Source organism: Lynx canadensis, chromosome B4 (assembly GCF_007474595.2).
Source record: "Lynx canadensis isolate LIC74 chromosome B4, mLynCan4.pri.v2, whole genome shotgun sequence".
Taxonomy (NCBI): domain Eukaryota; kingdom Metazoa; phylum Chordata; class Mammalia; order Carnivora; family Felidae; genus Lynx; species Lynx canadensis.
In genome coordinates this window covers 61,556,489-61,628,577 of record NC_044309.1, presented here as the reverse complement: position 1 = coordinate 61,628,577, position 72,089 = coordinate 61,556,489, and the positions used below count along the sequence as shown (strand labels likewise).

The window sequence follows — 72,089 nt, the reverse complement described above, 5'->3', positions numbered from 1 at the left end:
GAATGGGGTCACAGAACATATTCATCTTATAACCAAAAGTTTGAATACTTTGATTAATATCTCCCCCATTCCTCCACTTTCCAGTCTCTTGTAACCACCATTCCACTCTGTTTTGCTTTAGTTTGACTTATTTTTTAGATTCCACATACAAGTAAGATCATAGGATATTTGTCTTTCTGTGTCTGGTTTATTTCACTTAGCATAATGTCCTTTAGGTTTATCCATGTTGTTGCAAATACCAGGATATTCTCCTTTTAAAAGGGGAATAATATTCCATTTGAATATATATGTTGATATGGATATGTATCCATCACATTTTCTTTATCCATTCATCTGCTGATAGACACAGGTTGTTTCCATACCTTGACTATTGTGAATAATGCTGCAATGAACATGGAGGTACACATATCTCTTTGAGATAGCAATTTTATTTCCTTTCAATAAATACTCAGAAGTGGGATTGCTGGATCATACCGTATTCCTATTTTTAATTTTTTTAGTAACCTCCATACTATCTTCCATAATGACTATACAAATTTGCACTCCCATCAACAGTGCACAAGTAGTCCCTTTTCTCCACATCCTCACCAACACTTGTTAACTTTTGGCTTTTGATAATAGCCCTCTTAACAGGTGGGAAGTGATAGCTCATCATGGTTTGGATTTACATTTCCCTGTAGATTGGTGATGTTGAATACATTTTCATATACCTGTTGGCCAGTTGTATGATTTTTCTTTAATGAAAGATTTTGTTTGTTTGGAGATTCTAACAGTCATTTAAAATTTCACCACTTTACATGTCTAATGGCTATGATATGTACATAAGAGCCTTTTTGATTATTAAATAAACCTTATTAAGTATAACTTACATAATAAAATCCTATGATTTTAATGAAAAATTCTGAGTTTTAACATAAGCATACATCTATGTATTGATAGTTGCAACTAATCATGACATCTGTTACCCCAAAAGTTTTTTCACATTTTGTAGGAAATCCTTGTCCTTCATTCTAGGTCCTTCACAATCACTGATCTGTTTTCTGTTATTCTAGGTTGCCTTTGCAATATTTCACATAAATGAAACTATACAGGATGTAGTCTTTATGTCTGGCTTCTTTCACTCAGCATAATGGTTTTTTGAGATTCATCCATGTTGTTACGTATATGGTTGTACATTCCTTTTTATTGTGGAGTGGTGTTTCATTTTATGATTATACCACATTTTCTTATCCATTTACTAGTTGATTGACATTTGAGTTGCTTCCAGTTTTTTATCTTTCACATTTCCATATACATCTTGTAGGCACGTGCATTTTTTCTCTCTGGGTAAATACTCAGGTATGAATTTCTGTGTTTTATTGGAATTGCATGTATATGGTTTCAGAAGCTTTCAAACTGTTTCCCAAAGTGTCTTTGTCATTTTGCATTTCTATCAACATTGTATAAGTGGGGTTAGTTGCTCCACATCCTGTCCATGCTTGATGTTGTCAGTCTGTTTACTTTTGACATTTAGTGAATATATAGTAATATCTCACTGTGGTTTTACTTTGAATTTGCCTAACAATGATGCTGATTATTTTCTCCTGTGCTTATTTGCTATTCCTATGTCTTTGGTGAAGTATCTGTTCAAATATTTTGCCTCTCAAAAAATTAGGTTGCTTGCCTTTTTATTATTGAGTTGTAACATTTTCTTTTGGATACTAGCCCCATTTTCAGATAGATGCATTGTAATATTTTCTTCCAATCGGGCTGTCTCTTCATTTCTGTAACATTATTTTTTTTTGAAAGACACAATTTTAATTTTAAATGAAGTATAACTTTTCAAGCTTTTTCTTTTATATCTTATTTTGTGTGTGTATCTGGTTTATTTAAGATATCTATGCCAAGATTGGTGATCTTTACTATTCCAAATTCACAGATTTTTCCCTTGTGTTTTCTTTTAGAAGTTTTATAATCCTAGCTCTTACATCTAGTTGGATAATCAAATTCATGTTAATTTTTATATGTGATGCCAGTTTAGAGTTGAGATTCATTTGATTGTATATGTATATGGAATTGTTAATGATTTGCTGTAAAGATTATCATTTTACTCATTAAATTTCTTGGTACTTCTGTTGAAAATCACTTTATTATATATATGTGATTTTATTTCTGGTTTTATTTTGTTGCATGATTTATATCTACATGTCAGCACCTCACTGTATTATTTATTGTAGTGTTATAGTAAGTATTGAAGTTAATGTTAGTCTTCCAATTTTGTTGGACAATTTCTACATAAAAGCCTTTGGGAATTCTTATTGGAATTCTGTTAAATATATACACAAATTTAGGGAGAACTGATTTATGCTATTGAATCTTCTAATCCATGAATACAGCATATCTATTTATTCAGGACTTTGATTTCTCTTAGCAATGCATTATACTCTTCAGTGTACAAGTCTTACATGTATTTTGTTTAATTTATCTCTATTTTATATTGTTTCATGCTCTTGCAAGTGGTATTGCCTTTCAAATTTCAATTTCCAAATGCTGAGTGTTAGTATATAGAAATACAAGTGATACCAACCTTGTATCCATTGACTTTAGTAAACTTACTTATTAATTCTAGTAGCTTTTTCACAGATTTTGTAGCTTTTTGTACACTGGTGATCATGTCATCTGTGAATAAAGAAGAGATGAAAAGTCTGAAAAGGAAGATGTAAATAGAAAATATTGCAGAACAACCACAATTTTAATACGCCCGATAAACACCGAAATACTTTGAGGAATCTTGAAAAGAGCTCAGAAAATTAATTGGAAAAGAACAAGGATATAAACATTTTTATAGAAGAGATCATGGATATGGAAGATAAGGAGATCAAATTTCTGTATAATAAGTATTCAAGAAGGAGCAAACTGAAATCAGACGAAATAGAAAAAGACATATAGCTGACTATGTTCCACTTTAGATATATATACTTAATTTCTTAAGTTGTCTAAATGATCTTTTGCTGCTGTGTCAGTATAGCTTTGGAGTTAGATTCACTTGGTTCAAATTATTTCTCAATTTGTGTCTAACTCTGTGACTTTGGAAATGTTATTTATCTCATCTGAGTCACTCAGTTACCTCATTTATCAAGTGGAGATAATAATAGTCCCTATTATAGAGGCTGGGCTTGATGTTTACATAAAGATCTTAGTACTGTGCCTGGCACAAAACAAACATTCAATAATAAATACTACATTTCTTTTCTTGATCTCTGTGTTTTAATAAATAACTTTCACTCAAATGGCTTAAATAATAAGAGAACATTGACTGGATCTTGAAGAGAGCAGGGAATGAGTTTATCCAGGCTTAAAGCTACATGTTCAGGACTTTCTCTCTCTCTCTCTCTCTCTCTCTCTCTCTCTCTTACTCTCTCTCTCTCTTTCTCCCTCTCTCCTCAAATTAGTTCCTTTAGTGTTGGCTCCATTCCTAGACAAGAGCTCGCCTTGTGGTAGTAAAATGGCTACCAGCACTTCTAGAACTTCATTTTTCATTCACATGGAAATAAAACAGTGAAAGGTTTATCTAACCCAAATTCTGAACAGAAATAATGGCTTCATTATGAATTAACTAATTTAGGTCACAGGTTCATTCCTGAGCCAACTACTGTGGCTGAAACACTAACTTAGATATGAGGGTGGGGTCATTTTCTTTCAAAGCATTTTGGTTGTATGAGGGCAGCGTTGGTCCTGTTACTAAGAGAAGGGGAAGTGGATGCTAGGCAACAAAACCAGCAAATATCTATGACAAACATTATCTCATTCATGTTGTCTCCTCTAAACAGAGATCACAACATATTTATATCATGTGGAGAACTACTCTTTATCTATGTTGTTGGGAAATTCCTCTATTTTCTTTGGATAAATTATGCTCTTTATCTGCCTTTTGCCTATGTGTGCATTCTATTTCTGGCAAAGCTTTTATGCATCGGCCAATATGGGTTTCTATTTAATTATTACTCATCTTCAAATGGAAGTCAGCCACCAGCTAAATATAAATAAAAAAATAATAAATAAATAAATAAAATAATAAATACTGTGGTTAGCAGTGATTGAGGATAATAGTGAAGTCTTTTTTTTTTTTTCAACGTTTTTTATTTATTTTTGGGACAGAGAGAGACAGAGCATGAACGGGGGAGGGGCAGAGAGAGAGGGAGACACAGAATCGGAAACAGGCTCCAGGCTCTGAGCCATCAGCCCAGAGCCCGACGCGGGGCTCGAACTCACGGACCGCGAGATCATGACCTGGCTGAAGTCGGACGCTTAACCGACTGCGCCACCCAGGCGCCCCAATAGTGAAGTCTTTTAAGTCACAAGCTCTGTTGCAGTCTGGCTATAAGTGCCTTCCCTCCCTTTTTCACCCCACATCACCTTTAGAGGTCGTCCTTGGCTAGAATAGCATATTGTGAATCTTTTCCCTTCCTCCCCTCCCCTCCCCTTTGCTCTCACACATACAAACACCCCTTTCCCTGCTCTCCCCCCCACCCCCCCATTTACCTTTCTTCCACCCTTCATGGCAGATACAGGCTGGGTCAGCATTTGTTGTTGTTGTTGTTGTTCTTTTTCTTCTTCTTCTTTTTTCTAAGTTTATTTATTTATTTATTTTGAGAGAGAGTGTGAACAGGGGAAGGGCAGAGAGAGAGGGAAAGAGAGAGAATCCCAAGCAGGCCCCTCACTGTCAGTGTGGAGCCCAATGAGGGCTCAAAGCCACAAACCATGGGACCTGAGCCAAAACCAAAAGTTGGACACTTAACCAACTGAGTCACCCAGATACCCCAGCATTTGTCCTTCCACTGCACCTTTGCTGCCTTCTGAGATGTCATCCTGGGTCTCTGTAAAGACATCCCTCTTTTCCTTTGGACTCTTTATACCCACAGAGCTCAATATACTAGTCAAAGGAATTTTTAAGGTGGTGACATGAACTTTTGGGGACATTAGTTACCTTGGTCTAGATACTAGGAGGCAAAGGGTGGCTCTCCCGGCTTTCTTTTCTCATCTTGGTCTAGATTTTGGGTAGTTGGCAGATATGTTTCCTAGTTTGTGGCCTGTGGTTGTGTCCTTTTCTATGTTTCATTGAAGATCGATTATTTTTGCTCTTTTTGTTTGTTTGGTTTTGGTAGAGTTTAAGGGAGTGGAGAAGAGTAAAAGTTTTGCTACTCCCTTTTCTTTAACCAAAAACTTTTTCAGAATGATTTTAGTCTAACTGATATTTTCATTTGGATGTCCCTCAGATGGACTGACATCAAAACATTAAAAAATGAAAACATATTCCTTCTTTCCTTGAACCACAGTTCTTTTCCATCTTCAGTTTTTCCTACCTCAGGAGGAAGTACCATTATGTCCAGTTGTCTTGATTCTGGAACTCTGGAAATTTTCTAGACATCTCCTCTTTCACCCAAAAAACATAATGGCTGCCAAATCTTGTAGATTTTTTCTCTTGTATACCTTTCAAATATATCGTCCTATCTCACTGCCACTGCCTGCATTCTAGACACTGTTGATTATTGTCTACTCAACCTCAACAGCCTGTGATCTGGTCTCCTGGTCTTTTTCTTCTTCTCTTCTTAAATAGGGATGAATCCAGAAGAGAATCGGATGGCTTAACCAATAGCCCTGTAAGATGATTTTCAACCAGTTCTAATACATCTCTCCAAGCATATACATAAAGTCAAGAAATATGACTTTAGCTACTCTTTTCCAAGATACCCCCATTCTGTAATTACTTCTCTCCTTCAAGACTAAACTTGATGATATTTGAACCATTTTCCTGCTATGTTATGGTGCTGGAGAAAAAAGGTAGGAGATGAGGGAGGTGTATAGTATAAATTGTCCCTTCCAAACTTGTCCTTCAGCAACTCTAAGATAAATCATCAACCAGTCTCTTTTACTGGGTTATCTTTGTAATGTGATAAAGGTTACACTGTGGTTCCTGAAGGGAATGATCTATTTAACAAGGTTTTTAAAAATAAAGAATAGTTCACAATTTGCCAATGAATTTGTCTGTGTTTTAGCAATGAGGGCAGGAGGGTGGAGTTCTAGCCCAACTTTTAACAAATTCATCCAGGGTAGCTAAAAGGATGCATGAACAGGGAAAAATAGTTTCAGTCTATCCTTCAGTAACTCCGTGAAAATTATTAGTAGAGGACACCTAGTGGTGCTTTCTAGAAATTCATTTATGCTAAGAAATAGTCTATTTAAATATTAATAGCACTCAATATATCAAGATCGTATAGCCCAATATAACAGATATGCTATGACAATGAAGTATAAACTAAATCTGACATTAAGTCTAATTGTATTGGTCACTATAGGCTAACTGTTGTAACAAATATCCTCCAAATTCTTAGCGGCTTAATATAATAAATGTTTATTTTGCACTCTCAAAACAGATACTCAGTGACCTTCCATATGATGACACAAAAAGTGACTTGATCACATGCAAAAACATACTTTATGCTTGGAAAGGAAGATTCAATGACATAAAGATACCACTTCTGAAAACAAAATAAAACAAATAAATCAAAACACAACATTGTTTGTAATCGTCATGGTTGTATGCAAATTTCAAGACTCATCAAAGTGTATATTTAAGACCTATGCATTTCACTATATATAAATTTTATCTCAATTTTAATTTTTTTAAATGTTTGTTTTATTTTTGAGAAAGAGGGAGAGAGAGTGTGTGAGCAGGAGAGGGGCAGAGAGAAAGGGAGACACAGAATCTGAAGCAGGCTCCAGGCTCTGAGCTGTCAACACAGAGCCCCACGCTGGGCTGGAACTCAGAACTGGGAGATCATGACCTGGGCTGAAGTTGGACATTTAACTGACTGAGCCACCCAGGCGCTCCAATTATGGCTCAATTTTAAAAAGAATTTACAAAAAGAATACCTGGTAGAAAGGTGAAAAAAAGTGGTGTGTGTGTGTGGGGGGGGTGGTGGTGGAGAAGGGCAGCCTTATATTAAAATTCACAAAATCTCAATAATTAAAAAAGAGTGGTACTACAATTAGAAAAATAAAGAATTTTAGGGCGCCTGGGTGGCTCAGTCAGTTAGAGACTTCGGCTCAGGTCATGATCTCACAGTTCGTGAGTTTGAGCCCCACGACAGGCTCTGTGCTGATAGCTTGGAGCCCAGCGTCTGCTTCAGATTCTGTGTCTCCCTCTCTCTCTGCCCCATACCTGCTTGTTATCTGCCTCTCAAAACTGAAGAAACATTAAAGAAAATAAAAGAAATAAAGAATTTTTATAAAGAGAGTGGTATGGATATATGAGTGGATGAACTAATGAAATGGAATTAAAAAAAAACCAGAAATATACCCACATGCATACAGAAATTTAATAGAAGATAAAGTAGCCACCAGAACTCCAATCAACTATTCAGTGAATGTTTTGAGATAATTGTAAATATCTGAATTATTCGTAGGAAGGAAAGAAGGAAGGAAGGAGGGGAGGAAGCAACAAAGGAGGGAAGGGAAAGTAAATTCATGCTTGAGAAAAATACCCTTGGGCAATGCATTAGTCAGGGTTCAAAGAGAAACAGAATCAATAGGATGTATATATGTGTATGTATAGGTGTTTATTTATGTATGTATGTATTTGTGCATTATTTATTCACTTATTTATTTAAGGAATAGCTCACATGATTATGGTGGCTAACCATAATCTGCAGGGTGAATTGGAAAGGTGGAGACCTGAGATACCTTATGGTGTAATTCTAGTCCTTATTCAAAGGCCTGAGAATCAGGAAGCTCATGGAGTAGTTCCATTCTGAAGACCAGAAGCTTGAGACCCAGAAGAAGTGATGTTTTAAGCTGAAGAACAGAAAAAAGTCTATATTCCAGTTCAAAGACAGTAGGCAGGAGGAATTCTCTTTTACTCAGGGAAGTCTTTTTGTTCAGCCAGGCTTTCAATTGAACAAATTCCACTCACATCAGGAAGAGCAATCGACCAATTAAATTTTTTTTTAATGTTTATTTTTGAGAGAGAGAGAGATAGAGAGAGAGAGAGAGAGAGAGAGAGAGAGTGCAAGTGAGGGAGGGGCAGAGAGAGGGAGAGAGAGACTCTGAAGCAGGCTCCAGGCTCTGAGCTGTCAACACAGAGCCCAACGTGGGGCTTGAACTCACGAACCCCAAGATCATGACCTGAGCTCATGTTGGACACTTAACTGACTGAACCACCCAGGAGCCCCTCAATTTATTAATTTAAATGTTAATCTTAAGGTGACTGGGTGGCTCAGTTAGTTGAGCACCTGACTCTTGATTTCATGTCAAGTCCTGATTTCACAGTAGTGATATCATGGTCATGGGATCCAGCCCCTTGTGGGCTCTGTGCTGAGTGTAGAGCCTGCTTGGAATTCTCTCTCTCCCCCCTCAGTCCTTCCCCTGCTTACATGTGCTTTCTCCCTCCCTCTCTCTCTCTCTCTCTCTCAAAATAAATAAATAAACATTAAAAAAATAGAAATGTTACTCTCATCCAAAAACACTCTCACAGATACATCCAGAATAATGTTTGACCAAATATCTGAGCACCCATGACCCAGTTAAGTTGACATACAAACTCAACCATCACAGGTGTCATAGAAGAGTTACATCCTCTGACTGCTTATTCTCTTTCCTGAAATTTTAATGTTACAAAGGATCATCAGATCTTGTCTGAAATGGACTACAGAAGAGATACTTACTGAAGATTTCTTCATCTGTATTTCGAGTACGTGCACAGCATTTCTACTTCTTGGTAGTCCTCTACTTCTTACTGGTATGGGCATGCCTCATATCTACAACAAAATATTTAATAAACATAGAGACACTTGTGCTTTTTTTTAATATGGTAGAAGGGCATCAGATGATGTTATCTCTGCCTATCCACTAAATTAAAATGGTCATTTGCCATTGATATTTACACCTAAGTGTGGCTATTACTGTGTCTCGAGCCTTTAGAATGCCCCTGACAAAGAGGGGCATGCACTACTCCTCACTGTCTTCTTTTTTAATTTAATAGGTTTGAATTTGATCCGTGCTTTGTGTAATCATTGGTAGTTACAATAGTCTGATATTTAACTTGCGTGTATTTTTTGAGTGCAACTTAAATCACTCAGAGGCATCTAGAAGAGTAAAATGGCCAAAAATATTGTTGAGTATAACATAGCACTAATGTTTGGATTATGCATGGTCCAGAATTATCCAAGTTATCTCACAGTTTGGAAGGATTTTAATGAGGCAGAATTTGGAAAAGTCTTTCTAAGTGTCCCAACCAGCATCACTTTTAATCATAAGGGTACCTTTCTGCAGAGCATTTCTGTCCTGGTGAAATGAAGGACTGAACTGCTAAGAGAGCTCACCTTTGAATGGTCTAACTATTGGCATCCATAGCTTACATGATTTTCTTATTTTACATCTTTTTTCTTTGGAGCAATTCAAAACTGCATTCTTTGGTGTCTCAATGAATGAAGCTTAGAGAAATTCTTTCTGGCTTCCCCCCACCTCCACCTCCCATGAAAGATTGAAGACCTCAGAATTCCCCCCACCTCCACCTCCCATGAAAGACTGAAGAAAATATAATCGGAGTTCTTTTAAGAATCGGAGTTCTTCAGCAAAACTGAAGTCTCTTTTGGGTTTACCAAGGAAGCAGGTGTTGAAAGATAGATAATGTGGTTCCTCTGCTTTTCTGATAGGCCCTCAGATGGAAGAGAACAGAACTGAATCCTGGTCTGCATGATAATGGACCTTGATGTTTCCAGGGAAGATCATTAAGTAGTTATTAGGGAATAAAGGAAAACATTTCCTTCCTTAGTATAAGTTTACCCTGTTCTGTCACTGGAAGTTCATATCTCTGCTAGATAAGAGTATGTATGCTTGATTTAACAGGTTCAGTAGTTAAAGAAGTAAGAGTGTCTGCATTTCCTTTCTCTGTAATGTATACTGTTAAAATTCAAGCCTCCAAAATAGAATAATGCTCAGCACCTGGTAGGTGTTGCAACAATTTTCATGGGTGAAAGAGCACCCGATTTTGTAGACTGGTTCTTAGCCCATACAAATTATAATTATTCTGTGTATGTACATTCAGGCTTAAATGTAGGTGTTTCAGTAAGTGAAACAAAGTTAACTTCCCACTGTGAATTTTGTCCTAATTGCCTTTTTTCCTTTTCTGGAGGTTTAGTTTGTCTGTAGTAAAGTGAATTAGAGTCTTCCCTGTACCCGCATCCACCCCCCAGCACCACCAACCCCCCTCCCCACAGCAACAGACCATGAGGTGCAGGAATTTGTGGGTGGGTGACAGATGCTGTGATTGAATAGAATTTCCCATCTGCTCATGTTGGGGTTGAAAGAAGGATGCTGCTGTTATACTGTTTACAGATGCTCTAAAAATCTCTGTCATAGGAGTGGCCAGAGAGATGGGTTGTGGCAGTAGACTTTTCTTGGTGGGTGACTTTGTTTAGGACTGCCAGAATATGGTGATAATAAAAAGCAGACCAACGTGTAATCAGTTTTATGACTTTTTAAAAATGAACTGCAGATTGTGCACCTCTTTATTGCCAGCACCCTCGCTAAACTACCCCTCTTCTGTTCCTATTTCTAGACTTTGTGATGTGTGCCTAGGATTCAAGCACACTATAACCACTCAGAGAAATTCCAGTCTATCTTGATCTCACTCTACACCCAAGATGGGGTTCTCATACTGATTCTTCAAGGAATACAAAACAGCATCACTGAAATAGAGGCACAGATTGTAATGACAAGTATAAACATTTAAATGGAAGTGGACACAACCAACATTTTCAACCATCTTTCTCTGATTGCTCTGTTCTCAGATTTCTTAGAATCTTTTCAGAAAAAGCTCCTATGGATCTTTGTACTTATTGTCTGGCCACTGGAAAGCCAAGCAGACTTTGGGCACTGCTCGTATCTAACATTGTACTAAATCAAGTAATAAGGACGTGGGTAGGACCTGCCACATGTGATGGTTAATTTTATGTCAAATTGGCTGGACCACGGGGACGAGATATTTGGTCAAACACTATTTTGGTGATTCTGTGAGGGTGTTTTTGGACAAGATTAACATTTAGTTTATTTTTAATTTTAATTTTTTTTTCAGAACAATAAAATTTTAATGGATTTTTAAGCAGAAATGTTTCTATTCAAAGCACTTTAAAAAGCAGAAGAAATGTTATAAATAACGATTTCAGGACAATTTTTAGAAGGTTCTGGTATTGATTTATATTTCAACGATGTCATAGAATGCATTGAGTTGTTCTATTTTTCTCTCCAGGTTTGCAACACCATCACAGACAGGAAACACAGACACCTTCTTGGAGAAGTGTGTTACTGAGTCAATAACGCACATTGTGAAGGACTCATTTAATTCCCCATTTTCAGACAACAGTACCAGCCTCCAGGTAATGTAAACAAATACAAAAGCATTCTGGCACACAATTTACTTCCCTTGTTTGAGTAGGAAAAAAGTTTAATCTGACCAGGAAGTCATTTCTTATACTTCCAAAGGTTATTTTTCTCTCCTATTATTTACTATTATGCCTCTTTCTCAGTTTACCAAGCTTTATTTTAAATAAAGAGGCTGTGCCTACCCATTTAAAGAATTGTGTCATTTTTCAATACATGGCAAACTGTTAATATATAGACATGGAAGTTCCTGTTCTGCTTAGAGGGAGAATAGACATAATTCAGTTTGAAGATGGGGACTTTTTATTTAAAATAAAGTTTGGAAGGGGCACCTGGGTGGCTCAGTTGGTTAAGTGCCTCACTTTGGCTTAGGTCATGATCGCACAGTTCAGGAGTTCAAGCCCCACATCCAGCTCTGTGCTGACAGCTCAGAGCCTGGAGCCTGCTTTGGATTCTGTGTCTCCCTCTCTCTCTGCCCCTCTCCCTCTCATGCTCTGTCTCTCCCTCTCTCTCAAAAATAAATAAACATTAAAAAAAATAAACTTTGATAAACTTAGATGCCAAATTATGTTAAATACCATAATCATATGTGATTTAGCCTTCGGGGTGAAAAATGGTACATTAAGGCATGGTTATTCCCTCTCTTTATGATATATTATTAAATAAGCATCTTTAAATTATTTATAAATTGATATCTCAATCTTGCCATACTAGCTTTTATGTTCATGTGTCCTACCGTGTATGTAAGTTATGTGACCTAGGAGTGTGGGATGTTAATGTAGAGAGATGGAAAGTACACTGGGGACAGGGGCAGGCAGGCCACATGCTGTACGAAGGGAGTGTCATGCAAGGATTTACATGAGAGAAGGGAGTTGAAGAGGAAAGAATAGTACTTGGGAGTGATTGTTTTTGGTCTAATTAGAATTATCCAGGGGTGTATTGTCCTTACTTGCAATATTTTCCACTTTCTATCACATTATGACCACTGTATAATTTTTATTCCTTCTCCAAAGGAGGCCTCGAGAAGACAAAGAGGTGATAATTCAAAATAATGTGTTTGAGATTACTACAGAAATGTTGTTAATGGAACAGACAACATAATTTAAAATGGTTAGCAGTTTTTTATTTAATAAATTGTCCCCATGCCTCATTAACTTCCTCCCTTTATTCTTATGAAATATTTGATGACCATTCTTCATAGAGGAGTCATTTACAGTGAGATGACAATGTGCTGTACCTTGGCATCTTTGTGTGTGTGTGTGTGTGTGTGTGCGCGCGCAGATAGTTCAAATGAAGAACTTTACTAGGGTAAGGGTAGGCACACTTACAAAGACAAACAGGGCATGGCTTGGCATTCAGACTAGCAACAATGAGAAACCATTATTCTTCTGAGACAGGAAAAGGAAATAGTGTGACCAGAGCCTGGTGGGAGCTGTAATTGAGAGGGATGTGGCTGCCACCAGAGATAATGGTGCCAGACAGGGAGAGATCAGGGAAAAAATGCCACTTTTCTCTTCTTCTGCCATCCAGTCATTTGTCAGTCCCTTCCCTTGGCCAACTCCTACTAGAAACCAGTCATCAGGGAAGCTCTAGTGATGTAATTCATAGAGATCAACCTCTTTCTCCTCCTCCCTTTTCAATTTAAATTCCAGTTAGTTAATATATAGTGTAGTCCTGGCTTCAGGAGTAGAACCCAGTAGAACCCATCACTTACATATAACACCCAGTACTATATGTAACACAACAAGTGCCATCCTTAATGCCCATCACCCATTCAGCCCATCCCACAACCTGCCTCCCCTCCAGCAACTCTCATTTTTTTCTCTGTGCTTAAGAGTCTCCTATGGTTACCTACCTCTCTGTTTTTTATGTTATTTCTCCTTCCCTTCCCCTATGTTCATCTGTTGTATTTCTTAAATTCCACATGAGTGAAATCATATGATATTTGTCTTTCTCTGACTTATTTTGCTTAGCATCATACCCTCCAGTTCCATCCATGTTGTTGCAAATGGCAAGGTTTCATTCTCTTTGATTGCTGAGTAGTATTCCATTGCATATGTATACCACATATTGTTTATCCATTCATCAGTTGATGGAAATTTGAGCTGTTTCCATAATTTAACTATTGTTGATAATGCTTCTATAAACATTGGGGTGCATGTGCCCCTTTGAATCAGCATTTTTGTATTCCAGGTCAGCCTTTTTGATATAGAGAAGGCAAGAAAGGGTAGGGAATGAATCTGAGTCAGGAAATGAACAGAAACTGGTGTGTTCCCTACTTTTGCCACATAGCATCCATTTTTGCCCTTTATTTAGATGAAGAAATCATCCCTAACATTGAGGAGACACAAAGTTCCATCAGCTACCATATAGTGATGGAATAATGTCATTCAGTCATGATTTAAATGGGAACTTTAATTGTAATATTTTTCATGATCACCTTTCGTATAAGGTATCAGGGAAAGGGGAGAAAAATAATCAATCAACATGAAATATACATAATTGCTACAGTCCTTGGCTCTGTATCTGGCTACTAGGTCAAAGATTATCATCACAAATTTTTCTTTTGCTATCTGGTTCACATTTCCCTTACCCTCTGCTAGATTTTAGTTGAATGGGTGTAGTGCCACAAACCTTCATTCCTGAAATATCTGAGACCATAATCTAGTCTTCATTGAGTTCTTGCCATTTTCTATTGAGAAAATGGCTTGATGTAGGTAGTTAAATTGGGAAGTGATCATAGGAAGCAATAGTGAGAAACAAAGGGTGTAAAACAAGGACAGGATTAAGGCAGTATGGGTTGGGGGGTGCATTATCAAGTTGATTATGCAATGGATAATTGTGCTCAATCCTACAGGTCCATATGAAGAAATGTTATTTTTTTTAATGTTTATTTATTTATTTTTGAGAGTGAGAAAGAGTACACGTGCGTGTGAGTGCTCTCCTGAGCTGGAGACAGGCAGAGGGAGACAGAGAATCCTAGGCAGCATCCACATTGTCAGTGCAGGGCCCTATGTGGGGCTCTATCTCCTAAACTGCGAGATCATGACCTGAGCCAAAACCAAGAGTCAGATGCTTAATCAACTGAGCCACGCAAGTGCCCCTGAAGAACCTTTAGAAATATATCTGAGAACTGGCTTCCCAGAGTATAAAGGGGTAACAAGGTATTCTTTGGTGCTTGTCCCCAACTGGCCAAAGAGTAGTCACATGTGGGTTAACTTCCATGAGTTGAGTACTGAGTGGATACCCACAGATGATCCATGCATTGTATCAAAGAAACCCCAGGACAAGAAGTGAAAAGTATGTAGCAAAGGCATGAAGTAAGGCACTGTCAGTTTATATGTGCACAAAGCTAGTCCATGACTCGTGGAAGTAGTCACCACAGCAGTGGTTGGAGGTGGGGTTACCTGGAAAAGAAGTGGGACACAAGGTATGTCTAGTGGATCATATGATGTAATGCAAGTACCAAGTACAGAAATAATAAGGCAATGGCTAACTGTATTGGAGGTGGGGTCCAGGAAACCACCAGGGAGGCATTTAAACTGAATATGATTTTGAAAGATGATTACCAGGCTTGGAAGGCATTTTAGAGGGATCAAGATGTGTAATGGCCCACTGAAATGAAACCATGTAGTATATAAAAACATAAACCGAAGTGCTAATTTTCTCAACATACCATACCTACCTACTATTTTCATTTAATGATATTTTAGTTGTGTTTAAAATATTTGAAAAATAATCATATACTCTGACTATGTGACAATGGATAAGTGTCTAAATAAAATTTAGCTTCCATTTCGTCATCTATGCAACAAGCACATTGGACCACATAACCTCTAAGATCTTTTCTGGGTCTCAGTTATGAGCTTCTACACATCATTTTGGACATATTGACAGGATTATTTATCAGCATGTAAAATGAGTAACTTGTAAATCAGTTCAGATACATGTGTAAACAATTTGTTTACACACAGGCAGTGACGTGTTGGTTGTTTAGAAATGGATTCTGGAAAAATAAATGTAGAAAAACTGTGGGAGCTAAATTACTCCTTTTGCTTACCCACTTGTAACTGTAGAATACTCCCTACTTGCAATGTGTAAATACTACTGATTGCTCATTCAACAGCAGAAATATAACATGTATTAAAAAGTTTTGTTTTTAAGTTTCATCCCCTTAAAATATGGTTTGGTTGGTCAGGTAGAGGGTGGATTGGCAAGAATCATTTGAACTGGAGATGTTTGATAGTTTTTTCAAGATTCTATGGGGTGCCTAGGTGGCTCAGTTGGTTGAGCTTCCGACTTTGGCTCAGGTCATGATCTCATGGTCTGTGAGTTCGAGCCCCATGTCAGGCTCTGTGCTGACAGCTCAGAGCCTGGAGCCTGCTGTCTCCCTGTCTCTCTGACCCTCCCCCATTCATGCTCTGTCTCTATCTGTCTCAAAATAAATAAACATTAAAAAAAAAGATTCTATTACTCTCTGCTGACTAGTCCCTTGCCTTGGAAAGAGCAGTAGGAGAAATAAGTTGGCTTGCTTGTAGGAACTGAATATTCTACACATTGAAAAGTTAAATGTTTATGTTTATACGCTTTTAAAAGTATTATTATTATTTAAAAATTTTTTAATGTTTATTTTTGAGAGAGAGAGAGAGAAAGAGAGAGAGCAGGGGAGGGGCAGAGAAAGAGGCAAAGAATTTGAAGCAGGCTCCAGGCTCTGAGCTGTCGGCACAGAGCCTGATGCAGGGCATGAACTCATGAACCATGAGATCATGACCTGAGCTGGAATTAGATGCTTAACCAACTTATCCACTCAGGTGCCCCTAAAGGATTTTCATTAATAGAAATTGTTTTAGATAAGAATAAAGATTGTAAAAAAGGCATTTATATATGCAAATTAACATGTATGTGATATAAAGGTGCAATAGGTTAGATTCCACTTGCCTGAATTCTGTAAAACTTTCTGGTGTTCTTCAGTCTTTCTCAGATCCACTATGTTTATAGTAAAAATGAATTGTAATTTCATTGTGACTTCTTAATCATTTTCAAATTGGTCAATCAGTAGTCAATACAACTCTTTTCCTCACGGTGATTCAAACATTGACAGATATCATAATTCATGTCAAAGTATCTCATAAATTCATCTTGTGAGCTTTGAAAACTCAGTCTCTGAAAATAATCTATAAAATGGACAATAGTTATGGAACACACTTGCACCTAAAGCAAAGGTAGTTTGTTGGGTTTTTTGTGTGTGTTACATAGCCCAGATATCAGTGGATTCATTAAGTGGCATTAACAAAATGTTTTAAAATATTATTGTGCTAGCAACAAACAAGTGGAATTTAAAATTAAAAACACATGGATGGAAAATTTTTTGCATTTTGCACCCATGAAATACAGCCAGACCAACACTAAACCATCCTGCACACCTAGAAAACTGATTTGAGGATTAACACAACAATCCGCACAACCTGAACCACAGAATTCAGCAGGTACGAGGTGCGGAGAGGTAAACTGGGGGAGAGAGAAGGGAGGACAGAGACAGGGGGAGAGTATGGGAAAAGCACTTCCCCAAAAGCAGTTGGAGAGAACATGGAAAAGTGGAACCAGCCACAGGGACTGAACTAAAAAGGGAGATTTAAATTCCATTAAGACTCTACAAACAGGGGGAGTGCAGAGTCTGAAACTCTGCAGTTCGATACCTGGCGGTGCTCTGGTGGGATGGGTGAATCCACGGGAGCAGAGTGAAATCCAGGGGTCTTCAGGCCACGTGGGGAGAGGCGATTCCCCTCTGGGAGGACATCTGGTAAAGGCTATGAGGCTACCTGGTTGGAACAAGGTCTTTAAGGGTGAAGCCTGGTGCCAGATGTGTATGGTGATTTTCCATAATCCCTGAAACACTGCTGCTACACAATCACGTGAACTTTTTCTAGGGCGGGCTGGCACCTAGCTGCAGTCTCTGTGCATCAGCAGCAGCATGGTCCCGTGAACGTTCCTGGGTGCAGCCCGTACCCAGTCATTGCTCAGTGAGACCCTCCGACAGAAGGTCAGAAGGGGTCAAAGCCGCAGTCCCTCAGAAGTGAGGGGTCAGGAAAAACAGCCGCATCTGAGATAAAGCTCAGGAGGAAGGTGCCACCTGGCAACGTGATGGCTTGGTCAGGGACAGTGTAGAAGTAGGGAGTGGACAGAGGCCGGAGATAAAGGAAGAGTGCATGATTGCTGGTTGGGGAGAACAGAGTTCTGATACTAGAGACTGAGTAGCTGGGTGACACCATTTTCACCCCTCCCATGCATGTGCATATGCACCTACAAGCACCACAACAATCCACCCCAGTAGGCTAGCAGCGCCATCTAGTGGAGAATGGAATCATTACAATAAGTCCCCCCAACTGGGCCAACCTTGCTCTTCAGGAACGTGACAAGTCTCTCCACCTGCTTAGTTTATGGACTATAAAGTGCTTCATAGTCTGACTTGTAGAGGAAACTGATGTAATTTCAATCATATTTCAGTCTATTTGCTGGTCCATCTATTCAACTTTCTGTCTTTTTCTTTATTTTCTTTTTCTTGAATACAGAAAGAGAAAAAATGTATTTTTATTTTCAATTTTTATACAAATATTTTTCTTTATTTTTTCTACTATATTTTTTACTTTTTTGTAAATTTTTCAAATTCTATTTTATTTCTATCAATTCATCTTATTCTATTTCATTGTATTCATTTTTTCAAATTTTCAAACATTTTCTTTTTTTTCCCTTTTTCTTTTTTTCTTGTGTTTTCTTTTTCCCCCATTTTCCTCTAATCTATCAAGCTCCTTTCAATAACCAGAGACAGAGAACAAGGATCTCTTTTACAATGTTGGTGGGAATGCAAACTGGTGCAGCCACTCTGGAACACAGTATGGAGGTTCCTCAAAAAATTAAAAATAGACTACCCTACAACCCAGCAATTGCACTACTAAGCATTTATCCAAGGGATACAGGTGTGCTGTTTCGAAGGGACACATGCACCCCCATGTTTCTAGCAGCACTATCAACAATAGCCAAAGTATGCAAAGAGCCCAAATGTCCATCGATGGATGAATGTATAAAGAAAATGTGGTATATATATATATATATATATATATATATATATATATACGATGGAGTATTACTCGGCAATCAAAAACAATGAAATCTTGCCATTTGCAACTATATGGATGGAACTAGAGGGTATTACGCTAAGTGAAATTGGTCAGTCAGAGAAAGACAAATATATGACTTCACTCATAAGAGGACTTTAAGATACTAAACAAATGAACATAAGGAAAGGGAAGCAAAAATAATATAAAAACAGGGAGGGGGACAAAACATAAGAGACTCTTAAATATGGAGAACAAACAGAGGGTTGCTGGAGGGGTTGTGGGAGGAGGGATGGGCTAAATGGTAAGGGGCAGTAAGGAATCTACTCCTGAAATCATTGTTGCACCATATGCTAACTAACTTGGATGTAAATTAAAAAAAAAGATTAAATACAAAAAACCCCCCACATTACCATGTACATTAGCGCCAAAAAAATACTTAGGCAAAAATTTAACAAAAAATATATAAGATCTATATGAGGAATACTATAGAACTCTGATGAAAGACAGTAAAGAATAGCTAATAAACGGAGAGATAGTTCAAATTAATTATTAAGAAGATTCAATATCATAAAGATCTCAGTTCATCAAAATTTGATCTATAGATACAATGCAATCTCTACAAAAATCCCAGCAAGGTATTTTTAGATATTGACAAACTGATTCCAAAGACTATATGGAGAATCAGAAGACCCTATGGTCAACTCAATATTGGAGAAGAACAAAGTCTGGAGGACTCATACTACCTAACTTCAAGACTTACTATGAGGCTACAGTAATGAAGACAGTGTGATATTGCTGAAAGAATAGACAAATAGATCAATGGAACAGAATATAGAGCCCAGAAATAGATCCACGTAAATATAGTCAACTGATCTTTGACAAAGGAGCAAAGGCAATAGAGTGGAGTAAAGATATTCATTTCAACAAATGAGTATTGGAACAACTGGACATCCACATGTAAAAAAAATAAATCTATTCCAGGCAAACAAAGCTCGTCACTACTAGACTTGCCTTACAAAAAATGCTGAAGGGAGATCTTTGAGTTAACATGAAAGAATGCTTGGGGTGCCTGGGTGGCTCAGTTGATTTAGCATCTGACTTCGGCTCAGGTCATGATCTTGTGGTTTGTGAGTTCAAGCCCCGCATCAGGCTCTGTGCTGACAGCTCAGAGCCTAGAGCCTGCTTCAGATTCTGTGTCTCCATCCCTCTCTGTTCCTTCTCTGCTTGCACTCTGTCTCCCTCTGTCTCTCTCTCAAAAATAAAGAAACATTTAAAAAAATGAAATAATGCTAAGTAACAATATGAAAATATATAAACATATAAAACTCACTGATGAAGGCAAATATATAGTGAAAATAATTATACTCTAATATGATAAATCACCTTTATCTCTATTATAAAAGTTATAAGACAATAATATTTTAAAAAGCCATAGGTAAAATAATTTGTTAATGGATATACAATATAAAAAGATGTAAAGTGTGACATTAGTAGCATTACATGTGGGATTGGGGACGGAGTAGAAGTACAGATCTTTTGTATGAGATACAAGTTGCTATCAGCTAAAAACAGACTTTTAGTTACAAGATGCTTTATGTAAACTTAATGATAACTACAAAGAAGACATATTTAGTAGATATACAAAAGATAAAGAGAAAGGAATAAAAAACACCACTCTAAAAAATCAACAAATTACAAAGGAAGACAGCAGGAAGGGAAGAAAGAAACAAAGGAACTACAAAACTACCAGAAAACAACAAAAAAGATGGTAACAATAAATCTTTGCCTACAAATAATTACTTCAAATATAAATGAATTCAATTCTGTACTCAAGAGCACAGAGTACCTGAATGGATAAAGTAACAACCTCAAACTATGTTTTGCCTACAAGCGACTCAGTTTAGCTTTAAGGACTCATATAGGCTGAAAATGAAGGGACAGAGAAAGATTTCATGGAAATGGTAATTAAAAGAGACCAGGGTTGGCTATGCTTATATCAGACAACTAGACTTTCAGTCAAAATCCATCACCAGAAACAAAGAAGGTCACCATATAATGAAAGAGAGGTCAATTTGTCAAGAGGCTCTAACACTTGTAAATATATATGTACCCAACATTGAAGCGCCTACATAACTAAAGAAAATGTTAACAGAAATGAAGGGAGAAATAAACAGCAATACCACAATAGGAGGGGACTTCAATATCCTACTTTCATCAATGGATAGATCATCCAGACAGAAAATCAATAAGGAAACAGCAGACTTGAATAATGCTTTAGACCTAACTGGCCTAACAGATATATACAGAGCATTTCATCCAACAGCAATAGAATACACACTCTTCTCAAGCGTACATGTAATTTCTCTAGAGTGTATTATATGTTGGACAGCAAAACTCATGGTAACAAATTTAAGAAGATTAAATTCATATCAAGTATCTTTTCTGGACACAATGGTATGAAACTAGAAATCAATTACAAGAGGAAAATGGGAAAATGAACATATATGTGAAATTAAACAATACACTTCTAAACAACGAATGCACCAAAGAGAAAAACAAAAGGAAAAATCAAAAGAACCTTGAGACAAATGAATATGGAGACACAACACACCAAAACATCTGTGACATAAAAAGAATTGTTCGTAGAGGAACATTTATAGTGGTAAATGTCTATATTAAGAAAAAAACTTCAGGGGTGCCTGGGTGGCTCAGTCTGTGAAGGGCCTGACTCTAGGTCTCAGCTTGGATCTTAATCTCATGGTTGTGAGTTCAAACCCTGCCTTAGGCTCTGTATTGGGTGTGAAGCCTACTTGAAAAAAAATTTTTTTTCAAATAAGCTAATTTTGTACCATTTTAACCTAACTTTATTCTTTTTTCTAGAAAAAGAAAACAAACGAAGCCCGACGTTAGCAGAAGAATAAAGAAAAATAAAGATTAGAACAGAAATAAATGAAATTGAGACTAGAAAGACAATAGAAAAGATCAATGAAACTAAAAGTTGGCTTTTTGAAAAGATAAATAAAATGAACAGATAGACTCACCAAGAAGGGAAAAAAAGACAGGGCACAAACATATAAAATTGTAAACTAAAAAGGAAACATATAAGTAAAAGAGAAGACAACTAATACCACAGAAATATGAATAATTATATGCCAACAAATTGGACAACCTACAGGAAATGGATACATTCCTAGAAACATAAAGCCAACCAAGACTGAAGTATGAAGAAATAGAAATGGACCAATAACGAGTATGGAGATTAAAGCAGTAACCAAAACCTTTCAACGAAGAAAAGTCCAGGACCACATGGCTTCACAGGTGAATTCTACCAAATATTTAAAGAATTAACACCAATCCTTCTCAAACTCTTCCAAAAAACTGAGGAGGAGGCAATACTTCCAAACTTGTTTTATGTGGTCAGCATGACCCTCATACCAAAGATAGATAAAGACACCACAGGAAAGAAAATTACAAGTCATCAAAAGAATGAAATCTTGCCATTTGCAATGATGTGTGTGCAGCTAGAGTGTATTATGCTAAGCAAAGTAAGTCAGTCAGAGAAAGGCAAATGCCATATGATTTCACTCATATGTGGAATTTAAGAAACAAAACAAATGAACATAGGGGAAGGAAAAAACAGAGAGAGAGGGAAGCAAACCCTAAGACATTCTTATGTATAGAGAACAAACTGAGGGTTCATGCAGGGAGGTGGGTGGGGGATGGGCTAAATGGGTGATGGGTATTAAGGAGGGCACTTGTAGTGAGCACTGGGTGTTATACGTAAGTGATGAATCTCTAAATTCTACTCCTGAAGACAATTTTACCATATCTTTTAACAAACTAGAATTTAAATAAAAGCTTGAGAAGAAAAAAATAATTTTTTTCCCTTAAAAAAAAAAGAAAAATCTAAGTCAATACCCTGATGAACATAGATACAAAAATCCTCAATAAGATGCTAGCAAACTAAATGTGGTATCACATTAAAAGGACCATACATAATGATCAAGCAGAATTTATTCCGAACATGCAAGGATGCTCCAACATATGCCAGAAAAACAATGTGACACACCCTGTTAACAGAATACAGGATACAATTATTTTCAATTTATTCTCTTGAGAATTCTGAGGAGGGCCATGTCAGTTGAGATTGTCAGTGTTGAGTAATTGAACTGGCAGGTGATAAAAAGTCAGGGCTGAGATGGCCATGTTTGGATTAAGTGAAAGTAAAGCCAAAAAGGTTGGTTGGTAGAGAAAGAGAATAAAATAGCCATGCAAAGAAAGGATGAGATGACAGACCATGCAGGGACAGAGAGAGACAGGAAGATGTAGATTGTTTTGGCTTCTTTGGGTCTTTTGCTTAAGGTTTTGGTTTGCAATGAAAATGCTATCTTATATCTGAGTTCTGTGATCTGTCCATATTTCCTTCCAAAAATCTCCTCCTTTTGCAAATCTTGAATAAGATATAGCTCTTTTTTTTTTTTAAGTTTATTCATCCATTTTGAGAGAGAGAGAGAACACAAGTGAGCAGGGGAGATGCAGAGAGAGAGAGGGAGAGAATCTTAAGCAGACTCTGTGCTGTCAGCACAGAGCCCCATGTGGGGCTCGAACTCACGAACTGTGAGATCATGACCTGAGCTGAAATTCAGAGTCCGATACTCAACCAACTGAGCCACTCAGGTGCCCCAATAAGATCTACCTCTTGAGGCAAAATGATTTCCAAGCTAAGAATAATTGTCTGAGCAAGTTCATTTTTTCCCCTCAATGCAGAGTACACAGAGAGAAAGGGGATAAGAGAAGGTGAGAAAGTAAAAGATTCAGAGAGCAATGAGGTATGACATACTGTAGAAATATAGAGCCCATATAATTTATCATTCAAACTGGGACACGACTGGAAGTGAAATAGAGTGCTTTTAATAATTATGTCAGGACAGCAGCCTTAAACCAGAACTGTTCTCTGTAACCAGGGTGTATGGTCATTTAAGTCATGAAAGAATCTTAGATAGCTAAAGGCAATGATGACAGGAAGAAGACTAATATCTGGAAGGAGGAAGGGCACCTGGACCAAGGAAGGTCCATTCTCATGGGGAATCATTAAAGACAGGCAATTAAAAAAAAAAAAAAAAACCTCATTGTTAATTAGTTGCTAACCTCTTAATTTTTGTTTAACTTATTTTTAAAATTAAGATCTTGTGTTTCTGATTTCCTGCTAAAAGACTATGACAAATAAGATTGCTTTGTCACTGTACCAAAATCGACTGAGGAATACTCAAGTATTCCGACACAACAGAAGCTTTTAAAATAAGATTTATTAGAACTGTAGTTGATTAATAAAGTGGGTTAAAGTGAAAAATTCACATCCAACGTGTATTTTATATGAACTTAAACATATAAATGGATCTTCATATACAGTTTTTTTCTCATTGTGGATCTAAAATCTTTTCTTTGAGTATGGGTCCATTGTTTGAAGTTCAAAGTTCTTTCCCTTTCATTAACTACACCAATTATGTAGCACTTTAAACGTCCAGGTTCTGTTTTTTTTACTGTGAAGCAACAGCTTTAAAAAGGAGAAAATATGCTAAGTACAGAACCCTAGATTTATATTACTTTTTCCCTTAATTTGTTTATATTTGTATGCCTCCACCTAATTGAATGAGATTTTTATTGTCATTTATATTTATTGGGTCTCTCCAAAGCATTCTATTTGACTTTCACAGAAAGAGCAATTTTATTTTCTCATCCCTGGTTCAGAAGTTTTGGTAATACTTAATTAAATTGTGAAATAATAATAATAAATTTAACTGGCATAAACAGGTTGGGGACACACATGACTGTGTCTTTGTACATATACACTTTGTAAGTGCAGGAATGAGCAGATCTATTAAGTGAGCATTTGGAAGACACAGTTATAAGGCACCTGTGTTATACTGGGAATGTAGAGCTCTGATTAATCTGAGTCTGAGTTGTTACCACATAATGTTAGAAAAAATTATCTTTATGTAGGGAAGATAGAAGTTTTGGAAACCTAGAATCCTGTGTCTCTGATTTTAAATTTCATGAATGTTTATTATAGGTTTAAAAATATTACGTTAATGAAAACAAGGAAGAAATAAAGCTAACTTCATTTGGTGGTATAATAAATAACACTATGCAGATGCCAATAACTGCACCATTCATAAATCTTCAGAAAAAACTATGAAAAGGTAATATTAGGAGAAGTGCTGTTCACCTGCATTATTTTCACAGGTTTTTTTCTTCTGTAAAGTGAAAAACATATCTCAATATTTTTATTTAAAATACATCATCCAGCCATTGGGCAATGTGCTTGTGCTTCACAGTCTAGTGTAGCGAATACTGTATTTCAAGTGGCAAGATGAGGTGCCAAAATATCGGCCATTTTCCTGTTGGCTGAGGGCTGAGGGAACTTCTGTATAGGTGGACCTACACACATCTGTAACCCTGAAAGTAGATCCTTTGAGTAAGTTATTATTTCAGAGACATAAGCATTGGTAATTCCCAACTTCAGAAGATAGTTTCTCCTAGAATGCTTGCCTGTGTGGGCTCTCTGCAGCTGCTTTATAGGCCTTCTATCACCCAATCCACCCAACGCACATATGGCATAGGCACTTGAATCTCTACTGAGAATTAAAAGAAAAAAGAGAGAGAAAAAGAGACTCAGAGAATTTGGGTCAGTTGCCAAAGATCAAACAACTAGTGAGGGTCTGATGCCAAGCCCACGCTTTTTCCTTCCTACCCAACCTGCTTGCTCCCTTTCAGGCTTGAAGTGTCCAAGTGTGCAGGTCAGGAAGATACAAGTATGCTGAAGCTAACTAGGCACTCCTTTCTTTCTTTCTTTCTTTCTTTCTTTCTTTCTTTCTTTCTTTCTTTCTTTCTTTCTTTCTTTTCTATGTTTTTTTTTGAGAGAGAGAGACAGAGCACAAGCAGGGATGGGCAGAGAGAGAGAGAGAGAGAGAGAGAGAGGGAGGGAGACACAGAATCCGAAGCAGGCCTCAGGCTCTGAGCTGTCAGTACAGAGCCTGAAGCAGGGCTGGAACCCAAAGACCATGAGATCATGGCCTGAGCTGAAGTTGGACACTTAACCAACTAAGCCACCCAGGTGCCCCAGCACTGCCCTTTAAATTTTGAGTGAACTTTTCCTTTCAGAGGTCCTAGCATGCTATGGCTATAATTTATGCAAGTTTTTAGAACTGGAAATAATACAAACATTATTACTGATAATTATCCTCTCAGAAATGATCCCTCAATATTCTGGTATTAGTTTAAAGTACAAAGCTTCTGAATCCTTGTTACATAAATAGAAACTCCCTATCTAAATAATTAGAATAATGAGCTCCATTAATTTCACTATTTATTATGTTAAGATCAGATTATTCAGAGTTGTTATTCATTTATAAGACTATTATCACTAGTATTACTTATTTTATTTATGAAATGAAATAAGTGCATTAATGCCTAAGAACAGAAATGTTGATCGGATAATCTCTGGAGATTATTTTGAGACTGCAGGTATGGATAATGTTTTTCTTTATTAAAGAAATAGGCTGGTAAATTCAGAGGAAATGTACAGAACTGATTTAATTGCAACAAGGAGGAGGAAAGCAAAACAAAACAAAAGAAAAGGAAGCTTTCAAAGGACTGGTTTGCCTCAAGTGTATTTGCTATTTTAAAAAGTAACTCAAAGTTGGCATATATAAATTAGACCATGCATCCCAAGAAATTTTGAGTCTTATATGAAAAGTAATAGAATGAAGAACAATACAGAGACTTTTAGCTTGTGATAGAGTTGTCAATTCAGAGAACAGAAAATAGTACATAGCAATTTCCTTGATCTGTAAAGCCCATTCTAAGTCAACACACTTAGATGATCACCCACGTAAGAATTAGTGATGCCCTTGTCCAGAAGTGCCTTTCTTCCATACCTTTGCTCATTTTCCCTACCCACACTTTCTTCCTTATTCCCCAGCTGCATGAGTTGAACCCTTTATGGGCAACTCATTATCAACCTCTTTCCTAAAGCCTTCTGTGAACACCTTATTTAGAAGTTCTCTCCACTCCTTGAACTACTGGAGAATATACGATATTTAATAATCATATAATCTGTATCAGGCACTGATCAAATATTTAATTTTATTTACTTCTCTGTTTTATAAACTCTTGGAGGGAAGGAAGTTTGCTTCCTATTTTCATTGTATTTTTCATTATAACTTAACAAAAAGATGTGCAAAGAGTGAATGTTAATACCTACCTTATGAATTGTAGGTATGTATTGAATGCTTTTTGCCTGCAATATTTTTCCAACTTGTCACTGATGTCCACAATTTAGTCATACATTTCACTGACTTAAGCTCTGCAGATTTTTTTCCACAAAGACAAATAATCCAACATTAGTCAGTCAGTTGTCACTTAGGGTGAATATATACACATATATTATATAACATATATTTTCTGGGACATTATGAGAACATGAAGCTTTTGGGTAATGGGAAGGAGAGGGCTGAGAGGAAGAGGTAGAGAGAGAGGAAGAGGTAGAAAAAGGGAGGCAGAAACCTTCCAGACAAGCCAGAGGCAGATCTATGGCTATGCTTTCTCTAACCCCTGCTAAGTACGGATATTCTCATTAAGGAACTCTTCTAAGAAAACATTTTTTAAAACAGTTTGTTGTTGTTGTTGTTGTTCTTAAACCTAATTCTAACATGGGATTACTCAAATATAAGGCCTTCCTGGAACTTGGTAAGTATTGGCAAGTTTGATTCCTTCAAACATTTTCAAACTGGCTGGATTGTTTATTCGGAAGCAGCTAGACCCAGGATTTGTCTTTACCACATTAAAACATTTGTCATCCTTCCGTCAATCTGTGGCAGGACAGAGTTGTTACGGCTGTCTTGCCAATTAAGCACATTTAGGGCTCTCTAATTGAAGCTTCAAATAGTGGCATCTGTTCTTCATCATTTTAATCTGTGGTCATTTTCTGGCAAGGCCAAGGATGGCCAATTCATCCTTAGACTGGAAATCAATATGCCTCTAACCTCATGTGGCCCAGATTTTATGAATAACATCCATGGTTTCATTCAGAAATGTTCCACCTTGCTTTGATTCTTGGAAAAATAGAGATCATTCTACACTCCACTTTCCAGATGGTTCTGTCTTTAGCTGGCATTTAGCAACGAGCCAGAAATCTGTTTGTTAGAATAGAATAGTCCTGGTAGTATACTACTGCTATGTCAGGAACCGTGTCTTTCTCATTGGATGTCACTGCATATAGCTCTGTGCTCAAAGATTCTGACAGGTTGACCAATGACAGGCATTTCCTGGGTTGTGCAGCCCTGAAAGATTTGCCCCGAAAAGAGAGGTTTTGATGATGAGTTAATCAAACCTTTCTGATGCTGGCTTATATCCAAGCCAGACACATGGAATGCTGCCATCCATCACCTAGACTCTGTAATCAGCATCATATTCTTTATTGCTTATTCATCCATCTATCCATTGTAGTCTTCATCCATCAATTCACCTGGCTTTTGGATGCATTTCAAAGTCAATAGAGTGCACCAGTATAGTTCTTCCTAAATATTTCAGTATGGTTATCTTTAAAGTTCAAAATTTGTTTATAGTATTTTTTCTTCCCATGACATAATTTATAAAGAACAAGATATGCAAATTTTAAGTGAACATTTAAGTTTTGGCAAATGAATACATATATGTAATCCAAACATCTGTCAAGACATAGAATATTACCTTCATCCCAGAAGATTCTCTCATGTCTCCTACCAGTTAATTCCTACCTCTGTTCTATGTACAACCTCTGCTCTGATTTTTCCCCCCACAATTGATTAGCTTTGGCTATTCTAGGACTTCATAAGAATCGGATTATACAGGGGCGCCTGGGTGGCTCGGTTGGTTAGGTGACCAACTTTGGCTCAGGTCATGATCTCACAGTTTGTGAGTTTGAGCCCCGCATCGGGCTCTGTGCTGAGAGCTCAGAGCCTAGAGACTGCTTCAGAGCCTAGAGACTGCTTCAGATTCTGTCTCCCCCCTCTTTCTACCCACCCCTACCCTGCTCACTCTCTCTGTATCTCAATAATAAATAAATGTTAAATTTTTTAAAAAAAGAATGGGATTATACAATATGTATTCTTATGCAAGGTTTATTTTATTCAGAATAATGTTTTTGAGATTCTTCTTGTATCGATAGTTCACTCCTTTTTTAAAAATTTTTGAGTAACACTCCATTGTTTAAATGAATCACATTTTATTGATTTATTCTTCTGTTGATGGACACCCAATTTTTGGCCAATACGAATAGAGCCGTTATGAACATTCTTATCCAAGTCTTTCTATAGATTATTCTTTGATATCTCTGGTAAACCTAAAAGTAGAATTGTGGGGTCACAGTTCTATAATAGTTCTATAGTTCTAAAATAAATGTTCAGACTTCCTTTTCCCTCCAAAGTACACAACAATAAAAGAATGTAAGAAAATTTGTTTCTCCATGTCTTCACCAATAGTTGGTGTCATTATTTTTTAATTTTGGCTTTGCTAGCAGACCTGGGGACGATGGAGGCATAGGAGGACGCTGCGCTCACCGCGTCCTGCTGATCACTTAGATTCCACCTACACCTGCCTAATAACCCAGAAAACCGCCAGAAGACTAGCAGAACAGAGTCTCCGGAGCCAAACACAGATGAGAGGCCCATAGAAGAGGGTAGGAAGGGCGGAGAGGCAGTGCACGCTCCACAGACTGGCGGGAGGGAGCCAGGGCAGAGGGGCAGCCCCCTGGCCAAGCAGAGCCCCCGAGTCTGGCTTGCAAAAGTGGAGGGGCCAGATGGAGTGTGTTCAGCAAGCGGGACTTGACATCTGGAAGGTTATAAGCTAACAGCTCTGCTTGGAGAATGGGAGGGCTGGAGGACAATGGGAGGGAGAGTTGTTGAGCCCCGGACGACAGAGCTCAGCTTGGTGGGGAACAAAAGTGCTCACCAGCACCATCTCCCTCGCCCATCCCCCAGCAAAAATCTCAAAGGGAACCGGTTCCTGTCAGGGAACTTGCTTGCAATGTGCAAACACCCAAGGCTGTGCTTCTGCAGATCCATCCCTCTGGCGTGTCTAACTCTCTCCCGGTGCCACAGGGCCCCTCCTGAAGCGGATCTCCAAAGGAAAAGAGACCTGAGCCTGCCCCTCCCACCCCTGTGCACCTTGCCGATCCACCCCAGCTAATACGCCCGATCCCCAGCACCACAAGCCTGGCAGTGTGCAAGTAGCCCAGACGGGCCACGCCACCCCACAGTGAATCCCGCCCCTAGGAGAGGGGAAGAGAAGGTTCACACCAGTCTGACTGTGGCCCCAGCAGTGGGCTGGGGGCAGACATCAGGTCTGACTGTGACCCTCCCACCAACACAAGTTATTCGAGACACCACAGGGGAAGTGCCCCGCAGTTCCGCATCACTACAGGGACTATCCAAAATGACGAAACGGAAAAATTCCCCTCAAAAAAACCTCCAGGAAATAATGACAGTTAACAAACTGATCAAAAACGATTTAAACAATATAACGGAAAGTGAATTTAGAATAATAGTCATAAAGTTAATCGCTGGACTTGAAAACAGTATAAAGGAGAGCAGAGAATCTATTGCTACAGAGATCAAGAGACTAAGGAACAGCCAGGAGGAGCTAAAAAATGCTATTAATGAGCTGCAAAATAAAATGGAGACAACCATGGCTCGGATTGAAGAGGCAGAGGAGAGAATAGGTGAACTAGAAGATAAAATTATGGAAAAAGAAGAAGTTGAGAAAAAGAGAGATAAAAAAATCTAGGAGTATGAGGGGAAAATTAGAGAAATAAGTGATGCACTAAAGAGAAATAATCTACGCATAATTGGTATTCCAGAGGAGGAAGAGAGAGGGAAAGGTGCTGAAGGTGTACTTGAAGAAATAATAGCTGAGAACTTCCCTGATCTGGGGAAGGAAAAAGTCACTGAAATCCAAGAGGCACAGAGAACTCCCTTCAGACATAACTTGAATCGATCTTCTGCATGACATATCATAGTGAAACTGGCAAAATACAAGGATAAAGAGAAAATTCTGAAAGCAGCTAGAGATAAACATGCTCTAACATATAAAGGGAGACCTATAAGATTCGTGACCGATCTCTCTACTGAAACTTGGCAGGCCAGAAAGGAATGGCAGGAGATCTTCAATGTGATGAACAGAAAAAAATGTGCAGCTGAGAATCCTTTATCCAGCAAGTCTGTCATTTAGAATAGAAGGAGAGATAAAGGTCTTCCCAAACAAACAAAAACTGAAGGAATTCATCACTACTAAACCAGCCCTACAAGAGATCCTAAGGGGGATCCTGTGAGACAAAGTACCAGAGACATCACTACAAGCATGAAACCTACGGACATCACAATGACTCTAAACCCGTATCTTTCTATAATAACACTGAATGTAAATGGGTTAAATGCGCCAACCAAAAGACATAGGGTATCAGAATGGATAAAAAAAACAAGACCCATCTATTTGCTATCTACAAGAGACTCATTTTAGACCTGAGGACACCTTCAGATTGAGAGTGAGGGGATGGAGAACTATTTATCATGCCACTGGGAGTCAAAAGAAAGCTGGAGTAGCCATACTTAGACAAACTAGACTTTAAATTAAAGGCTGTAACAAGAGATGAAGAAGGGCATTATATAATAATTACAGGGTCTATCCATCAGGAAGAGCTAACAATTATAAATGTCTAGGCACCGAATACCGGAGCCCCCAAATATATAAAACAATTACTCACAAACATAAGCAACCTTATTGATAAGAATGTGGTAATTGCAGGGGACTTTAACACTCCACTTACAGAAATGGGTAGATCATCTAGACACACGGTCAATAAAGAAACAAGGGCCCTGAATGATACATTAGATCAGATGGACTTGACAGATATATTTAGAACTCTGCATCCCAAAGCAACAGAATATACTTTCTTCTCGAGTGCACATGGAACATTCTCCAAGATAGATCACATACTGGGTCACAAAACAGCCCTTCATAAGTATACAAGAATTGAAATCATACCATGCATACTTTCAGACCACAATGCTATGAAGCTTGAAATCAACCACAGGAAAAAGTCTGGAAAACCTCCAAAAGCATGGAGGTTAAAGAACACCCTACTAAAGAATGAGTGGGTCAACCAGGCAATTAGAGAAGAAATCAAAAAATATATGGAAACAAACAAAAATGAAAATACAACAATCCAAACGGTTTGGGATGCAGCGAAGGCAGTCCTGAGAGGAAAATACATTGCAATCCAGGCCTATCTCAAGAAACAAGAAAAATCCCAAATACAAAATCTAACAGCACACCTAAAGGAAATAGAAGCAGAACAGCAAAGATAGCCTAAACCCAGCAGAAGAAGAGAAATAATAAAGATCAGAGCAGAAATAAACAATATAGAATCTAAAAAAACTGTAGAGCAGATCAACGAAACCAAGAGTTGGTTTTTTGAAAAAATAAACAGAATTGATAAACCTCTAGCCAGGCTTCTCAAAAAGAAAAGGGAGATGACCCAAAGAGATAAAATCATGAATGAAAATGGAATTATTACAACCAATCCCTCAGAGATACAAGCAATTATCAGGGAATACTATGAAAAATAATATCCAACAAACTGGGCAACCTGGAAGAAATGGACAAATTCCTAAACACCCACACACTTTCAAAACTCAATCAGGAGGAAACAGAAAGCTTGAACAGACCCATAACCAGAGAAGAAATTGAATCGGTTATCAAAAATCTCCCAACAAATAAGAGTCCAGGACCAGATGGCTTCCCAGGGGAGTTCTACCAGACGTTTAAAGCAGAGATAATACCTATCCTTCTCAAGCTATTCCAAAAAATCGAAAGGGAAGGAAAACTTCCAGACTCATTCTATGAAGCCAGTATTACTTTGATTCCTAAACCAGACAGAGACACAGTAAAAACAGAGAACTACAGGCCAATATCCCTGATGAATATGGATGCAAAAATTCTCAATAAGGTACTAGCAAATCGAATTCAACAGCATATAAAAAGAATTATTCACCATGATCAAGTGGGATTCATTCCTGGGATGCAGGGCTGGTTCAACATTCGCAAATCAATCAACGTGATACATCACATAAATAAAAGAAAAGAACCATATGATCCTGTCAATCGATGCAGAAAAGGCATTTGACAAAATTCAGCAACATTTCTTAATAAAAACCCTTGAGAAAGTCGGGATAGAAGGAACATACTTAAAGATCATAAAAGCCATTTATGAAAAGCCCACAGCCAACATCATCCTCAATGGAGAAAAACTGAGAGCTTTTTCCCTGAGATCAGGAACACGATAGGGATGTCCACTCTCTCCGCTGTTGTTTAACATAGTGTTGGAAGTTCTAGGATCAGCAATCAGACAACAAAAGGAAATCAAAGGCATCAAAATTGGCAAAGATGAAGTTAAGCTTTCACTTTTTGCAGATGACATGATATTATACATGGAAAATCTGATAGACTCCACCAAAGTCTGCTAGAACTGATACATGAATTTAGCAAAGTTGCAGGATACAAAATCAATGTACAGAAATCAGTTGCATTCTTATACACTAATAATGAAGCAACAGAAAGACAAATAAAGAAACTGATCCCATTCACAATTGCACCAAGAATCATAAAATACCTAGGGATAAATCTAACCAAAGGTGTAAAAGATCTGTATGCTGAAAAGTATAGAAAGCTTATGAAGGAAATTGAAGAAGATATAAAGAAATGGAAAAACATTCCATGCTCATGGATTGGAAGAATAAATACTGTCAAAATGTCAATACTACCCAAAGCTATCTACACATTCAATGCAATCCCAATCAAAATTGCAGCAGCATTCTTCTCGAAACTAGAGCAAGCAATCCTAAAATTCATATGGAACCACAAAAGACCCCGAATAGCCAAAGTAATTTTGAAGAAGAAGACCAAAGCGGGAGGCATCACAATCCCAGACTTTAGCTTCTACTACAAAGCTGTCATCATCAAGACAGCATGGTATTGGCACAAAAACAGACACATAGACCAATGGAATAGAATAGAAACCCCAGAACTAGACCCACAAACGTATGGCCAATTAATCTTTGACAAAGCAGGAAAGAACATCCAATGGAAAAAAGACAGTCTCTTTAACAAATGGTGCTGGGAGAACTGGACAGCAACATGAAGAAGATTGAAACTAGACCACTTTCTCACACCATTCACAGAAATAAACTCAAAATGGATAAAGGACCTGAATGTGAGACAGGAAACCATCAAAACCCTAGAGGAGAAAGCAGGAAAAGACCTCTCCGACCTCAGCCTTAGCAATTTCTTACTTGACACATCCACAAAGGCAAGGGAGTTAAAAGCAAAAATGAACTACTGGGACCTTATGAAGATAAAAAGCTTCTGCACAGCAAAGGAAACAACCAACAAAACTAAAAGGCAACCAACCGAATGGGAAAAGATATTTGCAAATGACATATCGGACAAACGGTTAGTATCCAAAATCTATAAAGAGCTCACCAAACTCTACACCCGAAAAACAAATAACTCAGTGAAGAAATGGGCAGAAAACATGAATAGACACTTCTCTAAAGAAGACATCCGGATGGCCAACAGGCACATGAAAAGATGCTCAACGTCGCTCCTCATCAGGGAAATACAAATCAAAACCACACTCAGGTATCACCTCACGCCAGTCAGAGTGGCCAAAATGAACAAATCAGGAGACTATAGATGCTGGAGAGGATGTGGAGAAACGGGAACCCTCTTGCACTATTGGTGGGAATGCAAATTGGTGCAGCCACTCTGGAAAACAGTGTGTAGTTTCCTCAAAAAACTAAAAATAGACCTACTCTATGACCCAGCAACAGCACTGCTAGGAATTTACCCAAGGGATACAGGAGTACTGATGCATAGGGGCACTTGTACCCCAATGTTTATAGCAGCACTCTCAACAATAGCCAAATTATGGAAAGAGCCTAAATGCCCATCAACTGATGAATGGATAAAGAAATTGTGGTTTATATACACAATGGAGTACTACGTGGCAATGATAAAGAATGAAATATGGCCTTTTGTAGCAACGTGGATGGAACTGGAGAGTGTGATGCTAAGTGAAATAAGCCATACAGAGAAAGGCAGATACCATATGTTTTCACTCTTATGTGGATCCTGAGAAACTTAACAGAAACCCATGGGGGAGGGGAAGGAAAATTAAAAAAAAGAGGTTAGAGTGGGAGAGAGCCAAAGCATAAGAGACTGTTAAAAACTGAGAACAAACTGAGGGTTGATGGGGGGTGGGAGGGAGGAGAGGGTGGGTGATGGGTATTGAGGAGGGCACCTTTTGGGATGAGCACTGGGTGTTGTATGGAAACCAATTTGACAATAAATTTCATATATTGAAAAAATTCTTGGCTTTGCTAGCAGCTTTATTTCATTGTGACTTTGATTTACATTTCTTTCCTGGCTAATAACGTCAACTGCTTTTAAAATTTACTTACTGGTTATTTGTACACATTATTTTGTAAAGTGTTCAACTTTTTTGTTGATTAAGAACTTTTACTGTTTGTCCTTTTATTATAAAGTTGTATGGTTTCTTTATATATCCTAAATGCCAGCCTTGTGAATATTTTTTCTAGACTAGTCTACTCATTTTTTGTAATGGCATCTTTTGTTGTGCGTACGTTTTTCATTTTGGTAAAATGTAAATATTGTTACATTCTTGGCTCACTGCTTTTTGTGTTCTTCCTGATAAACCATTGCTTACACCAAAGTGGTAACTATGTTCTCCTATGTTTTCCTTTAAGGTCTACTTAATTTTTGAGTGTGGTATAAAAAAGCAGTCAAGTTTCTTTTTCCATAAGGATACTTAGCGGTTCCAGCACTATGTGTTAAAAAGCCACTCTTTCCCCTATTGGATTGCTTTGGCAACTTTGCAGAAAATCAAATGTCTGTGTAGGTGTGTGTTTATTTTGGAGCCTTCTCTTTTATACCATTGTTCTCTCTCTCTCTGGTTTGGCCAATACCATACTCTCTTTAGTACTGCACTTGTGCAGTAAGTCTTGAAATCAGATAATGTAAATCCTACAACCTTGTACTTTTGCAGGCTTGCTTTGAATATTCTAGGTTCTTTGAGCTCTGTACATTTTTTATAACCAGCTTTTGTGTTTCTACAAAAAAAACCCTGCTAGATTTGTGACATGGATTATGTTGAGTCTAGAGATTAATTTGACAAGAATTATTATCTTTATGATAATAAGTATTCTAACTTATGAATATGGGGTATTTCTCCATTTATTTGGGTCTTCTTTATATTTGGTCAGCAATATTGTATTCTTTACAGTGATAACATTCTGCATATCTTTTGTTAAATTTATTCCTAAATGATTTGTGTTACTTGATACTATTGTAAATGGAATGTTAATTTAATTTTCAATTATTTTCTCTTGGTATATAAAAATAAAATTGATTTTTATATTTTAACTTGTATTCTATGAGCTTTATAATTCACTTATTAGTTCTATAAATCGTTTTGTAAGTTCCTTAGGATTTTCTATGTAGTCAATGATGTCATCTGAAAACGCATCAGGTTTGCTTCTTCCTTTCCAATCTGTATGCTGGCTTTCTTTCCCTTCTGCTATACAATTTTGGAATCACATTATAATACTTAATGAGTAGTGATGAGATTGGACATCCTGATCATAAGGGGGAAATTAATTTTACCATCATGTATAATCTTGTACATATATATACTATACGTATCTTCATACACACACACACACACACACACACACACACAAAGTTGTGCAGTTTTTGTAATTGCCCTTCATTAGATCGAGGAGTTTCATTTTTTTACTTACTTGCTGAGAGTTTTTATCATGAGTAGTTGCTGAATTAACTAAATAATTTTTCTGCAACTACTGAAATGGTAATATGTTCTTTACTCCTTTGTTTAGTTAATAGGGCAAGTTCTGCAAATCAATTTTCAAACATTCAATCGATATTGCATTCCTGAGATAAATCTCACGAGGACGTGATGTATTATCCCTTGCACATACTGGTGGATTTGCTCAAGAACTATTTTGTTAAGAAATTTTATGTTTATGTTAATGAGATATATTGGCCTGTAATTTTCTTTCTTTCTCCCCTCTTTTTGGTAGTATCTTTTTCAGTTATACTAAGATTTTACTGGCAGATTGATTTCCTCAGCAGATGTCCTCTCAAGTATCGATGGTCAGAATTAGGTCCTATGTCCACCCCTATATGAACTACTAACAAGGGGATGGCTCCCGAAGCTTGATTTAGACTAATAATGATACACTCCTGAGAAATGGGTTGCTACTAAAGCTGTGTGGAAGAAATTGAAATCAGAGGTTTATTTGGAGGTAGAAAAGGAACAGCTCTCACAATATATATCACAAAAAATATTACTATCATCTCCTTTGGAGAAGGGGGGAAAAAAGGAAGTTTAAGAGGTTAAGTGGCTTGCCAAAGGTACACAGACAGCAAGTAGAAGATTCAGAATTATGGCATAATAAAAACAGTATTACTCTAGATATCAAGATATGTGTGATAACTTAGTTATATCATGAAATAACTATGGGACCTGGAGCTATTCACTGAAACTCTCTGGAGCTCAGTTTCCCCCCCTTCAGAATTAAGCTCTAAAATGAGCTCTATGAATCACAAATTTTATAGTTAGAGAGACATTACCATATCATGCTCCCCAAATTTGTATTGAATTGATTATGAACCACTTGTGACTTGAAATACCAGGAAGCGAATAGCAGTATGAATTGTATTGAAACAGAAAGCTACTAAAATATTGGTTTTGTATAAGAAACGTGGAGCAAGAGGAGCTAGTTTGGAAGCTGAGTTTATACAGTATTCTGTCTTCATTTTCTTTTTAAAAGATCTTACGATTCTCATATTTTTAAATTTTCTACTATTTTGCAATTCAATGACTATAAAGAACTAAAGCATTGAGATTTAAAATTACAGAGGAGACATTATAATAATGGAAAGAATATAAGCATATCTGAGTTTTAATGTTGGTTCTGTCTTTGACTAGAGGAGTAAGGACAAATCACTTGAGCTCTTGGCTCTCAGATTCTTCATCAGAAGAGGAGTAAGAGAGTCTGGTAAAGATAAAGACTTATCTCCCCAAGCTGCATGGAATGTGTGGCATAATATATGTAAAACCAATAGCAAAATATGTGTACCTAGGAGGTATTCAAAAATTATTCATCCTTCCAATTTTGCTTATGAATGATGTTGATAAATGTGCTTCATGACAAAGTGGATATTTCTGAGCTTCTCTGGACAACTTAGAATACAGACCTTTGGTTAATAAAGATTTTGGTAAAAACTGAGATACTCCCAAGAACCCAGAAATGGACCCACAAATGTATGGCCAACTAATCTTTGACAAAGCAGGAAAGAATATCCAATGGAATAAAGACAGTCTCTTCAGCAAGTGGTGCTGGGAAAACTGGACAGCGACATTGGAGAAAAATCAACCTGGGCCACTTTCTTACACCATACACAAAAATAAACTCAAAACGGATGAAAGACCTCAATGTAAGACAGGAAGCCATCAAAATTCTCGAGGAGAAAGCAGGCAAAAATCTCCTTGATCTTGGCTGCAGCAACTTCTTACTCAACACGTCTCTGGAGGCAAGGGAAACAAAGGCAAAAATGAACTACTGGGACCTCATCAAAATAAAAAGCTTCTGCACAGCAAAGGAAACAATCAGCAAAACTAAAAGGCAACTGATGGAATGGGAGAAGATATTTGCAAATGACATATCAGATAAAGGGTTAGTATCCAAAATGTATAAAGAACTTATCAAACTCAACACCCAAAATCAAATAATCCAGTGAAGAAATGGGCAAAAGACAAGAATAGACACTTCTCCAAAGAAGATAGCCAGATGGCCAACCGACACATGAAAAAATGCTCAATATCACTCATCATCAGGGAAATACAAATCAAAACCACAATGATATACCACCTCACCCCTGTCAGAATGGCTAGCATTAACAACTCAGGCAACAACAGATGTCGGCGAGGATGCGGAGAAAGAGGATCTCTTTTGCACTGCTGGTGGGAATGCAAGCTGGTGCAGCCACTCTGGAATACAGTATGGAGGTTCCTCAAAAAATTAAAAATAGACCGACCCTATGACCCAGCAGTAGTACTGCTAGGAATTTACCCAAGGGATACAGGAGTATTGATGCATAGGGGTACTTGTTTATAGCAGCACTCCCAACCAATGTTTATAGCAATATAAACCCAATGTTTATAGCAGCACTCTCAACAATAGCCAAATTGTGGAAAAAGCCTAAATGTCCATCAACTGATGAATGGATAAAGAAATTGTGGTTTATATACACAATGGAGTACTACGTGGCAATGATAAAGAATGAAATATGGCCTTTTGTAGCAACGTGGATGGAACTGGAGAGTGTGATGCTAAGTGAAATAAGCCATACAGAGAAAGGCAGATACCATATGTTTTCACTCTTATGTGGATCCTGAGAAACTTAACAGAAACCCATGGGGGAGGGGAAGGAAAAAAAATGAGGCTAGAGTGGGAGAGAGCCAAAGCACAAGAGACTCTTAAAAACTGAGAACAAACTGAGGGTTGGTGGGGGGTGGGAGGGAGGGGAGGGTAGGTGATGGGCATTGAAGAGGGCACCTTTTGGGATGAGCACTGGGTGTTGTATGGAAACCAATTTGACAATAAATTTCATATATTAAAAAAAATAATAAAAATAATAATAAAGAAATAGAATGACCCTACAACCCAGAAATTGCACTACTAGGTATTTATCCAAGGGATACAGGTATGCTGTTTCAAAGATGACACATGCACCCCAATGCTTATCGCAGCACTATCAACAATAACCAAAGTATGGAAAGAGCCCAAATGCCCATCAATGGATGAATGGATAAAGAGGATGTGGTATATATATACAATGGGGTATTACTTGGTAATCAAAAAGAATGGAATCTTGCCATTTGCATCTATGTGGATGGAACTAGAGGGTATTATGGTGAGTGAAATTAGTCAGTCAGAGAAAGACAAATATCATATGACTTCACTCATATGAGGACTTTAAGACACAGAACAGATGAACATAAGGGAAGGGAAGTAAAATAATATAAGAACAGGGAGAGGAACAAAATCATAAAAGACTCTTAAATATGGAGAACAAACTGAGGGTTTCAGGAGGGGTTGTGGGAGGGGGGGTGGGCTAAATGGTAAGGGGCATTACGGAATCTACTCCTGAAATGATTGTTGTACTATATGCTAACTAATTTGGATGTAAATTAAAAAAAATAAAATTAAAAGAAAAAGAAAAAAAAACCTGAGATACTCCTTCCTAAGCCTAAAATTGATCCATAAATAGAAGGATTAAGTGAGGGATCCGTAGCAATTGGAATGGCATGCTCATGGTCTTATGTACCATGTCTCAGTCCCACTGCATCCTGATCCCAACCCTGAGATGAATACATATTAAAAAAATTTTTCAGTTGATTCTGATGTTGGCCTTTCATTGTTAGGAGTACTTTCAGCTGTAACAGAAAATCCAGCTAACAACGGTTTGAGTAAAAAGAGCATCTCTTCTCCCATAACAAGAAATATGTGGCAGTTAGTGTTGGTTCAGCAGTTCAAAGCCATCAGATTTGGCATTTCTGAAGTTTTCTTGACTTTATCTTCATTTTTATGGGACAACTGCCGCTGTTTCAGGCATTAGGTTCATGTTTAAGTCTTGAAGAGGCTGTACCAACTGTCCTCTTTATCAATGAAGCACAAGTTTCCTAGATGTTCCTCAACAGACTTCTGCTTCAGTCTCTTTAGCCAGAAGGAAGCTATAAGGGAGGCTGGATAAATCAGTTTATGTGCTCTAGCTACTACGGAAGGGGCAAAATTAATTCATAATGGATATGGACTAACCAAACAGCCGTAAATGTTCCAACTTCCCTTAGCAGGCATTTAAAAATTTCTTCCTTAATTAGACAATGTCAGAAATTTACTCCAAGGAGGATTTCCATAGCAGTGGGGGAAAAATAATTCTATCTTAAAGATTAAGATCCCAGGTAATCGTTAGAGCAAACCTTAACCCTATATGTAGTAACTGATTTTAGGAATCTGGGAAGGTTAATTAATATCTTCCCTAATTCTTCTTCATCCACTAATTTATGCTTGAATTTCCTGTTTCATCCTTAATAACCCTTTTATTCTAACTAAAACATACAGAGCCTCTCTGAGGGAACAGTGGTAGACGCTAACCAGAATTTTGCGATTACCTAAGAAGTGAGGAGCTACAAGTAGATTTTTGAGAGGATTAAGGAAACCATTAAGGTCCTGAAGGGGGTAGAGTGTGGGAACCAAAGACAAATTTGATCCCCTTGACAATTTTGTCCAGCACTAATTCTTTTATGTAACTCATCATAATGTTTTATATATTATCTATTCCTCTAGTAGCCATTAGTTGAATTAGATTCTCTAATTTACTTATTTATTTTTTGCAAAAGGGTAAATACCAACCAATACATGTTCCATCTCATCTCCCATTACTTTCCTATAGAAACCGACATGACTTTCCTGGCTAATCTCAAAGTATACTGTGCACTCTCCTGCTTCTATATCATTGCCCAGAGTATGTCCCACCCAGAATGCCCTCACTGACCACTGAAATCTTGCTCTTTGGTCAGCGCCATTTAAAAATACTCCCTTCATTGTTCATCCCTTTCGGCATACATAGTTTGGAGTTTCTCTGTGGCACTAACCATATCCCACCTGGTATGGTGTATGGAGGATATAGTGTTACAGCCTTATTAAATCATGAGGTCCTTTTTCAATGAGATTGACAAGTAGTCATCTCTCCAGTACCTTCTATGACAACTCTTTTCCATCACATTATAGGCACTTCATTGTTAGCTTACTTGTTTAATTTTTACTCTGTTTTACTTTATTTGTGAACAAATGTAGAATAAATTGCGGAGCAAATGAGTACAAGCAGCCCAGAGTCCCGGAGTCCCTGCCGGTTCCTGCCGCAGTTCTGCGGTTGCCTGCCTCCTCTTTCCTTTCGACATAACAGATGCCACTGTGTCCTTTGCCAAGGACTTCCTGCTGGGTGGAGTGACTGTGGCCGTCTCCAAGACCAGGGTAGCGCCCGCTGAGTGGGTCAAGCTGCTGCTGCAGGTGCAGCATGTCAGCATTGCAAATCCCCATAGATAAGCAATACAAGGGCATTATGGACTGTGTGGTTCATATCTCCAAGGAGCAGGGAGTCCCGTCCTCCTGGCAGGGTAACCTGGCCAATATATATCGTCACATACTTCCCCAACCAGGTTCTCAACTTCACCTTCAAAGATAAACACAAGCAGATCTTCGTGGGTGGTGTGGACGAGAGAACCCAGTTTTGGCACTTCTTTGCCCGGAATCCGGCATCAGGTTCCTTTGCCCAGAATCTGGTAGCTGGGGCCCCATCATTGTTTTGTGTATCCTCTTGATTTTACCCTTACCTGCCTAGCAGCTGATGTGGGCAAAGCTGGAGCTGAAAGGGAACCCCGGGGCCTGGGTGACTGCTTAGTTAAGATATACAAATCTGATGGGATTAAGGGCTACCAAGGCTTTAATGTGTCTGTGCAGGCCACTATCATCTACTGAGCTGCTACTTCGGTGTCTATGACCCTGCAAAGGAATGCTACCAGATCCCTAGGATACTTACATCTTTATCAGATGTATGATCCCACAATCTGTCACAACGGTTGCTGCGTTGACTTCCTTTCCATTTGACACTCTTTGTGGCTAAATGATGATGCAGTCAGGATGCCAAGGAACTGACCTCATGTACACAGGCGTCCTCGACTGCCAGAGGAAGATTGCTCTTGATAAAGGAGCCAAAGCTTTTTCAAAGGGGCATGGTCCAATGTTCTCAGAGGCATGGGTGGTACTTCTGTGCTTGTCTTGTATGATGAAATCAAGGAGTTCGCATAAGTTATTTCTTGGTTTCCCCCCTGTGAAAGGCATGTTGTATTATATAACATAGCTTGAACATTCTTGACAGACTGTTGACTCTTTATCAATGGCAACTATTTACTGGATGAAAATGGGAGTAAATCTGTGCCTTGAAAAATCACTGACCTGAACAAATTTCCCAAATCATCTGGAGTACCATCACCAAGTAGTATGTGTATGTTTCTTGATGAACAGCTCACTTTTGACACTTTGAGTTGTTGCTGTTGTTCTATTTTAGAGATATCATTGAAAATAGTAAATGAAGGACTATATTCTCTGGAATAGATAGTAAACAAGAATTCTGAGCATTTGGCACTAAAATGTGATGGCCAGTAATTTACTTAGATACTTTCTCAGAGTACTAAATTGCTAACTGTTGTATGTTGCAATGACCAGTTCCTGTTGGTTTGTTTTAGCAGCTCTTCATTAGGTAATGGTCAGTAGTTAAATTGGATTCTTCTCTCTTCGTCAAGAGAGTGGATGACTTCATAAAACTGCAGTGTTTCTGTAGATTATTAATAGCATCTCATTTTTTCCCCGTGTACTCATTTGCTCCAGGCAAGATTGATAATGTTGCCTGTTCTTCAACTTAAAACAGATTCACACTAAATGAAAGAGACATTTTGTCAAAATGTGAGAGACAACATTGATCAGAGAACTACTGGCGGTTCTTGATTCTAAGGGTAGTGCAAGGATGTATCACTCCTGGGTCCTGCTGTCTAAAGATGTTGCCAATATAATAAATACAAGACAGTCTTATCAAATCATTGTGAACAAAATATCACTGGAAGAATATTAATTTTTTTTTAAAAAGTCTAATACAAATACATGGTAATTTCAATTTCCTTCACTTAGGACCTGTCTATCCTGACACTTGAAACATTTCAAGTGACAGGCTTTGTATTTAAAAAAAATAGATTCCTTTTTTATCATGTTTCTGATGCAATTTTTTTTCACCCACAGAATCTAGGAATTCCATGAATTTCAGGAGCAGAAACAGTCCCAGGCCAGGAATAAAGTAATTGTTAGACTTTCTACCAGAGTCCAAAATGGTTCTTGAATTAAAGGGATGCTAGATCTAACCAAAATAAAGGAGAATTTCCATCTAACGGTTTCAGAGGTGTTGTGGGGCTTCTAATTTATCCGTCTGCCACTGTCAGTGCTCCTAAGACTGTGTGTGAAACCCCAAGGAGAGGCCTGGAAAAAGTCAAATTAAGGAGGAGACAGTTTCAATCACTTCAGGAATTCAAAATGAAATTGAATGCTGCCAGCCCCACCTCCACCCCACAGATGAGGATCGTCCAATTACAAAATTTCCATCCAATCTTTTTTTCAAAATCCTCGCCTACAAATTTTGTTTTCCCTTTCTTCTTCTTGTTCAGGCTTGGATTCCCTTCAGATCTGTGATGCTGTCTTTATTTCACAAAATCAGGATTCCTTACCTTCTGAAGACTGATTTACTGATTTGAGAATGATCCTTCTTTTGCCAGGGTGTCAATAAATTGTCCAAGACTGTGTTCCTGAAATAGCTGAAATCATTTTCAGGCCAAACTCTGTAGACATTACATTTTATTATCCTAGAAAGAACCACAAGACATTAGTCACTGCTAGATGCATTCCTATGCCATGAAAGACTTTTCTTACTTCTGTTTCTATATTTGTGAAAGTGCCCCAGTTTTCTCAACATTATTTAGGACAACAAGTCATCACACTCCTATACTATTGTCCATTCTGTGCCACAAAGACTCTGATAAGCTCAGTGGACATTTCGGAAGGGCCTGGTTCTGAGTCATCTGAGGCCTTGTGTGTTCTTTACCTCTGGTTTGTGGTCAGTGACCAGGACAAAATGTCTCAGTTCTTCAGTCTTAGAGGCATGTGAGTCTGGGAATCCACCAGCAAGGTTCCTTGGCTCAATCTTCTTCAGGTGATCATTTCTGTGAACAATCTCCTTCTGCTTCATTATGGTGTTCTTGGAAGCCCCTCAGCAAGAAGCCTATAGTAAAAAGAAAGTATACCTCCTTATTCACCTAAAATGAAGAAGCTATACTAGTATTTGCCTTTTATATTCTGCCTTTTCACATTTGCATTTATACTGTGAGCATTTTTAATATCCTTATGTATTTTTGAAATGTGAGTTGAATAGTGTGTAATATTTTCAAATATGACTATTCAACAACTTACGTGCCAATTTATTTAAATTTTGGCATTTAGGTTTATTCTAGTTTTTTTTCATTTTTTATTATACTATTAAAGCTTTTTTAATTAATTTTTTTAAAAAAGGCAATATATACTTTAAAAAAAACCTTTTTTTTAATGTTTATTTACTTTTTAGAGAGATAGTGTGAGCAGGGGAGGGGCAGAGAAAGATGGAGACCCAGAATCCAAAGCAGGCTCCAGGCTCTGAGCTTTCAGCACAGAGCCTGACATGGGGCTCGAACTCACAAACTGCAAGATCATGAACTGAGCTGAAGTCATATGTTTAACTGACTGAGCCAACTAGGTGCCCCTAGTATTTTTTTTTTCATTTTTAAACACAAAATTATAAGAAGTGTCTTATTTTTTTTTCATGTCTATTTATTTTTGAGAGAGAGAGAGAGAGAGAAGGAGAGGGAGAGAGAGAATGTGAATGGGGAAGGGGAAGAGAGAGGGAGACACAGAATCCAAAGCAGGCTCCATGTTCTGAGCTGTCAGCATAGAGCTCGATGCAGGGTTTGAACTCACAAACTGTAAGATCATGACCTGAGCCAAAGCTGAATTTTTAACTGAGCCACCCAGGTGCCCCTAGCTTTTTTTTCATTTTTGAATACAAGGTATACTAAGTATCTTATTCTTAATGATTTTTTTGGTTTGTTTATTTTGAGGCTTATCTTGGGTTTGTATATCAAAATGCTAACATAGGTTCTTGAACTTTCTCTTTATCTCATCTTAAATTTCTCCTGAGGCTCTATGGGAGTATAATTGAAAATAAAATAGAAGCAGGAGCTTCTGGCTTTCTAACTACAGGTTTATTGGTTTCAGAAGAGAGGCTGTGAGGGGCTGACTCTCAGGGCTGGCTCGTTTGGCAGAGGAAAGAGTCCCTCTGGGCAGTAGGACAGGCCTGAGCTTCTCTGGCTTCATAGAGACATCTGAGAAGATAGTAGGTGCTCCTCATTTTGAACCCAGAGGTAGAAACTGCCTTGAATCTGTTTTTTTTTTTTTAAGTTTTTAATGTTTATTTATTTTCGAGAGATAGAGAGAGACAGTGTGCAAGCAGGGGACGGGCAGAGAGTAAGTGGGACACAGAAACTGAAGCAGGCTCTAGGCTCTGAGCTGTCAGCACAGAGCCTGATGTGGGACTTGAACCCACGAACCATGAGATCATGACCTGAGCTGAAGTCAGACACTTAACCAACTGAGCCAACCAGGTGTCCCCTGCTTTGTTTTAAAGTGGATTAAAACCATGGGTCATACAATTGGATGTAATTGTGACCTGGGAAGTGAAAGCCAGTATAGACACTTGGTCTTAGCTTTGGCACCCTGCCCTGGGTGGAATGGTTTTCCACCCTTTTGATCTGCCAGACTACACCACCTCTTTTCTTGGTACTTCAGTCCTCTGAAACTTCCACTTATTTAGATGGTTATTACTTGGTGCTACAAGTGAATTCTCCTTTCTGTGCCATCTCACCCTTTATATATCTGGCACCCTGGGCCACTGTCCCTCTGATCTCAGCCCTCACTGTGATGATAGTTTGGCACAACCTTTGAGTCACCTTTCCCTGAAAACTTCCTATCTCGAAGTGCACTATGCATCCTTTCAGTTTCTGTTTGAGGGTTTTCTCCAGCCCTGCAGGGGTCTGTAAGACCCTGCTGGGCCCATGCACAAGCTCAGTCCGGAAATTCAGGGTAGTTAATATTTGTCAACAAACGTGGGCTGAGAGCTAGGATCTAAGGACTACAACCACCTATTCTTTGTACCAATGACAATTCTAGGACATCTAGATTGCATGTCCTTGACACCCTCACTACCCACTGAAGAGACTTTAATAGTGCTCCTCTTTCCTTGTCTCTCTCCTCCTACCTCATTCTTATGTCCTGGGATCATGTCCCAAATGAACTATCCTCACCCAAGTCCCTGTCTCAGCCTCTGCTTTCAGGAAGTCCAAACTAAGAAAACTGGCACAGAAGTGGTTCTTAAAAGCCACTTCTCAGAATTGGATCATAGAGCTGGCTCACTCATCAGTCAGGAACAGTACAGATGGCATTGTCAGTGGTAAGTGCACAGGTAACCTCTAGGCTGCTCATAACCGCCGACAAGTTATAGCATTACAATTACTAAGATGTTCCTCTGTGTTAAATTCAGAGAAGGCACCGATACAAGTAAAAGTGATGGTGTACAGGGGGTGGCTTGCTGCCAACTTAGGCTAAATCTGATTCATTGCCTAGTTTGCTACATAAAGTTTTATTGAAGTACAGCCATGCACATTCATTGATGCAATGTTTATGGCTGTTTTCATGCTATGACAGCTGAGTTTAGTAGTTGCAACAGAGAACATAGGGCTCACAAGCCCTAAAATATTCACTATCTGGCCCCTTACAGAAAAAGTTGGCTGACTCCTAGTGTGTAGCATGGGTTAGTCTCTGTCAGACCAGATTGCATGCTTGTCCCCAGAGTTGCCTGTAGAATAGTATTCTGATCCTCAACTAAAGTTACAGTTGAGTAACTGAGATGAATTATATCTTGCAACCACGAGTCTGTGAGTTGTATGGGGACAGAATGTGATTACTTGTCAGCATTGTATAGTAATAATAATTGGGCTTACCAATTATGACTTTTTAACTGATTTCAGTGGGACCTGGGGGGTTTTCAATGTTTGAGGCTGGTCACATGGCTGGAATGTGTTTACATAAATAATTCACTGAAGAAGACACCATGAGCATAAATTAGTGCTATTGGTGTCAGAAGTAGAATAGCTAAAATTATCCCTGACTCACTTTGTATGGAGAAGTGGCTAAGACTGTTTTCGGGGAAAAAGAGTGAAGATGATGTTATGGATTGAATCCTTGTGTTCCCCCAAATTCACATATTGAAACTTTAACTTCCATTGTGATTGTATTTGGAGGTGAGACCCTTAGGAAGTAATTAGGTTTAAATGAGATCTTGAGAGTGGGGTCCTCAAGATGGGACTAGTGTCATTATAAGAAAAGGAAGAGAGACCAGAGCTTGCTCCTACACTCTCTCCCTACACACACACACACACACACACACACACACACGCACACAATGAGGAAAGGCCAGGTGAACACACAGTAAGAAGGCGACCCCCTCTAAGCCACCAAAGTGTGCTCTTAGCAGACACTGGATCTGCTGCATCTTCATCTTGGAATTTCCAGTCTTCTGAACTGTGAGAAATAAAATTCTGTTGTTTAAGCTGCCCAGTGTGGTGCTTTATTCTAGCAGCATGAACAGAGTGACACAGATGAGAAGAGATGAAAATGAATTTTTTATGCCTGAAATGGTTACTAAGTCATCCTTGGTTTGTGAAGTCGTAAAAACTTTGTGCTTTGTGATTGGGAAAAACATAATGGTACTTAGAGATGATAGATATGGAGCCTAGGGGGACACAAAAAAATGAACCAAGAAGGATATGTAGATTGACAGCAAAGGGCGAATTTTGTTATTTGCTTCATTGCTGCCAGACAAGAGATAACCAAGATTATTTTTGTTTATTACTATTATTTTTTGTGCTTGGCCCGCAAGTGAAGCTCCAACCAAGGGAATTTGAGCAGATAGGATTTTAGAGACAAAAGCTACTCTTGTTTGACTGCTAATCACAAAATGCATGATAAACACGGGAAATGCTACAGAACAAGAGAGCATGGAAACTAGAGGCTATACAGTTAAGAAAATGAGCCACTTTGGGGAGCCTGGGTCATTTAGTTGATTGAGCATCTGACTCTTGATTGCAGCTTAGGTCATGATCTTGCAGTTCATGAGTTTGAGCCCCACGTTGGGCTCTGCACTGATGGTGCAGAACCTGCTTGGGATTCTCCCTCTCTCCCTCTCTCTCTGCTCCTCCCCTGCTCAAGCTTTCTCTCTCTCTCTCTAAAAATAAGCAAATAAGCTTAAAAAAAAGGAAATTGAGCCACTTTATTGATGGGTATAAGCAGTTCCCTGGGGAACCATTGTTAAGACTGTTACTTAGAATTAGTGATCCATGTGTGGATTCCCTGGCTCCAGATAAAGCCAGGAATGGGATGAATGGAAAATATATTTGGGTTAATATAGGGACTAAAAGTATAGCCATTTTTGTAGAAATGAAAACCTCACAGGAGGGACAAACATTCAATCTTTTGTATTGGATTAAAGGAGGAGTACATCACATCTGCAAGGAAGAGTGGAACTACCCATCCCATCTGGCTAAACTTGGCCACATGGTAGCAAATGACTTACTACCCAGTGGGTGAGAGAGTCCCAGGTCTTTACTGTTCAAATGCCAAGTGATACAAATGAGAATGGGTGAGAGAGAAGGCACTCAGACTATAATTGCTTCCAGCAATATGGGTATGCTAATTTAGTTACTTATATCTGATTTAATAAATGATAGTTGGAAGGCAAAATAATTGCAGCCACTAGATTTTGTGGTATTTTGTTACACAGCAATATGCGACCATTAGATAACTAATACAATATCCCATGGTGGATTACAATGTGGGGACTTTGGTAAGGTCTATTAAGAGACTCAGGGTTTATACCTTTAGGGATGTGAAGGAAGGTTATATTTGTTCTGGTAGGGAACTCCCATCTTTTGAAATGCAGGTCCCAGTTTCATATGGACCCTAGAAAAGACTGAGTGTTAGGTCATGGGGCACCAAGTAAGATACTATAAACCCTAGTTGTCTATCATGAGCTGGATAGTATCAGACCCATGAAGTAACACAATTGTATGTGCACTGTAGTGATGCATTGTACATATATAAGAGTGGGCCGGGGCAGGTCCAGAATGCACAAGTAAATTCTTTGAATTGCTATCCCAGTTTCCCATACACCTACGTTTATTGAACAAATACTTCTTCCTCGACTCACAACATGCCTCATGGAAGGATTCCTAAGGCCAATTGATCAAAGAGAGAAAATCTGAGGACTAGCTCCCAGATGAATTTATTCAAATATTCTAGTTCTAATCTGAATGGTGCATAACTGAAGCCCCACTCAGTAAAGTCCTGAAAGACAGCGGTGGGGACATCCATCAAATGGGTAAATCTTTGAGTAGTGCACTTGGCATTCCCTTTGTGTGGTTATAGAAATAGCTCATGGTGGGGCGCCTGGGTGGCGCAGTCGGTTAAGCGTCCGACTTCAGCCAGGTCACGATCTCGCGGTCTGTGAGTTCGAGCCCCGCGTCAGGCTCTGGGCTGATGGCTTGGAGCCTGGAGCCTGTTTCCGATTCTGTGTCTCCCTCTCTCTCTGCCCCTCACCCGTTCATGCTCTGTTTCTCTCTGTCCCAAAAATAAAAAAAAAAAAAAAAAAAAAAAAAAAAGAAATAGCTCATGGTAAGGATGTAAGAAGAATGCTGGCCAGTGGCAAGTCACTTGGAAGGAGCAAGATCCAGTATAGTGAAATCTGGGAAAGTGGCATGCAGGTAGATTTTTTGGTGAAAGGGCACAATGTCTGAGAACTTTGTATTAACATTAATGCCCATAGAGAGCACCCATCACAGAGAAGACAATCGTCAGGCAGACTAACACAGTACATCAGCCAGTCTCTATCCTCAGGCATCCCATCTTTTCTACAGAGGACCCATGAAGGTAGCTACGGTGGCAATGATAGAGGTTATGCATAGGTCTGAAGCATGGGATCCCACTAATCAAGACTGATTTAGCTATTGCCATGGCTGAATAACTAACATGCCAGCAAAGAGGCCAATGTTAGGCTTTTAAAATGGTACAATCAACCTTCTACTTGAAACAAGTTGATTATATCTGATCCCTTCCACCCTAATAAGGGCAGAGATATGTCCTTAACAAAATGATCTATTCTGGATTTGAGTTTTCCTTGTTTATTAATAACAGTTTGGCCAGCACCACTGTTTGAGAGCTTATAGAGTAAGTTATCTATCAAAAGGATATCTCACACATGTTGTTTTCAGACCAAATGATGAAAGTGGTAAAAGAGGTACAACACTGTGTGCATGGCAATGAATTCCATTTATCTAACCACATATCTCACTATCCTGAAGCAGATGACATATTAAAATGGTGGAATGTCCAGTTAAAGCTCAACTAAGGTGCCAGCTTGAGGTTGCCACTGGCCAAGTGTTGGGGTATTGGGTTGGGGTGCTGTCCTCTAGGATACAGTATGTGTATTGAATCAACAGTAAATTTATGGGGGCTATATTTTCAATAGGTTGACTAGATAGGTCAAACAGTCAAGAAACGGGAGTTGGATTGGCCCCTCTCGCCATCATTTTCAAACACCACTTGTGGAACTTGTATTATCTTTACAACCTTAACTTCTGCTTGAGCAGAGGCCCTAGTGCCCTAAGGAGAAAGCATTCATTTCCTGACAAAAGAAAGACAACTAGGGGCTTAGATGTCTCAAGGATGCTGATCTATATAACTTCTCCAGGAAATATAAATTGGAATGATAACAAAAATAAGAAAAATCTAAGACAGATAGTGGAGGAGGGAGATAATGAATATCAATTTTTGCCTTGGGGCCAGTTGCAACAACAAGGACTTCAGTTTTTTCACCTAATCCCTTGTATTAAGTCTTTGCAGATATTGTGGCTGGTCATCCCCTTGCAGAAGCCTTGTGACATACTGGATTTAATGAAAAGCTTGAGCAGTTTGGAGGAAGGCAAGAGGTGGATTGTATCAGGCAACCCTTGTGCACAATTGCACATATTCTAAGCCTCACATTTTACACCAGCCATTGTAATGGCAAGCAGATATGCTTAGATTTTGACAAACTCCATGAAGCTGAGACTTGAGAGTGACTTATTTTGGAATTCATGATATGTACTTCTTGCTTTTTGTTCTGTGGTTCCTCTGATGTGAGAGTATGGGATAATGTGTATTAGCTCAACACTCACAGTATGCAATTAGAAACTTCAGGAGAGTTAGGTTTTTGGGGCCACACTTGACCAATGTAATATAGGAATGAATGGACAAATGTATCTTCCTTTTGTCTTCTGAGCAGATAGCTCTGAGACATATTTCATAAAATTCTTTGGACAGTTCCATAAAATCAAGCAACAGTTGCCTGAAGTAATGGCTAACTTTATAATACATTTCATTTTTTTTTTTCTCTTCCTCTGTTCAGTGTCCCTGTCCCTCACACCTGCTTCCTAGTTCACATTCTCAAACCACTGTATGCAAAGCTTTATCACAAAGTAAACTTTAAAAGGGAAATATATGTTAGAATTATTTATTGATATGCTTTTCTCCCTATGGAACTAAAAATTTCTTGAGGGCAGGGACCATTAGGTGCTCAATGGATGTTTATTGAATGAATTGAATCGAGAAAATTTCAACATGCTAATTGTTTTCCAAGTATGGCCTTGGCATGATCTATTCTCACAACAGAGGAAAATATAAATGTCCAAGGATGGGGCGCCTGGGTGGCTCAGTCGGTTAAGTGTCCGACTCCGGCTCAGGTCATGATCTCGCGGTCCGTGAGTTCAAGCCCCACGTCGGGCTGTGTGCTGACAGCTCTGAGCCTGGAGCCTGTTTCAGATTCTGTGTCTCCCTCTCTCTGACCTTCCCCCGTTCATGCTCTGTCTCTCTCTGTCTCAAAAATAAACATTAAAAAAAATTAAAAAAAAATGTCCAAGGAAATTAAATTTGTTTTAAAAAGGAAAATTTCTTGTTAAAACAAATTTGGCTGTCTTCACCATTGTCAATTGTCTGAAGTCTATAAGGCATGGGGCAGTTATATAGATAGGTCAATAGAAGAAGGAATATTTTAGGACTAGCTGCCATGGTGTGGCCTCATTGGGGAAATAATTAAGCATGATAAGAATAATTAAAATTAAAAGACAACTTCCAGTTACCAGAGTTCAGTGGCTTTGTCACACATGAGGGAAAGAGATACTTTAGTGTAATTACAACAGTTAAAATAATAGCTGCCATTTATTGAGAACCATGTATGTGATAGGCACTTTTCTAAGTGTCTTCTGTATATTCTACCAGTTAATCCTTTCCATCTCATGAGTTCAAACCTATAATTTTTATACATATGGAACCTTAGGTATGAAAATATTGAGTAATTTTCCCAAGTTCACAGAGGAAAAAATGAATCAGGACATGAAATCAGACTCTCTTCTCTAGGATGTTTCTATCACTGCAGCATAGCTCAAAGATACATGTGAGTGGTCCATCCATTCTTCACATGAGCTTAAGGTCATATCTAAAAAGTTGAATGAATATCACTTTAAACTCTCTGACCCAACATTCCTGACTCTATATTCCAGATCAAGAAAAAGTAATATTTAATACAAATTAAAATGTAGTAAGAGTGAACCTAGATATGGAATACAGAAAAAACCCAGCACTTAATTTTTTTAACCTTTTGTGCTTTATTTTTTACCAGGATGTCGAATATTAAAGGTACAAATAAAGCAGTATGCAAAAATGTCTGTACCTAGATCTGCCTAAGTTCTGAGTCTGTGCTTTTGTTGACTCGACCACATGAGTATAATTTAATAGGCAAGATACAGTCTGGAAGTTCACAGACTTGACTTTTAATCCCACCAAAGCTATCAATAATTTAAACAAATTCTTGAGACTCCTGTGCTTTAGTTTTCTCCAGCTGTCGTATGGTTACCTGCTTTCTATTTAACCACAGGGTTCTTGCAAGGTTAAAAAGAATGTGGTTTGAGGAAGCTGAAAGTCTTTTTTAAGTGTTTAGCACTATTAATCATGACTTTCCATCATTAAATTTATTATGCATCTGCTATATGACCCGACACTGTTCACTGTATAAGATCATCTTTCCTATAATCAAAATAGTCCTCAAACCAAAAAATGTTATTATGACCCTTGGGGTGAATGCAATATTTTCAGAGATGACACAGTGAAAAAAATGCTTAAACCTCTAAGAATGCATGAATGTTTTCTTTTCCTCTCTTTAAATATTAAAGAAGCCATTTAGTGTTCTGGACAAATGCTCCTTTTGGGTGAGGTTCATAGCCTCACTGGTTCAGTTTCTCTTCTCTTGGAAACTTTGTGATGGTTTGTGTAACTAAAATCCTTAGAACACTTGTTCATGATGTAGGAACAACGTCAAGTGTAGCTGCTGGTCAAATTCCTATTTGTCTTCCAACCCAATTTATCTGCCACAAGAATGGCCAGACTTCTCTCAAACTGAAATGTGGGCAGTTTCCATACCAATGCTACAGAAGGATACTGTGCCTCCCTGTTCTGTTCACACCAGGAAAGAAGAGGGAAAGGAAGAAATCACCTCAGTGGGGAGAGAAGTAGAGACTTATTGGAAGTCAAACTGAAGCAAAAACATAAAAGGACTGTAAACTCTGAAGGGAATGGACTGGATCTTCCTTATGTCTTTATTCCTAGGATACAGAAAAACATATTGTAAGCATTTTAGTAAATGACTTTAAAGGAAAGAATAAACAGACATTTGGCCTAAGAAGGTCCATTCCTTAGACTTACTAAAGGGAGTAATTGTGAAGCTGAAGTTGGAAAATCAGGATTCAAGTCTGGCTTCTTCACCTTGTACTCTGTATATTTATTGAACTTCTTAAGCATAAAACTCATTTATAAAATAGAGATAAAACTAGCCCCCATATAAGTGACAGAGAAATCTACCTAAAATGCAAATCTAACCAAGACACTCTTATTTTAACCTGATAGCCTCCAGGATCAAGTTCAGGTTCGCTAGTGAATCACAAAACCTCTCTATGATCTGGTCTTTCCTTTCTCTCAGACAAATAAACCCTTAAAGCTACAAAGTGAAGTGAAAGGGGAATCTATAAGCCATAAGACCCAGTTGAAAGAACAGTCATGAATATGTAAGACAGAATAGTTCTCATAATATCAGGCCAGTGATGGAGCTCTAGACATCGAGATATTATTTGCATCACTGCAAATCATAGAAAACCCTACCGCACTGACTGAAATAGATTGGAAGGGATACCAAGTATGAAAGCCCCAAGAAAGGAGGCAAGCTGACATTTTCCAGGAAGGAAAGCAACCAGTGAGGGACACAAAACAGTGCTAGAGAGAAAGGCAAAGATCAGACCAAAACACCTACCGCTCTGAGTGCTCACGTTAACCAGTTTGAATTTTATGATATATGACTAGCATAAGGTTGAAAGGTTTTTAAGCAGGTTAGAACAAATATGAGGTGAGAGACAGGAAGGAATCATAATTTTGGCTTCACAGCCATTTGAATGGTGGGGACATTTTCTACATAGAGAAGGTGGAGAGAAATGGATTTTTCTGGTTGTGGGGGCAGAGGGAAGGAAATAAAGAGTTTTATTTAGACATGTTACAGATGGCTATTAGACATCACTGTAGATAGGTTTAGTAAATATGAAATCTTGCAGTCTGAATTTCAAGAGTGGCATGTAGACTGGAGAAAACCTTTCTTTCCCTATCAGTTAGGGCTTCTTTCCAATGTTTACCATGGAGGCTTTCAAACTCTTCTCCTGGATTCATAGGGTTCTCAGAATGTAATAAATTGAGGAAAAATTCAAGGGGATGGAGCTCTTTTAACACAGCAGCTCTCGTTTCTTTTTTTGTTCTTTAAATTTGTTCTCTACGTATGGATTCCATGTAAAATTTCATTTTAAAAAGTGTCTGAAAGTTACACCATAATTATAGTTAACAGGTGCACAGTGCTTACTATGTGTCTGACACTGTTCTAGTGTGTGTGTGTGTGTGTGTGTGTGTGTGTGTGTGTATTCTAGAACACACAAATTATATATATGTATATATATTAGATACATACACTAAGTATCACAAAGCCTTACACACTAGACACCATCATTAACCCTATTTTATGATGAGGAAACTGAGGCAGAGAGCTGAGGTCACTTACCTAAAGTCTCAAAGCTAGGAAGAGGTGGAGACAGAGTCTGGTCAGACTCCTCACCAGTAACACCACAGAATAATACTGAAACTTTCTCAACAGGGTACATAAATCTTTAACTTACTGTGCTGCCCCATGGCTTATAGAAATACTCCAAGCAGCCCATGCTCCAACTCGCCTGGACTGTGACCACTTCTCCAAGTCATTCATACTCTTGCCTCTAAGTCTTTGTTTATGCACCCTTCCAAACCCAGCTAAACAGACGTGTTTTCATAAAGGCTTGTTTGGCTCCCCACTTCCTAAGCACAGAGAGAATCACAACCTCCTCTGAACTTTTAGAATGCTCTGTTCACAGTCCAATTACATCAAGCGTGATTTTTTTGTGTACTGGTCTGCCCTCTACCTTTCCCACACAGCTAATTTCTCACCCACACAGAGATTGTGAAAGCCTTAAGGACAACCTCTCTTGTTTAAATGAGCTTCGTAAGGTTTCTTCACTTTGGAAACTAATGGTCTATAGATACATATAGATACAGAAGCAACTACAACCCAATAAGAAACTAGAACTTCACAGATTCTTAAAAAAAATTTTTTTACCTTTATTTATTTTTGAGAGACAGAGCACAAGTGGGGTAGGGGCAGAGAGAGAGAAGGAGACACAGAATCCGAAGCAGGCTCCATGCTCTGAGCCATCCACATAGAGCCCGACATGGGGCTAGAACCCACAAACTATGAGATCATGACCTGAGCTGAAGTTGGACGCTTAACCGACCAAGCCACCCAGGCACCCCTAGAACTTCAAAGATTCTTAAATCAGGCTATTTATGTTCAAATCCTGGCCTCGCCACTTGCTTCCTAAATGGAGAGAAGTTATTTAGCTTCCATTTGCCTCAGTTCGTGTATTGGTATTATGCAGATAGTATTACCTGTTTCATCATGCTGTTTTAAGGATTTAACAAGACAGGTTACCCAACAATGACTGGCACGTAGTATGTATCTGATAAAGGTTTGTTGTTAATATTACATTACCTTTATTATAACAACATATTCCAATGTTTTCCAGAGAATTACATTTTGTATTTCTAGCACTTGTAACTATGAATGGCATACATATGCTTTTTAAAATGTTTATTTATTTTTGAAGGAGAAAGAGACAGGGTGTGAGCAGGGTAGGGGCAGAGGAAGACACAGAATCTGAAGCAGGCAGGCTCTGAGCTGTCAGCACAGAGCTTGATGTGGGGCTCGAATTCACAAACCGTGAGATCCTGACTTGAGCTTAACTGACTGATCCACACAGGTGCCCCGGCATTACATATTTTTGAATGAATGACTCAGTTAATGGATACCCATTATCCCATACCCATTGAATTTATTAATGCAACAAGTATTAATTGTGTATCTACAATGTTCTATTGCTATGCTAGCTTCTGGGGTTGAATTACATAGGTAAGGTTTCTGCCCTGTCATGGATTATAGTCTCGCTAGCATTGGGCATGGGTGGCACAAACAAATAAATAGGAAATTATAAGATAATGATAAAGGATATAAGGGAAGAAAAGAGTGCTATGAGAATAGAGCAAACATCCTTTCTTATATTTGGGAGGTCTAAATGTTACCTAAATTAATATTGGCAGCTAGCCAGGTCAGTGAATGAGAGAAATGACTGGATGTTAAGCAGAGAACAAACAAATGTTTTGGAAGCTAGAAAGAACAGGGCCTATGGGAGGAACTTCCTTGGGATTAGATACAAGGCAGCAGAAAGAGGTTCAGATACTGAAAGACCTTGTGTCCATTTCAGTTTGGCCTTTATTCTTAGAACAATGGTTAGTTACTGAAGGTCTCAATTAGAAGAATAACTTGATCAGAATTGTGTTTTAATAATATCATTCTGGCTTCAGTGTACAGAATAAATTGGACAAGGCCCAAACTGAATGCAGGGAGACCAATTTGGAGGCACTTTCCAAAGTCTGGGAAACCAAGAGAGAGTGGACTAAGTGAGTGGAAGTGAGAATGAAGAAATAAGGGCTGGAACTCAATCATCAAGGCCTGATGATAGATTGGAAATGGAGTTGGTGAAGAGGTGGATAAATGTAGTGTGGTGTTTTACCTTCTGAGAGACAACTGAATAGATGGTGGTACTGGGCATAAGGATACCATGAGGAAGACACACAGTAGCTGGAGCTGGTGAAAGGGTGATGAGTTCTATTGTGGATATACTCAGTCTCGGTGGCTTATGACATTGAAAAGAAAGCAGCTAGCTGAATTCACCCAGGGCTTAGGTTTTACCAGGCAGTGATTAAATGAATAAGCAGCAAGATGACTGAGGATATTGCAAGGATTTAATAGAAGTGGTGGTTTATAGAATCTAACTAGGTACAGAAAGAAAAGAAAACGGAACATCTGGATAAACAGAAATAAATTAGATGATGAAAAACAGAGGTACTATCAAAGCATAGGCGCAATGATAATAAGTAGGTAGGAAAAATGGAAGAACGGAAATTATGGTTAAATTATTGGAATTGATGATTTCTGGGATGGACCCTTCCAGAGTGATGACATCATTCAAGATGGTGGCAGGACTTGGGATGGAGAGAAAGACTTTAAAATGGGAACGGAAGTCTTTGGTCAATACGACAAAGCACATGGAATGTTAGTAGATGACACCAAGGGAGGAGTATTGAAAGCCCATAAAATAGACAGCTCTCTGAGCTTTAGTCTTTCAGGGAGTCTATGCAGGATGCTAGACACATCCCAAATTGTACATATCCTTTTTGAAGGAATATGAGCAGGGTAGATAATGAAGCTGCACAATTCAACTCACCAGCCGGCTATATTCCCAGAAATGGAGGCAAAGCAGACTCATCATTATCAGCACCAGCAGGTTGGGTCCACCTGGGAATCTCAGCCATCTCTTACAGTTCATTTCTTCCATGGCTTTGAAAAATTGGCACCTAAGGTAGAGAACACTGAATGTAAGAAAACAGGAAACTCCTAATAAGAATGTATTCTTTCTAAAAAGCATTTTTAAGACTAGGATTTTTTGTTTTTTAGGAAAAAAAATGGTAATTAACTGCCCTCCCTTCTGTCAGAATCTAGGTGGGAGGAAATGCAAAAACAAATCAGTAAAAAGAGCTGGAAATTCTCCACTCTGTTGATGTGTTCCAGCACAAACAACATGGGAGATGTGGAAAACTCCACAAGGAGACATTTCATAGGACCATAGCATTTTTGAGCTGGATGGCACCCAGATCAAATGGACCAGTTCTTTATTTTAAATAGGATGCTCTGAGGAGGCCAACATTGGAACATTGCTGATTAGGAAAGTAAGTGCATATTTCTCACCAAATAATTTTTTTCAACTTCATTTAAAAAAGTGATGATTCTAATAGTTTTACAAAGGAAAATATAGATAAATTTCATTATGGAAATGTAACTCTAATCAGAATTTTAACAAAAAATCGACTGCTAATAAGATCTTATTCACTTAGTTTACATAAATTTGTTATATAATCTTGACTCCGAAACTTTGAAATACTACCATAATTTTATGGGATGAGAGATACTCTTTTTTAAAATTTTTTTAAATGTTTTTATTATTTTTAAGACAGAGAGAGACAGAGCGTGAGCCGGGGAGGGGCAGAGAGAGAGGGAGATACAGAATCTGAAGCAGGCTCCAGGCTCTGAGCTGTCAGCACAGAGCCTGACGCAGGGCTCGAACTCACGGACCGTGAGATCATGACCTGAGCCGAAGTCGGACACCTAACCAACTGAGCCACCCAGGCACCCCAGGATGAGAGATACTCTTAAATGCAAAGCCATTTCCCTGCTAATACAACTGGCAAATCAGAAATAATGGTAATTGGGAAGCCCAAAATGATAACTTCTTGTCATTGACAAGGAGGTTAGGAAAATCTAAGAGCCTTTTCTCCTCACCACCTGATAATAGGACATAATTTGCCTAATTATATCTCCAGTTATATCTCACTTTGGCTTTGTTCTGGTATCCTAAGACATTTTCAATTTTTTTTATTAGAAAGACTCTTTATTCAAATGAAATCTCACTATGAAATAGGTAAAAGGGGCACCTGGGTGGCTCAGTCGGTGAAGCATCAGACTCTTGATTTCAGCTCAGGTCATGATTTCACAGTTCATGAGATTGAGTCCTGTGTCAGGCTCTGCGCAGGGCCTGCTTGGGATTCTCCCTCTCCCTCTCTCTCTGCCCCTCATCCACTCGTTCCCTCTCTCATTCTCTCTCTCTCTCTCTCTCAAAGTAAATAAGTAAACTTTAAAAAAAGAGAAATAGGTAAAGAGCCCAAGTTCCAGTTGAAAGAGTGATGACGTATGGCTCACATCTCTGTGCTTATATGTTTTCACTCCCCACATTTTTCTTCATATAGCTCTGAAGGAATTTGTGGAGCTGAGATTAAAAACCAGTGCAGTAAGGGGATCTATAAAAAGCCTAGGCAAATAAATATTCATAGACTATTTACATGCACATACGCACAAACACATCCCACATGTGTTCACACAGTATGCATATATGCCATGTATATATGTGTGCATGTGTATAATTTTATGCATAGAGTGAGACATGACTATTTAGAAAAAGTTAGCAACGTAGAAACCGAATAGAAAATATTATCCTGATACATTTGGAAATGTCAATGGAGAATGGATTTTAATAGTTTACAAGGGTTTACGGTACATTGCATGGTCTGGTTTGCGCCAAATGACACTGGCTTCTTTTGACCGAGAGCTGGATTTTATTTATATTCTGGTTGGAACCTTTGACTCATATGATCAGACACCCACACAACCCACTTAGCTTTAAAAAAAAAACCCACCCGAGTGAAGAAGGTAGCTTGTTTCAGTCTCCTTTGTGGATTGTGGTTAGTGTAACGGGATCATGAACAAAAGGATCACAAAACCACTTGGTTTGGACAGAGAACACTTCAGAGCAGCAGCTGCCTTAAGACCAAAAGGGTTTATAGAGGCAAATTGAGCATATGGTTAGTTAGTGTCCTAGGATGACTCAGGAGAGAAGACTGGACCCATGGGAAAGGTGAAGGGCATTAAAAGAAAGGCATCGTCTTTGGCCATAAACGTACTGTATGTCAGAGACTTTATATATATGGTCCCTTTTATCTGTAGGACAAAGTAGGTTATCTTCTGCTAACAAAAGAGGACACTACAGTTAGGAGAGGTGAATTAATTTGTCCAAGAGTATACAACCTGTGTTTGTTTTATATCACATTATCTCCTTCCTATTCCACAAACGAGCTGAGCATGCTTTTACCACAAGTCCTTTGCTCCTTGCTGTTCCTTCCGCCTACATAGCTCACGCTCTTATTTCACACAGGTTGCTGCTCAACTGTACCTTCTTGGTGAGCTTTCTCTAACCATATTTCATAAGGTATCACCCCTTCCCATTCTTTATCCACTTACTCTTCCTTACTTTTTTCATAGCATTTATTGCTACCTGACATGATATTAGACATGCACTTATTCATCAGCTTATCATTTGTCTTTCATGATGGAATATAAATCCCATTAGGAGAGGGAACTTGTTTGTACAGTTTACTGCTCTAGCCTTAAGACCTGACATAACATGTGTATTGCACATAGTAAGTGATCAATAAATATTTGCTGGTGAATGAATGGTGTACCAAGAAATTAAGTAAAATACTTAAAATAATAATTGAATAATAAGCAGAAGAATTAGGGATTTTGTTCCAATTTCAGCCCATTGGGAATTCAATGTTAATCCTTTCCTATGTTAAATCTTTGTTAATGACATATATGAGTCATTTGACCTTCCTGGACTAAAATTATCATGTGTAAGATCCTGTCTTAAAGGTTGAGTGGATAGTTGTTGGAGATACCAGTGTATCTCTCTCTCTCTCTCTCTCTCTCTCTTTTTCATGGTAACTGCACCAGAATATTCTTCAGGGAACTGCCTCTTTCACATTCTTAGAAAATTGATTTCAGTGGATTCTTCCTACCTTTAGTAATGTGGATGTGTCTTGCTTGGCTTAAATCAGTCAGTGAGGACCATGATTCTGGCTGATGTAATTGGCTTAGGGGTGGTCACACATCCTGATACAGGCCAATGAGATAAGGAGGGTTTTTTTGTTTGTTTGTTTGTTTGTTTTTGGTGACTTCTTGGAAGAAAGCAACATTATACTTCTGAAAGAGTTATTAACAGAGATGATCTTTTCTTCTTTTGGGGCATGAACAAGTGATTGGGAAGAGACTAAGCAGGAATATCCTGAATTGTGGCTGGGTTTATTCAACTAATACTGAGTCTCTATTATGTGTCATACACTGTTTTAGACACTGAGAATTTAGTGGTTAATGATAGAGACAAGATATTTGTTCCATGGAGATTAATTGTATGGAGGAGACAAAATAAGTAATCAAATAAACTAATAACTTCAGCTAGTGATACATAGTATGAAGAAAATTAAACTGCGTTATATAATGGAGAATATCTTTTATCTTGAGATAACAGTAGGGCCTCTCTGGAGAGGGTTTTCTGTCATTTATACAAATGCCCCATTTGTCTAAAGTAAACAAATATGACATTTTTGTAATCAATCAATTACATTACTTTGAATGACTTTTATACATAATTAAATATAATTTAATGTAAAATCATCAAATAAAAACTGCAGTATGTATTGTGGTCAATAGTGTTGGCATACTACCATCTTGTATCTTTCAAAATTTGGCAGATTTTATCAAGTATGTCAGAAAATGTCTTCTGTCATCTCATTGACTTGTACTGAGTGAATGTTACCATCTCTAAACCAATCACCTTGTCTGGGGTTATGGACTTTATTAACTGATTTACTCCTACCCATGGACCTGAAGGTAGACTAAATCCTACCAAAGTATCTGTCCAACTGACTGCAGTCAGGGAGGTTGTTAAGTGGTATTATAGAGAAAGTATTATGAGAACAGCCAGACTGAAATAAAAGAGACCATGGAAGCTTCAACTTCTTCTCCCCATCCCATGCTATTAATATATTGATAAACATAACTCTAAGAAAAAGTGACATATTTTCTCAGGTGTCAGAACTCAGAGGAAATTCAAGGCAGAGGCACAATCAGGAGCTGATAACACAGCATTATTAAAGGATACAAGCCCCAGACATGAGATACGGGACAGAAGATTCGGTCTTCAGTCCATGCAAGGAGGAATCTGAAACTAAGCTTCTGCATAGAGCTGGGAGTCTTTCAGTCTCACATATTTCTGGGAAAAAAAGGGCCTAGAATAACTCCACCTACAGACCCAGCAACAGGGAACAACAGAATGCTTGTTACCCACCTGGAAATGTGCACAGGAAACAAAGTCTCTCCTAGCCATCAGTAATCCAGTTTGGAAAATTACTCAGAAGAAGCTAAAATCTTGAGGGTCTTTTGAAGAATAATATTCAAAAGCGTAGTGAAGATTTTCACAACCTAAGGCTTATAGGACTCTCACAGCAGGAGAAGAAAACAGGGAAGATGAGTTCATAATCCAAGTTTAACACATAAGGAAATATACCACTTTGAAGGAACATCACTAAAGTCAGTAATCACCTAAAAAAAAAAAAAAGCCAGTAACAAAAATAAGCCTGGATTTTCTAGGGAACAGGGCCTGGATATTTATGGCCGGGAGCTGAGGTGAGAATATTGGGAAGCCTGACCAGCATGTAATGAAGTCAGAGTTCCAGAAGCTTGCAGCAACAGCTGGACCAGCCGAAATCGAGCTACCGCAGCAGAATGGCGGACACTCTCAGAGCCAGCAGGCAGTGAGAATTTCCCTACAGCTGGCCAGATTCCTATAGCATCAGAGTCGAGGGCTTATCAATTCTCAAAAGAGCATAGAGAGGGGAAGCTGAGTCTGAGATACCTGCTCTGTGCCAAAATAACTGAAAATTGTGAGATTGTCCCCATACAGGGGATCATACGGCTGACAATAATTTGAAGAGTTTCTCAGAACTGGCTCAGGACAGCACTCTCACAGATGGAAATAAACATAGTTCAGAAACACGATTGCCAAAAAATGGTAAGTCAAGCAATTCCGGCGAATGCTCGTCAACAAGAACAGGATACAAAACACGTAAATACTAGAAGACTGACAATATTAGAACTGGCAGAGGCAGCTTGCAGAAAAACTCTGTAAGAACATATTTTATATACTACAATTAAGTATACTATTACAATGAAGGGTATACCACAAATACCAAGAATGAACAGAAAGACTTTCAAAACCAAATAGGAACTCTAGGAATAAAATCTATTGTATGTATGTTTCAAGTGACATTTGAAGTTTAGAAGTTAAGAAGAAAAAAAAAAACCCAACAGAATATATCCTAAAGCCATTAGAAAAGCATACTTTATCAGGGGTGGAGAAGGTGATGAGGTAGCTTCGGGAAATCCAGCTGCTTTCTCTCAAGTAAGCCACTTCAGAAAGGAGTAGGATGCATATTGTTTTCCTTTACTCTTCATGTTCTCTAATCCATTTTTACCAGTAATAAAGTTGAATTTTTTTATGTTTATTTATTTATTTTGAGATGGAGAAGAGTGTGAGTGGGAGAGAGGCACAGAGAGAGGGAGAGAAAGAATCCCAAGCAGCCTCTGCACTATTAGCACAGATCCTGATGTGGGATGCTATCTCATGAACCTCAAGATTATGACCTGAGCAGAAATCAAGAGTCAGAGGCTTAACGAACTGAGCCACCCAGGCACTCCATAAAGCTTGTATTTTTAATCTGACTTTTAGACCTATTTTTTTAATTTTTTGATACACTTTGAATTTATTTTTAATGTCTTATTAGGAAGAATTTTAACCTATAAAAAGTGGCAAGCATAAGGCAATCAATACACATAATACTTTTCATCTAGATTTAGCAATTCTTATCATTTTCTCACATACTTTATGTATACATATGTACATATTAATATAATTACTACTTCTCAGAACCATTTGAGAGTGTTGACAATATCATGAACCATCATTCCTAAATACTTCAGTAAGTGTATGCTGAGAACAAAGATATTATCCTATATAATCACAATACTATTATTATTGAGTTCAATTATTGACACAATACTGTTACCTAATACACAGTCCATATTCACATTTTACTAATTGCTCCATAAATGTCTTTTACAGCAATTATTTTTCCTGATCCATCTTCCAATCCAGGATTGACATTGCGTTTCTGTCTTTAGTATCCTTCAAATCTGGAATAGTTCCTCAGCCTTTATTTGGCTTTTGTGACACTGACATTGTTGAAGAATACGATTTAGTTTTTTTACGAATGCCCTCTTAATTTGGGCTATCTGATTATTTTGTCATGATTTAGAGTTAGGTTTTGTATTTTTGTCAGGAATACTCTAAAGGTGATCAGTCTTTCTCAGCTGACCACATTTGTCCCATTCAAGATGTTAACTTTGATCATTGGTTATGTGATTTTGCCACAATAAAGGAAGCATTTTTCCTTTTGTAATTGACATGCAATCTTTATTTTGATGGTTTGATCCCATTAAACAACAAACTGATATATTTGTGTAGCTTCTACTGATGATTCTTGACTAAATCAATTATTGCTATATTGGTGGCTAAATGTTTTGTATCTTTTTATCTTAACTGGTTCAGAATCTGGAAGCACAAGGCATCTAATTCTCTCAAGCCCAATGCATGGTACATTAGTCTGGAAACCTCAAGAAACCAACAAAACGGGGTAGAATATAGAGAAAATGTGTCTTGGAGTGGCTTGTGTGGATGGCTTTAAACATAGGCCTTGCCAGTCTTTAAATTTGTGGGCTGTAGCAGTTTATATTGTGGCTGATGTTTACAGGCGTGTGATTGGTTTTTAAAAGCACTGCCAGATTTGGAGGATTAACCCAATTTTTTGTCTGGTATCTTCAAGTGTGGATTCCTATCTGGGTTTTGCAAGAAAAGGGATTCAGTTTAGGGACTGGGGTCATTAGGGCCTTCAACTGAGTGAGTAGATTCTCAGGAAGAGATTGAGGTTTCTTCTCGTCAGTCAGAAAAGATTCTTTTGACTCTGGAGAACAAGCTTATTTTTCGACAATGTCAAAATCATTTGGGGAGAAGAGACACCCTTGCAGAGGGAGAACATGCTCACCTCAAAAAAGGTAGTGCTTGCTTTATGGCGTCTCTGTCAGGACTGGGAGGGCATAGAGCCAGAGCAGATACCCCTGACCTCTACTGTTCATTACTTTTTAAAAAAAATTTTAATGTCTATTTATTTTTGAGAGAGGGATGGAATGCGAGCAGGGGAGGGGCAGAGAGGGAGGGAGACACAGACTCTGAAGCAAGCTCCAGGCTCTGAGCTGTCAGCACAGGGCTCAAACCCAAGGACAGTGAGATTATGACCTGAGCCGAAGATGGTGGCTTAACTGACTGAGCCACCCAGGTGCCCCTACTGTTCATTACTTTTGGAGTACTGAGCATAAAGATGTAAAGATGTAATTTTTTTTCTTTTAATCTCCCACCCTTTTTTTTCTTGTTTCTCAACTTGTGCTAAGAGACAGACCTTCATAGAAATTTTGGTTCTGCTGCAGAAGGTCACATGTGGTAGAAAGGGAGTTTCAGATGGCTACAGGGAATGTTTATTTGATGTCTAATGATTAAATGCTGAAAAAGCAAGATTTGGGGATAAGAACATGGCCTGGGTTTCTGCTTCTCATTGGAATTCTTAGGGAAACTCCAGGGGCAGCAAGGGTGGGGGCGGGGGGGTGGTGGCCACACATGAGCTCTTCAAAACTGGTACAGATTGACTGCCACAGCTAAAAACGCTGACTTATCTCTACTGTCATATTGTTTGTCTGCCTTCCTTCTCCAATGTATTATAAAGTTATGAATTATCATAATCCTTTCCTGGTCTCTCAGAGTTACCGAACTCCTAGAGAAGTTCTAAAAGAATCAGCATAGCAAACTCTGTTCCTTCTAGTTTATACAAAAAAAAAAAATCTGGAGACAGTGGAGGTGATATCACCTTAAGGAGAGAATAATTCAGAAAACAATAACTATCCTATGGGGTAGAGTGCCAGGGAGCCCCCAAGAACCCTTCTTGTGAAGATGGCAGGTGTCTGTAGGAAACAAAGACTAGCCTTATGTTTTCTAGCAGGCTGACTGCTGACTAAAAGGACATGGCGGTCGGCGCAAGTGCCACAGCAAAAGAGAAGACACATAAGGAGAGAGGATGGAGTTCCCCCCTCATCCTGCCCAAGCCTCCATGGGGAAGGTGGCTCCACCCTATGTCCACAGGTCCCAATGTAGGGATAGAGAGGATAGGGATTAATACTCTGCAGGCTTGCCAGGAATTGTCACAGTACAGGGGTAAAGGCACACAAAACAGAGGAATATAGACACCTCCATCCAGTGGCCAGATAGAACTTCCAATTATATCTTTCAAGAGGATTACTCATGACAAGAAACCTTTGAGGGACTGGATTCCTCAGCTACCTATACATATAGAATCCACCGGGTGAGCTAGATGAGCAGGGAGTCTTTCACTTACAAAATATTTACCGAGTACCTACTATTTGTCAAGAGCTGTTATTGTCAAAGGGATAGAGTGTAAGAGTAATAAACCAGACAAAGACTGCTTTTCATTCATTGAGAGAGACAGATAATAGTTAAATGTACAGGGGTGCCTGGGTGGCTCAGTCAGTTAAGCTGCCTACTCTTGATTTCAGCTCAGGTCATAATTTCATGGTTCATGAGTTTGAGCCCCAGTTGGGCTCCATGCTGACTGTGTGGAACCTGCTTGGGATTCTTTCTCTCACCCTGTCTCTCTGCCCCTCCCCTGCTCACTCACACGTTTGCACACTCTCTAAATAAATAAATAAATAAATAAACAAACAAACAAACTTAAAAAATAGATAAATGTACAATATATATGAGACAAAAAGTTATTTTTAAAAAAATCAGAGGAGAGTAAACTTGCCTCAACAGGCAATTATATACAATAATGGCTGCCCCTAGATGGCCCATCCCTCATAAGGGTAAGAAAAGAGAAGAAAGGCAAAGAGGATGAAAGAAAATTATACTCTAAAACAAACATTCTGTGGCTCAATACAGCCTGGAATGGAGGGGAGGGAAAGCTTTATAGGTATTGAATAGAAGAAGGAGATTTTGTACCAAAATAAGACTGAGATCTTAATAAGATTTTTTTAAAAAGTCATTAGATTGCAGTTTTATTTGTCAATTATATCTCAATAAAGCTAGGGAAAAAAGGTCATTGAATTGGACTGACATGAAACATAGGAAACAATTGTAAAGTTTAAGTAGCCTCGTTACCCATTAGGGTAAGATCTGGACAAAGCAAAGATGGTAATGATTGTTGAAAATATGCAGCACCACTCCCTACTTACAGACTGATGAATTGAGATGGATTGATTACGCCTGTGTCCTCAGGAGTCCAACAAGTATCTACTACAATGTTTGACCGGCATAACTCATGTGGTTAAAAGTTGCACTATGTGTGGTTTGGAAAATATTGTTTTGCTATAATAAGCATTTATTAAGCTTTTTAGAGTTTCGTAGCATAGAGCTGGCCCTTTAATAATTTCATATATCTGTTTGTTCTTTAGACTTCTTTAAAAGGTTTGAGGATTTGATTAATTCAACTTTAGAGATGCAGAACAAATTACCCATTTTGGTGAAATGCCCCAGGCAGTAGCTATGTAAAGAACCTCAATTCTACCCAGATATTTAAATAAAGTCATTCTGGCTGGGATTGAATAGTGTAAGGAAAAGCTGTTTTTTTGCTTTTAAAGTTTTTGTGCTTAACATATAAGAGGAGGAAAGAAATTTAACTTTTGACTTTCATTTTTTTTGAGAAATTTACTACTAGAAGGGTGCTCATACTCAAATTTGAGAACGTTTTAATTTTTTTAAGTGCATTTATTCTTGAGAAAGACAGAGAGCATGCACATATGTGTGTACGTGTAGGGGGATGGGCAGAGAGAGAGGGAGAGAGAGAATCCCAAGCAAGCTCTGCACCATGATCAGTCCAGAGCCTGTAGATCTCACGAACCATGAGATCATGACCTCAGCTGAAATCAAGTGTCACATGCTTAACTGACTGGGCTAGTCAGGCACCCCTTGAAGACATTTTAATATTGCTGGCACTATACTATTATAATTTATAATAGTAAGTAGGGGTAATTTATGTAGTCATATGGACTCATGATGTAACTCCTATTGAGATAAAATGGAGAATGTGGTATTATTTGCAACAGGAGAAAGATCAAGGATTTTTGACCTCTGGTGTAGAGTGGCTTTGTGGATGGCTTAATGTATGCCCTTGTCTAATTCACTTCAGAACAGAGTCAATACTGTATGTCTCAGGTCTCCAGACAGTCCAGAGAGGAACAGTCTTTGGACTTGGAGGAAGACCATACTGGAAGAAGGATGGAAGGAGTACTGCTTGACAAACTGTGAGATCTCTCCCCTAGAGGACCAGTCATAAACAGCAGGCTTGTATGCTTAAGCATAGTAGGTTACAGAACAAAAATGATGGGAGCCCAAAGAAACATGGGAATTATAATAGGAATTCCTGCTCTCATGGAGATTGTGGGAGGGAAGCTTTTGTGTTGTTTTCCACCACACTCTCCCCACTGATTCTTCCCAAGAGTCTCCCTGGCTCCCTCTTCAGACCCACAGGCAGCCAGCATCCTCCTTTCTTCTACAGGGAAACCCTCTAGGTCAAGCTTGGTGAGGAGAAGTTGAGGCTGCCATTGGCTCTGTCTGAGGAGTAGGTAAATCCAATTCATGCCAAAGGAGTTAAAAGCCTGTTGCAGTCTTGGGTACAAGCTGTGGCCTTTAATTCAGCAGATACCAATACTTTTATTTTCCTCTGATTCAGAATCCAGAGGGGACAGGGACCATCCTTTGCAAACAGCACCAGTGACCTCTGAGAGAGTGAGTGAAAGAGCAAGAGAGAGCATACAGGATGGAGGTTCAGAGCACAAGAGCTGGAGTACTGAGCAGGAAAACAGACAGAGAGGAGGTGCTCAGCACAGTGATACAAGCAGTGCCTGTGGGATTGCAGGTGTCAGGCACTGTGTTGGGGCTTTTCATGTATTGCCTTATTTAACCCTCTCAGAAATCCAATGCAATGTATATTATTATCCCCAAGGAAACCAGTTAGACTTTTGTAGGGGTGAATTGTATGAAAGAAACCCTTCGAAGCCAGTGACCTTGAAAGGTTTTTGATTATCGTCCATAATAATCTATTAGAAACTAAAGTGTCCAAAAAACAGTAGTTACCATTACTATCTGCGAAATCTAATCTTTTTTTTTTTATTTTAAAACATCTGGTTGAAATAATTAAAATATTTTTAAGAGCCACTAATCATTCATGACATTAATTTGAAAGCAAACAAACAAAAAAGTGTTCTAAGCAAAGCCATGGCACACAGATCTGGGCTCACATCCTGCTTTGATCACCATTAGCTGAATGACCTTTTGCAAGTCACCCCTCAGAGTCTCCAACACTCATCTGTAAAATGGGATTCATCCCTCTGAGTTTGGTCAGTTAAAAAGTAGTGTGCCAGTTCAGCTAGGCTGTAGAAAGCCAAGGGAACCATTAGCGGTCAGAGTAGCTGATTAAAAACCAACCAAAATGAAAGTCATGGTCAAGCCTTTAATTGCTTACTGCAATCGTGAGAACAAGAGTATAAAACTGGAAAAAGTGCTGACCCTTTCCTATTCCATTCCCCCCCATGGAACGAACAGTGCACCCATCCAAGGTAGGTGGATAAGCACAGATGAGGGGGGTGTCTCACTGAGGAGGGATCCCTGAACAAAAAGTCCCTGCAGTTTTGTGGACCTAGGGGCCGAAGAGGGGGAGGAGGAGGGGGAGGAGGACAAGAGGAAGGCTGGGAGAGGAAAAGTGCCAAGGACGGATTCAGAGTGGGGAAAAGTGTCCTCAAGTCTTTCCTCCTTGGTAAGGAGGCCTCAAGTAGAAATGCCTGAAGAAGGCCTAGGCTGAGGGCCCCACAAAAACACGTCTCTAAACACAGTTGCCACGACTAGAAATACAAAGATGCTTAAGAGCAGAGGGGCCCAGGGTCTTCCTTGCCTGCCCTTCTTTCCAGAGACGTGATGTACTCTTCGACCAACTCTGGTGTGGAGAGAGCAACTTTTCCCAGTGAGGTCGGCCAGGTAAAGTCTTTGTAATCACCTATGGTTGGGCCTGAATAGCATGCATGGGATTTTGGCCAGGAGCTGGACTCCTTATAGTATGTAAGAAGGAAGGAAATCTGTATCCAGCAAAAATACCGACTCAGTAGGATTACTGTGATAATTAAATTAAAGGAACTGAAAATAAGTTAGTGCTGGTAATAGTGCCTGGCACATAGTTATTGCTATATATATTCTTTGAGTTAAGCCCCCAAAAGGGCAAGAGTTCAATAAATATTAGCTATTTTGCAATTATACTGAATCTGACCAAATCCTGTCTACTCTGATCCAAGCCATCCATGGATGATTGCAATCAGAATGGGAAATATATATGAATATTTACCAGGAGAGGGGCACTTGGGTGGCTCAGTTGGTTGAACATCCAACTCTTGATTTTGGCTCAGTTCATCCTCTCTGGGTCATGGAATCGAGTCTCACATAGGGCTCCGCACTGGGCATGGAGCCTACTTGGATTTCTCTCTCTCCCTCCACTGTGCGCTCTCTCTCTCTCTCTCTCTCTCTCAAAAAAAAAAAAAAAAAAAAAGAAAGGAAACCCAAGAAAAAAGAAAGGTGATTTTTCCCCATTGAAATTCAATAATATTCTCAATAATGAAGGAATAATAGAGTTAGAATGTCATCATTTTGCCATCCCCAATAATTAGTCATTGATCATCAACAGCTGCTAAAATCAAAAAAACAAAGAAGAACAGAACTCATGTAACTCCTGAAGGAGGAACATATCACCACCCAGGTTGCCAAAGAAATTGAAAGTGCATCTGATGGAGCACCTAGAGCTAATAATCAATTTATAGGACAGGCAGAGGAAAAGAAATATGTTCACTGACATCATGGGGATGCAATGCAAAATCTGGACTGTGGGAACCCCATAGGACAGTCTAATTTCTTCAGTACAAAATTTAGAGGTCAGTGATCCAGTGGAAGAGACTTAAAAGACAAAATAACGGCTCATGTTATGTGGTTCTTATTTGGACACTTGTACAAACAACTGTAACAAAGAAAAAGTGCATTTATGATATCAAAGCACACATATGCACTACACCCACATTTCAGCAACCCAGACATAAGCATTTTACTTTGCCCAGTCAGTAACCCCCAAATATAACATCATTCTGACCTTTATAGCCATAGATTTGTTTTGCCTCTTCTTGAACTTTTGAATGATGCAGTATGCACTCTTATGTGTACAGTTTCTTTGCTTAATGTTATGT

At 38.5% G+C, this 72,089-nt stretch overlaps 1 pseudogene; it reads left to right on the top strand.

Moving 5' to 3' along the window:
- Positions 1-14,777: 14,777 nt before the first annotated feature.
- LOC115518673 lies at positions 14,778-42,601 on the top strand (annotated as a pseudogene).
- Positions 42,602-72,089: the final 29,488 nt, after the last annotated feature.